General features: G+C 37.8%; 2 protein-coding genes across 3 annotated transcripts; both read left to right on the plus strand.

Moving 5' to 3' along the window:
- Positions 1 to 3901: 3901 nt before the first annotated feature.
- MYCT1 (MYC target 1) lies at positions 3902 to 26271 on the plus strand. Its single transcript, XM_085308429.1, has 2 exons — positions 3902 to 4055; positions 23249 to 26271. The coding sequence occupies exons 1-2, from the start codon at positions 4004 to 4006 to the stop codon at positions 23779 to 23781; spliced, it is 585 nt and encodes a 194-aa protein (XP_085164555.1). The 5' UTR covers positions 3902 to 4003; the 3' UTR covers positions 23782 to 26271.
- A 14849-nt stretch (positions 26272 to 41120) lies between these two features.
- VIP (vasoactive intestinal peptide) lies at positions 41121 to 48148 on the plus strand. Of its 2 annotated transcripts, XM_085308433.1 has the most exons (7): positions 41121 to 41260; positions 41582 to 41703; positions 43329 to 43469; positions 43900 to 44004; positions 45636 to 45755; positions 46457 to 46571; positions 47862 to 48148. In XM_085308433.1, exons 2-7 carry the CDS (start codon positions 41591 to 41593, stop codon positions 47868 to 47870), a joined length of 603 nt encoding a protein of 200 aa, XP_085164559.1. In that variant the 5' UTR covers positions 41121 to 41260; positions 41582 to 41590; the 3' UTR covers positions 47871 to 48148. The 2 variants fall into 2 exon arrangements, with proteins under 2 accessions (XP_085164559.1, XP_085164561.1); XM_085308435.1 differs by lacking the exon at positions 43900 to 44004.
- Positions 48149 to 72089: the final 23941 nt, after the last annotated feature.

The following is a 72089-nucleotide window of genomic DNA, read 5'->3' on the forward strand; positions in this document are numbered from 1 at the left end:
AATAAGTTACTATTACCATCGGCCCACATTGGCTCCATAAAGCTGACTCTCTACACCATACTCCCTAATTACTAATGGGTTGCATGAGCACAGTGCAGAGATGCTACAAATTATTATGTTGCTTCCAATAGGTCCCACTGCCTCTGTTAAAATTAAGAAAGTAGTCGAGCAGTATGGACTTGACTCAGATTAGATTTTTCCAACAGTCTCTGTGGCCTGAAGTTCAACTGATGTTGAAATGCATTAAAGTAGAATGTATATGCCTCTGTATATACCCTTTTCTAATTCTCTCCTCCTCACTTTCCCTCACATATATTCATAAACAAACACAGTCTTCAATATCAAAAATGTCTTGAAAAGGAAGAGTAATCTGAAAACTTCTTGCTGGCAGGAGGGGAGGGATCTGCTCTCTGCCTCTTTCTAAGTCTCTTAGTCATCATTCATTAGCCTTCCATGTTAGGGAAAGTTTACAGTTTCAGTTTCAAGTTGAATACTGGATYTAAAAATTTTGTATATGTCCCTGTAAATACAAAGTTATTCAGATTCTGCACTATGACATTATCTATCTAGTCATTTAATGGCACAAACTTAACAGTGAGGGACCTTCTTTTTGTGTTATGTTCTTAGAATTTTGTATCTTCCAAAAATATTGTTATCCAAAATTTTAATGAATTTTCTGTCCAGGATTCTCATTCTGAAAAATTTKGGGAAAAAAAAGGAAAAAAACAGGAGAATCTAATATGCTTCTGGAAACCAAAGAATTTCCTTGGTGTGATGACTTGCAGCAGCTGTATTTGTTTGCCTTTGTAGCAGGTATTTCATATTCAAAGATGTATTCTGATAGAGCCAGCAGCTGAAGTAGGCTATTTAATCTTTTTAGTGGAGATTAGGATCTGCAGCAGGTAAACAGCAGAAATCTGCAATTTGGGCTTGATGTAGATTCGAGTGAATCATTAAAGACAGTTCTCTGGTAGTAGTTTCTAGTTTCTCTGTCATTTTTTTCATATTCTTAGTGGCTTTTAAAATGGATAGTTTGATGGGAGACAGGAACATTTTTCATCATTACTCAAAGAAAGAAAAATTCTTGAGTTTTTCTCATGCATCCGGAGAGCTGTAAAACTAACCAAGGACAAATATGAGGCTGCTGAAATATGAAACAATTAAAGGAAATCCCRGCCTAAATCATAATCTCCAGATGGAAAGTGTTGAAAGAAGTTTCACTGCATGTTCATTCTACTCTTTTTCATTTTCTCTTTTCAGTGAGTTCTGTTTACTTTTGAACTAAAAGATTTTATGTGTTTACTCAGGAGATTTCCGCGTATATACCTATGATTTCTCAAGAAGTGCCAGTAGAAGTAATTAACTGAAAAGTGAAATGTAGTTTTCAGCAAGTTAATTTAAAATTCTGATACAGTGTTAATTTTTTGCTTCTAGTCACACTGGTAAAGCTCTTCCGTCAGGCACTGATTGACAGTAAAAAAAATCTGGGTTCGATTTGTAGAGTTTACTGATTATACTTGAGCATCATCCCTGCGAGTCTTGGATCAAAAACTGATTTCAACTAAATTAATCTCTTCAGACTCCGTAAACAGTAGCTCTCCACTGCAAGTGTTTTGTCAAACAAAAAATATCTGGTCAGTCAGGGTTTCACTGAAGGGAAAATAAAAAGATTCCTAAGTACTTCACAGAAAGCACTTGCTGCCCCCAGAGGAGACTGGCAAGAGTGCTGACTAAGTCCTTCCYGCACAGCTGTGCACCACCAGTAGCAGCCACCATCACACTTCTGCACTGCTCATGGGGTCACATTTCCGCAGGATTTACACAGAACCCTGCCACAGAGGGAAGATCCCTGAAGGATTCAGAAGCGTCTTGGGATTGTCTTTGCTCTTCATTTCCCCATACAAGGTCTGCAAGCCAGGGCATGCCCTCAGGGTGACTCTTCACTTGCCAGAATTGCCTTGTGTATGGACAGTTTGACTCTCTATGATTTTTCTAATTCATGATGATACCCACCACATTTTTTTTCCCTGAGAGTTCTTTTTCTTCAGGGATTAAGGCTCTTACAGCTGTAAATGCAAGGCACCTCTCTTCATTTAACTAATAGTGTCATAAAGTTTAAGGATGTAATTCAGGTCTTCTTTTAAGGGGTAAAAGGCTGTGTTCATTTCATTGGAACTGAACTCAGTTATGTCAGAAATTTATCTGACAGCTTGAGTTATATAATACTTTACTTGCTCCAATTTGGTGATAAGCGTTACAAAGATACAGTCCAGATAACTCTTCCAGTGGTCCAGCTTMTCTGATATTCTGTTGCTAACAGTTTTCCATATCAGATGTTTATGATGAGAAAGACAGAACTCACATCTTGGAATAATCTCTCCAGAGAGGAAGTGTCATGCTTCTTCTCACTGTTGCAGACTTTCCCACAAAATGTGAAGATTGGTATTTCATGCATATTTTGATATAATTATCCATCATATGTATATCATGTCTAGGCTATTTTTTGATTTGATTAAAGTCAATGTTTAATTCTGTTTAACAGTGATCATCTCAACAGATGCGTTCATTAAACTAAAAATATTAATTTTCTCGATTTGTAGTTTGCAATAATTCCATTTTATTGCATGCCCATGTGTTCTTACAGCACAAAACTGACTTCCATCRTAGAATTCTTTAATTCATATAGTCTTATCATGTGCTCTTTTATTTGTGTTCCCACTAAGCAAAATAATCCTGACATTTCTTATCAGGTTTTATCTTGTTCACAAACATCTGAAAATCAGGTCCTTTTCAGTTAGGCATGTAAAATAGTATTTGGACATGACATTTTAAGCATCAGCTTTGAAAGCCATCAGTCTTCCATTTTCAGCGTACCTTTCTTAAGCATATTTTAAATTTATTTAATGCAAAAATTTAGACTCAATATTAAAATTATACCAAGATCCAAATCTTAAAAATAGAATATTTCTAAACTTCGGGGATTTCTAATATTCATGGTGAAAAGTAGATGTAGCTGATTCTGTTTCCTAATAATGGGCAAAACAAAGTCTCCTAGAACTCTTCAGAGAARAGAGGTTTCACATTCACAGCAGAATTTTGAAGTTTCTGAATATCTGTTATTAGTAATATATTTAAGACAAAGATATTTAAAATCAGATCCTACAGATTTTTTCACATAAACAAAAATCATATATATTATTGATTTGTATATTATTAATTCTGGGTGCATATCATTAAGTATCTTGGCTGTTTTACTTTGTAGAGGTGTTATTATTGCTGTTTATTATATTTAGCAGCAGTACCTACAAATTCCARCCAGGAATTAACATTCCATCGTATTAAATCTGTTTAAACAATTAGCTCAAAGCCTGTTGATGTTCCAAGGTACTCATAATTTAGAATGGGGTGTGGAAAGGAAAAGAATTGGCAGAGGAAATTTGAAGTACGCTCATTAAAAATATTAACACCAACAGTTATATGGTCAGGCCTAGCTAGTTCCTCATGCTTGCTGAGGAACAACCCTCATATCCTAAATTAATATACTAATTAAATGGTATTTATTAGAAGTCTGATTATGCATTTCTTCCTTATCAAAAATTTCCACTGAAAGCATGTACTTCTGAATGTTTAAGGAAGATCTTTACAGTACAAATTCTTTAAGCAATGAAAAAGGAATTTTCATCTCTCTATCTCTGAACACTTTGGGATTCAAAAGGTCTCAGAGAAGGAGGAGATTTGGTATTGTTCTAAGTCAATTCGCTCTGGCTAAGGAAATGACGAGAAGGAAACTATTCCTCCATCTCAGGAACCATGTGGTGTTCCAAGATAAGACAAACACTTGCTAATTTGAGTGCACAAGCAGGAAATGTGATACATCCATTTCCTTTCAGGCAAACAAAACAGTCCTCCAGTGGCACAAAAGCGTTGCTTTTACTGCTAAATCTCAAACATTCAGAAACTCTTTGCTTCACTGTGGACATTTTATATTTCTCATTTGGATGTTATGGATAAAAACAGTACTTACTCTCCGATCACATGGCCACCAAAGTTTTGGGGTAAGGATTTTGTTTTTTTTCTAGAATGTCATTAGTATGAATACTGAGATTCACTGTTAATTGCCTTAAAAATTACATCTGAAAACTGTCAAGACTTATCTTGGAAACAAAAGCTAATGAATAGATTATTTCACTATTACTTAAAGTTGAAAAGGTTATTTTCCAAATGTTTCTCTGGCAAAGTTTTATCATGATTTTTAGCTAATCAAAATAGCAGGGGAGGATAGAATTGATCGTTTGACAAAGTCAATTACTGAAGTCAATGAAAGTCTATTGACTTCAGTCTGTTCCAGATCATGTACATAATCTCAGCCATGTAGTGGATGTACTTATATGGCAGACATGGTTTGTTTCATCTTCTGATGAAAAAGAGCTAACAAGAAATAAAGGTGCTGAGTGCTGCAAACTTTGGAATAAACCTGTGTTCTTTCCGAATGTAAAAAGATTAGTAATCTGTTGTGGTGTCTTCACACACAATCAGCTTTTCCTTACTTATTCCTCAATGTGCATTTTGATCATCACCTGTTAAGGCTGTTTTCCTTCAACTAAACCTGCAAGTGGTTCATTAACTGAAATGTATAGAGCATAAGGTGRAAGTACATGTAATACTGAAATTCGTTGTAAGTGATTCGATTCAATGACTTGATTCTAAAAGATTCTGTGGAAAAGCTGTGGAGACCCTTTCCATCCAAAARGCTCTATCACTTGATATATTTACCATTATATGCATATCATATTCTCTGTTTTTGGCTGTTTTGTTACTGTCATTGAGGAACAATTCCTTTAAGAATCCTTTTACTCGCTAAAGCTAAAAAATAATATGCACTAGCAAAATAGGACTTTTTGTTGCATAGAAGTGCCCTGAGAAAAGAGAGTGGAAAATAACTATACAAGAAGACTTAATTTAAGTTCCTCCATTTCCTTAGTATAAGCAGCAAGAGTCTGTTGAAAGCCAGACACRTTTCCTGCATTGACACATATATTTTCCTACAGCGAACTGTGAGCAACTCACTTCACTTCTGTGTCTTGGACCAAAAAGTGGGATAGGACATCTTTAAGTAATACTTAGAGRTTAACTGAGGAGAAAGTACTGTTATTAGTGTTTCAGGGTATGTGCTCGTATTGTTTAGAGGCTGYCTGGTGGACTCTGAAGCAGAAATAACTATCATTTTTGTAGAGTGGAACTACATGTAATTCTAAACAGGCTCTTTCAGTAAAAAAATGAAAGAATAYTTTATTAAGCCTACTTTAAGAATTCTCATGTAAAAGGCGCTACCTCTTGTTGATGAAGATTTGATTTTTTTTCTGAGATAAATCATTCTTTCACTGTCATAGAAAATGACAGAATAATAGCAAAATTATGTGTAACTCTAGGAATTCATTAACCATACTACTCAGGCTATGGGCAAGGTGTGCTCCATCTTCATGAAGAATCTAAAAAAGTACCTAAGAGGTACTTAAGATGTAGTAATTTTATTTTCATAGCATRTTGCATGCAACTGGCTCCACTGGTGTGGTTGTTACCTTGTCATTCCATCTAAGGTACTTCKCTGGGTGCACCAAGACACTGCTTTTCAAAATCAATAGCCATATTTGACTGCACGGGGCAGAATATGCGTGAGCTGTCTTATTGCTGAAAGGGCCGGTGTTGCCTCCCACCAGCACCGCCTACCTGGCTTGCAGGGAATGATAATGTACACAGCTGCAACCACCTCCCGTTTGCCTACACTTTAACAGCAGTCAACATTACAGCTGGGKTTTTTGTGAAAAGCTTGCTTGGTTCTGGAACATGGTGATGCCTCTTTGGTTCTTCTTATTTTTCTGATAGATTTTAGAAAGCTAATAGCATTTCTTCTTCTTTGCCTCCAGATGKATCATATTACCATAGATTAGGGACATCACACAGTCCATCATAGAGTCAGCCTCAGAAGACACTGCTGTATTTTTTTTCAATCTACATAAACTCACTGTGATTAAATATCAGTTATAATAGTAGAAAGGTATTTTTTGACATCCCTAGAAATACAGGAACTAAAGCAGAAATAAAGCTACACAATAATATATGTAAAAGTTATTTTTAAAATGAGAATGCCATATTTGAAACTGATTTTTTAGGAAATGGATTTTTCACGGTATGGTTTACAGTCTGTTTTCTAAGCCAGCCACTATGTAGCATTGTGAGTTTGAACACATCATGAAGATCCAGATCTTTTTCTATGTATGCTTGACTTCTCAGTGGCTCCAAAGACACAGCTGATGTATACATTTCAGCATGTGGGTAAAAGTTTGCTGATCAGGCACTGACTTTGTGAGAAAAAAAAATGCTGTAAAAATTGTTAGAATAACTATTCRTAATTATCTGTAATCTCTTATAATTTTATAAACCATCTATTGTCTAAGAGCTGGTTCTCTCCTCTGGAAAACATGCAGGCATCCTGTTTTCTAAAACTGACCAGTTTCCAATGGTAACTTAACACAATAGGATCTTAAAAGTGGCTGTGTAGATAAAAACAACATATACACGCAACTCAATTTATGTCATGCTATGTGAATTGTCTAAGTGGTTTAAATTCTCTCCCTGTTCATGCCAAGACCTTAACAAAGCAAATAAATTAGCATGCTGTTTTGCAGGMTCAACGTAAAGTCAAAGACCTGGAGAATTAATAACTCTCATTCTTAGTGGCAGATCTTGCAGGACAATGAACTGATGCTATTCCTTGTCCTAACTCTTCTTTTGAATTCAGGTTTCACTGTCATCATTCTGCAGTCTTTTTAAAATGTTACATTATGCAGAAAAAGAGTAGAAACAAAATAGCAGTTTCACTAGTCTAACATCATTTCTGGGGTAAAAAATAAATAAAAAAAGAATGTTATCCTCCTCTTGTAGCTTGAATTTGTGAGTTTCGTGATACAGCCTCTGCCTCTGTCAGCAAATATTCTCTGTGTAATGTATAATGAGCAGCAAAGAAGATATCCTGGAGCTTACCCCAGTGGTTGTTGTGGTCCCTGGAAATCTGTTTCTTGTTTTGCTAATAATAGCGGTTCCCTATGAGAGRTGTATTAGGAGATTCCTTTCAGATGCATATGCCTGTTTCAGACAAGTTGGCTGAACTAACATGACCACACAGGAGCTCATCCATTCTAGGTGCTGGCTTCTCTAAAGAGACATAATGTCTGCTAACCCCTATTTTGCAATGGAAATCCATAAGACGGTCCTCTGGCAGASGCAGGAAGAGTAGCATCAAAAGTCCATCTCTGCTAGACATCAGCACTCTTGGTATCACATAGGCATGTAGACAGAGAAWCTAGATTGCTTTTTTGTTAGTGATTTCAAGGGGAGTTTTTGTCTGGTTAAGAGCTTAGTGAGAAATTCAGGGTTTAGTACCCATCCATCAACTCCTAATCTCATTTTTTTTACTGCTTTAATATAGTTTTTATTGAGTTCATTTTGATTTGTAAGTTAACAGTGGAAGTGAAGATGTTTCCATTTTAACCAGCAGTGCATTTCTTGTAATTCCTAAAAGCATTTTCTGTCACACAMAATTAAATACAATAAATGGCTCTGAGACAATCCTATTCCTCTAGTGTAGATGTGATATACTTTCAGATCAGGAAATTTAATTTAAACAGTACATTTGATCAATATGACAGCAGCAGAGAGAACAAGTGTAAGCAGATATTAATCAACACAAACTTGGATCCCTACACCATCCTTCAGTCTAATTTTACTCAAGTATCTATTTAAAAAATGTAACAGAACAATTTAATACCTTAAAAACATTAAGTTTTTTTTTTTTTTTTTTTTTTTTGACTCAGAATCCAGGGTGTTACTTGCCCAGGGTATGGAAACAATGCTGGCTGAAGTTTCTCTATTAGCTGGCTTCCAGCATTTTAACATGGATAATTGTCTGGCACTGGCGCTTTGAGCACTATTTGATTTTTATACGCCACAGATACCTCATGATTTGTAAATAAAATGCCAAATTTCACCATGTTTTTCCCTTAACCCCAGTCCTTTCCATCATTAAAAGGTGTTTATTTGCTTGAAAGAAGACAGTTCTCTGCTGGAAAAGATGGACTTTAGGTATGAGCATATTCTAATGCCAGCTTCTGTGTGGTGGGGTCATGTTACCCGTCTAGCAATCATGATGGTTAAGGACTCCATGTCATTCTCTTGCTTTATGAACTGAAATACTACTTGTGAAGGGCAGCACTGACACGAGCTGTGATAGAGCCCTCTAACACACGAAAGCCCAACCTAGGCAGCTATGGGACTCAATCTCTATTCTGGGATCCCTTCCCGGTAGAAGTGGTGGCAGAGTAGAAGCAACAGTGGCATATCTAGTCCAGTTCTCTGCAAATACAAAAAGAAGCATTTGGCTAATTGTGTGGGCCTCATTTGGCTAACTGTGTGGACCAAATTAAACCTGTTGGCTCTGACTACTATGCCAGTGCATTTTCAGTGCATCCTCTGGATGGTGCCCTTGCTCCCTCTTCTCCCCTCCACACATGGTCATACTATATCCTTTATACTCCTCCAGTCTATCTTTAGCAGCGCTAAAAAAAGACTCCAGAGCTGCCTCAGCTGCTCTGCTAGGCCTGTGGACATACAGAAGCTAGACCCTGAGGCCACCCATGGAACATTTTACAGCAGATGTGGTAGCTTCAACCAGATCATTCTCTTTCCTAGTTTGTTGTTTGAAAGCAACTCCTGGTATAAACCAGAGAACCCCAAAAGGGTCTTTATTTTGGTAGACTTGGGGTTGCTAATATAGCAGAAGACTTCAGTAAAATGAGGAACAATTTCTTTGATGGCYRATAGGAATGATGTAGGAGCTCTTAGAGRTGCTTTGCATCATGGCACATTCTTTTTCTASTAGAGACAACCTTCAGGGTTAGRGTTTTTGCACTGCTGAAGTGTAACYAAGTAGAAGACACCACAAAATCRGGACCTTGGAATTCAGGTGCAGTATCACCCTCAAGGCTAAATTTCCTGAACTGCTATTTTTCTTCTCCACTCCCCTTCCGTTCCCTTTTCTCTTCTTTTCACGATTCTACCTTAGAATACAATGCTATTTTAATTAGTGGACATCAGCCAAAACAGAGAAAGATAGTTGGAGKCAGGCTGTTAACTGCATTAAATGGAAACTTTTCTTGTAGTTATTTCCTTTTCTGTTACCTCTCTATGTTTTGGAAAACCCCAGTGATCTTTACAGTACAAATACTTGGAAGCTTATCACACATCTTAAGGAGCTTATGGCATAAGGAGCAAATTTCATCACAAGAGATATAATCTCTTTCTACAATCTTTGGACTAGATCACTGACACCTGCATAAGTGATAGGATGTGAAGAAGTGAGATTCTTTCCTTTGAAAGCACTTTGCTGGAGTCAGACAACTGCAGACATTATAGGTTCCTGTTGTTGGAAGCAACCCCAGCAGGAGCACAGAACAGAGAGAGGAAGAAACAAAAATGTTTTCTTGCAGCCAAATGATGTAGTCATGCTCTAGTTCTGTCAGTGCTTATCCAAAGTAGTAGGACATTGTCCTCTTCAGGAGACAGAAACTAAATATGGGGATAGAGACTTTTAGTATGCAAATACAAATATTACCCTGACCCAGAATAACCAGATTGTATTTCTGATGACTAAGTGAGCTGTTCTTCTTTCATAGTACAACAGGGGACACAAGAATGAAAATTATATTYCAGTGATAAATGACTTTATCAATTTTGAATTTATTTAATCTCATTGCCTTTTTGCATTTAGTTAAGACAATAGATAAAATAGATAAAATTACCCTAAAAGAAACAAATTAAAAACAAATCAAATTCATCAATAGAGGATGAGTAAGCAGGAATGAAGCAGAATGGCCCCAACATATGTTTTCAGAGGAAGGGATGATCCATATTGGTTTAGTGAAGTCAAATATATCTGAAAGAAAATATCTGAGTTCTTTGGTCAGGAATTTGTACTAATAACTCCCTCATGTCACAGGCTGTCCTATATGAAGTGCAGTCTTCACACTGCCTCTGCACTATCTGTCCCATCTGGCAGACACTGGCTATGTCTACAGACAACTTTCCTGCTCCAGCTTCCCAGAGAGCCTTACTGCACGCTGCCTTAAGTCTTTTGTTTACTTAAAATTTGAGTTTCAGAGCCTGCCTTCTGGCTCATAAGGAATATTAAGCTATCACTCAGGGCTTTTGTCTTAKGACTTCAGCTCGTGATGTGCTACAGTCAAGGTCTCAAATCCCAAGCAGACTTCTGTCCCCATCATAATGGAGTTAATATGAGAGTAAGTCATATGTGAACTAATGTTCTGTCCAGTTCTCCCATCTATCCTTCCCAACCAGATAAATGGCTCAGACTTTCAGATTTGTTATTATAGATCTTCCAGAGCCCTGCTGGTCCCTTATTACTTACCTAACTTTAGATCTATTGACTAAACAGAAAGTTTTCTACTTGTCTTCTTATTCAAGCCAGAGCCCTAAAAAAAATGAAAGTTGTTCACTTCCAAAGCTGCCTTTCCATAGACATACCCTTAAGACTTCTAATAACAGCAGATTGCCATTCATTTCATAAACAAGTATGTCTGCTGAAGTTGGTAAGAGTACTTGTTTTGAAGAATGTGTAATACAAATGCTTCCATTTATAGGTCCTGATATCTGTCAGTGGCCTGTGAACTTCAGTTAACCAATATAAAAGCAGTCTAACACATGAAATAATAAATAGGAAGAAAGGATGCATTTCATTTCATTCAGTCAGAAAGCTCTCAGATTTCATTGCATGAAGTGGCTAGGAAACCTAATGGAAAGTTATAGGATTGGAGACTTTTTTTCTGTTTCTCAACCAAGACAAATATTGATCAGCTGGGCTGATTGGAACATTATTTCTCTTAAATGGGTAAGAAATAGTTGTCTGCACTAGAATATCCCCAGCTGTGTGAATGTTGTGCATACCATAAGGCACAGCGCAAAAAGAAATAGATTATGCTTATATCCATTTTTGGCAGGCTGGTATGGACAGACCATGTGTTTGGGGCTGCAGGTTTCCCCAGTTCTGTAAAATAACCAAATATACCTGGTCTAGTGGCTCTGTAGTTGTAGTGGGTAAAAGTAATGGTGGCATATTGTCTCTTCCCCTACTCCTCCAGGAGACCTACCAACACCAGACAAGATTGTTATCAATTTCAAAATATTTTCAGACTTTAAAATAGATTAAAATATATTGATTCTTCCTAGATTCACTGAGAAACTAGAACTGGTTTGTTTTCCCATAATCAGCTTGAACTTGGAGCAAAATGCCTGCCCCAGAAGACATTTGTGGAAATAAGCATACTTTGAGCAGATTTTTACTGGGGTTTTGGAAGACAAGACAGTTTCTCCATGCTTCAGGTCCCTATTTGAAAAAAATGGAGAAAACTACCCTGCACTGCTTCATAGAAATATTGTGAAGATAAAGACTGTGAGGTAAGATGGGACRTGGAATCAGACAGACAAATAGATTCTGGTTTTGCATATGCTTCCTTGTAAATATGTTGATTTTTTTCAAGCACCTTTTTCTGAAGAGCAGACGTACAACACCGATATAGAAGATGACACATTTAAACAATGCTATGAAAGACAACGAGGTCTCTGAAGTGATAATAAGTACCTTATTAAATGTTTCCCTCCTTGTTATCAATCTTACATTCTGTGCACCATCAAGCCCTTCCTCCAACTCTTCACTGAAAGGTTGCACAATACCCCAAATTTTTAATAGCGATATCATACAGTGTAATTTACTGAAGATTTCACTTGAAGGAGTAACAGTTTTCTACCCTGTTAAGCACTGCACAGGGTAGAAGGATCTTGTACTATCTATCAAGGTCTATCAAGGTTGTCAGAGGATCTTCCCGTTTCCAGTCACCCTGACCACAGCACGGGCTGCACTTGGGAAATATAAAACAACAGCAGAGTAGCTTGGGAAAGTGACTCAAGCAGGACAATTTCCGAGATGCTGTTTTCATAGGAATAGTTCTAATACTGACAAAAATGGAAATAAGGGCATAGGTTTAACTGAAAGATGATRCATGTGATGATGAAGCGCTAGCCATGGCAACATCTGTTTGTGAACATCATCACTTCAGTGGCAGTGCAACAGYGGTGAATGTCATTGCTCTGTAACACGCAGCACGTCCCATCTGCCCCTGAAGGCCAGTGGAAACACACTAAAAGAGGACCAAATCTATGACTTATGGTGTAGTTATAAAGGAAGGCRATACTCATCTTTCCCTCCTCCTCCCCTCTTTCCGTTTCAGACTGTGYTATGTCCCTGTTCTCCCTCAGCTGTTTCTGAGAAGAAATGAGTTGTATCAGCTTTTCAAATGGATTTCTTATGCATGTGGCAGTTCTTTTTGCTGGAGTTACTATGTTTGTGTGCTTCATTGTCTTCCAATACTGCTAAAGAGAGTACCTGAAGCAACTAAGTTGCTCACCAAACTACTGCAAAAAAATGGAACTTCCTCTCTTCTTCATTAGGGACAGGAGTCAAAGTCAAATATATTGAAATTAAACATATACTGCCCAAAAGCAAACAGATTTATCCTGGAGAGAAAATTGCATCTTAATCTTATGCAGTGTTTTATTTTCTGGCTAACTTTTGGAAGTACTATGTATCAACTACTAGATTATTATGGTTCTCTATATACTTTATATAAAATTGTAGCAAGTAAATCAAGGGTCATATTGATCACTCCTGCTCCAATGTGAATATGATTATGTTTATTTTACTACAAGCTAAGTAAAAGATTTGGCAAATACATGAAATCTATCACTTCCATTATTCAGTCAAAAAGGATTATATCAATAATCAGCCCTTGTATTCGAGAAGCTAACATATAAATCGATTTCAAGATCTAATATGCAGGCCTGTCAGACAGATAAAAGTATATATTAATGAGGGCTTTTTTTTTCCTTCTTCTGGCAAGTCCAAAGAAAGTATTACTGTAGCTGGATTAAAGCAACAAACTACATCATGAGGAGAAAAGACCAGTCTTATTCTTACATGCTGTCTATTCAGCGCATAACTGTTTCTTTGTGTATAAATTATTCTTTTAATGTGGATCTGTCATCCTCAGGCTGTGTTATGTTGCTTCCTAATTACTGCCTCTTCCCTGCTTTTTTTTGCTCATACAGCCATTGATTTATCAAATGCTTAACCATCCTTAGCAGGAAGGACACAGATCTAAGGTAGCAGAAGGGAGAGATGAAGTTTCTTCAGAGTATTATTTAAATATTAATACAAAGCACAGTGTATAGCACTCTGGCAGCTACCCCTACTATCAATTGAGGCATGGTATCGCTTGTTGGCACATGAGCTAGCTGCCGAATGATTCATGCCTTATTTAGCCACTGAATCCAGGAACTCATCTTTAGGAAATGAAGTGTATTTCTTCTAAACAGTATGCCAGTGAGTGTGTTGGCATGTGAATATGTGGGCAGTAACAGAGATATAAGAAAAAGAACTTGGTGCTGTGCTCTCCCCTTATAACAAATTCCATGTAGATGTGTGTTCCACTGCCGGAGTCTAACAGGATTCAGATTTACATGAGATTGTCTTAGTATGTTGTGGGTCTGATGACTGTTTCAGTTCTTCTTATTGCAAAACCTGTTGGGGAAAAATACTCTGTATTTATTCATAGTTTCCCATTTTTCCATTGTAGCTTCTTTAATCTTTGTGGTGCTGTCTCCACTGTACAGGAGACTAATCTGATGCATGGGCATGGGGTGTCCACACTCATCAGAGAAGAATACAAAATAAAACCAAAACTCATGGCTGACCCATTTGTCTTTGTAAGATTATCTTCATTTCATAACCCTATCCTTTAGGCTAGAGGGAAGAAAATAGCCCATCAAGAACAATTAGCACTGACTACTTCATTTTTCCCTGCTTTCTGAGGTAGAAGCTTCAATTCCTATAAGACCTTAGTAAAAGGTACTTATTATTCAGATTTTGAAAACTACTGTATTGGAGTTAGGATTGAAATAAATCTTCAGAAACAAAGAAAATGCAAAATCAAATTCTTAGGCTGCAGTAGAGTTGGTTCCAAAACCATAAATAAATCTTCTCCTGCTCAAGGAGATGGAAGAGTGATTTATTTAAGATTACCTTTGACTTTCTTGTATTGAAAAACAGGACAATTGTAACTTAAGATTTATCCATTAAATAACATCAACCCAAAATACATCAACAACACAAATATGTAAAGCTTTATTATGAAATAATGTCTAAGAAATTTTTAGGAAAACAGTTGAGAGGAAAAAGAAGAATAGTCTGTTCAATAAGATCCAAAAACTTCTTAGGGCTCTGGTACGTGCCTGCTGATGCAAAGAGCCAGGGCAGTTTCTACTGAGGCTTCTGTCTTACTTCTCTGCTGGAAATTATGGCCTTTGTAATACAGTCTGCAGAAGAAAATACTTTGTCTCAAACACTTGAATTCACAGCCAGCATCTTAATGCACTTATGGGATATTTGACCATTTAACTGATATCTCTTACTTCTGTGCCTTTGCTTTAAAAATTATTTTGTACTAATGCCAACTTTGTTATCCAAAGTAATGGAAGAATAAGCCCACCAAGTAGATACATGGCCTCTATGGAATATATGTAAGCTATACAGCCAGACTATAAATGACAAAGAAGACTAATGATGGTTGTGTTGATTAAGAAATGCAGGAATCCCTGGGCAGACAAGGACCTGGACCAGCCCCCCTGCCTAGCAGAGCCCTGTGCAAACACAGCCCATAAGATGCTGCTGGATTTTGTGGGCTACACACCCATGTCACTGTGCACTGAGTCCTCAGCCTGGATCATCTGCCCATGACTGTATAGAGTTGAATGAAAATCCAGATTAGTAACACTTCCACTTTGAAATCACAACAATGTGTTTCTGCTGGTGGCTTCATAGATTGTTGCAGGTCTTGATTAATTAGCCCATACCAAAATAGATATTCCTATTCCTATTTGATATAAGGGAAATCTCTGAAACTGATTGATTTTCCCATGGTCACACAGGAAATATTGGGAGAAAGAAAGCTCAGATTTTTGAAATGCAAATAAGTAACTAATGAATACAATTCTACCACATGTGAATACACTTCTGTGTTCTCAAAATGACTGCTCACTAAAACACTTGTTACTTGAGGAAGAACAAATGAAGCAGGGATTTTTTTTGCATTACTGGATGTAGCTAAGATATTACCACAGTGAAAGAAGTAGAAAAATCTGATTTAAATAGAGATCCCCTTTTCTGCTTCTTGAATWCTGGTTTATTGGGTACTGGAGACCATATTTAACAAATTAACTTGTGGCTCCTTTTCCTCCCATTCTTCAGTTTTGTACAGCTTTCTTCATTTTCACCTGAAAAGGGTCATAGTTTTAGCAATCTCAAAAAACAATGAGACTCTAAATAGAATATCAAAGACTATTTTCATTCAATACTATTTTTGAACTGGCAATAAACAAGTTGGAGCTGTCAGCAGAATACTCTGTGGCACTATCTCAAAGGCAATGAAAAGAGTGAAAAGAGACTGTTTTTGAGAAAGCTTACCACTTTTGATCCTACCTAATTTCTTTCAGCTTGGTCCAACCCACTATGATGGACAATATTTGTTTCATTAATTTGTTCTACATTAAAAATGATTTTTTTTTGTAAGGAGAGTAAAGGGGATGGAGCTGTGATGGGGAGGTTGCTTCTCTCCTGGGATGTAGCTGAGCATGGTGTGGGGGGAGAGGGAGAGAGAATATGCAGCCAAGAGCAAGGAGTAGACTCAAGGTCCTGCTTCTGAGGGGACAAAGAGACACTTACAACTGAATGTGCAGAGGCTACAGCGCTTCTGGAAAGCACTGCATTGAAAACCACTGTTCGAGGGACTCACAGCACAGAGGTAAATATAATCATAACACTGATTTTATTTCTGTTACACCTTACCTAGTCACTCTGAGTTCTCTTTTGTAAAATATTCTGCTTTATATTGTAATAAAACCTGAATTTTTAGTGTAAGAGCTTTTTGGACTTTTGTGGGTGCTCACAGTAAGGACAAACTCCATCTGAAAGCTCTGAGTCGGCTCCTCTCAGACCACAGATAGGAGAGTTGCTGTGGTAGGACTGGGAATGAATTAAAAGTATTGCTTACTCTAGTCTTCCCACTAACCTGAAAGCCTCTTGTCTTGCTTTAACTCTGGATGACTTCTGTAGCATACTAACTTTGATATTTCCTGTTAGAGAAATCTCCCTTAATTCTTGACATTCTACTCTAGTCAGTCATGCTCTTCTCATACTGGAACTGAGTTTATTCTCAGGTTCTGTAGAACAGTCTTATCGGTTTAGTAATAGCAATAGAATTTGCTTATGGCGAATTCTGATGTACTATTTGATTTAAGTTTGTGCAGAAGACATGCAGCTCAGGCCTATGCTGTTTGTAAGGCTGATAAGAATGCTTTGAGAGAGGRTTGTTTGCTGTACATATAAAAAAGATCAAAATTATGTTACTGTCTTTACAATGCATTGGGAATCATAATGAAATCATTCAGTGACAAAGTGTCTATCTCTTCTGATTATTACAATTACTATTTATTTATCATTCCAGTAAAAATCAACTGCCAGTAATATAAAGGGAACATTACCAACTCTGAGATGGTTTATTGAAATGGCATATTCCACTTTTCTGGCTTTTTATCACAAGGAATAGCGGTAYTAGTAAACATAAAGCAAATTTACTCCAAAGAACAGAGATCATTCTAGACTTTACTGTGAATGATAAGAAATATGAATTTAAGAACAGACTTAGCCTCTTATTTTACTGTCAGCACAGATATATGCACAAAGCCACAAATCTACTTCACTAAGCTTCTGAATATTTCTGYTGTGCCTCAGTGTACCTTAATTTCAACAGCTCTGCAAAATGATAGCCCTACAGTGTTTATATCAGCCTAATTCAGAGTCTTCCTGAGTTTTCAGGTGATGTTAATATTTCTGTTATCCTTCTTCCAAATGTTCATTTTTAGATTTTCTGGTACACTTTTTTTTTTCTTTTTTTTCTTTTTTTTTTTTTTCCTCCAGCATAAATTTCCAGCAGGGGGCAATCTTGTTCCTAGGTAGGTGGCTCATTTACGAAATCAACCGTCTGGGGAACAGCTGTCCCCTCTGCATTTCAAATGCAGGATTAATCCAAGGGCACAGACTATAGAATATTTTTTTTCCTTGTCGTTTACTTAATAAATTTTCAGAAGCTTCTAAGAGCCTTTTTCTTACCTTGTCATCATGGAAAGTCTTAGAAACTGCATAAAGTAAGGTCAGTATGGACGTCTAGCTGTCATCTGCTCTACCTTCTTTTTTTCCAGACACGATTAACTATATCACAACTCTTGATTGATGCTGTTTCTGAGAGTCTTCGGTGGGTCTACCTGGTCTGTCTATTCTAGTTCTGATCTGTCATTATAGTTAGAAACATGCTTTTTAAAATTTTAATCTGAATTTCATTTGCTGTGTTTTAAAAATAGTACTTATTAGCTTATCTGCAGTGGGCATAAAAGTCTTATTTGCAGCAACTGTTTATTTATTAGAAGTGGGAAAATTACTCTCAGTTTCTGCAGAAAAGAATCATGCACTAGCATAGTCAGAATAAAACACCTCTATAGGGAGCAGTGTGTTTGAACGTGACAATGACATTCCTGACTGCCTAACTGCCTTACTTAATATTATGTTTAYTAGTTATCATGTCCTCCACAGACTGCCCTTATTTCATTTTTTTCCCACAGGTTCTGTTTTGCAGACCCCACCATCCTTTTCTGTCTGTTTTCTGCACATAGCAATCACCTGAATCACCTTGTGCTGTAGACTAGCACTCTCACTCTTTTCACAAGAGTCCTGTGACCTTTTATAATGTTTGCCGTGACTAAGATCACAGCTGGTTGATTTTACAAAGCAACTGATTCACCCACTCAGTTGAATCATGGGCTGCCTACAAATAATTAATGAGAGATTGTTTTGATAAAACAATTAGTGACAAAGAGCAGGAAGATAGTAATATCAGCCCTTGTCAGCTACAGAGAAATTGTTTAAAAAAAAAAAAAGAAAAAAAAAACACAAACCTCAGCTTGACAGTAGCAGCACAGATGCTGCAGGAGTTGGCGGCTGATACCAGCCTCAGCTTTAGACTAAAGTTCCTTGGAGTTCTCAGAGCTGGGATTAAACCTCTAGTAGTTTGATTCGCTTTATTCCTCTTCTGTGCTAGGAAACAAGGGGGTTCTTCAGAGCCCAAGTCCCTCTTCCTTTCCATGCTGCTGCTTGCTGCCTGGGACATGCGAGGAGCAGCAGTAGCAGCCTGTCAGGCTTGCTATGGGCATTTACTGCAGCTGTAGGAAGATGTTAACAATCTTTTGAAACTTTGAGGGACTCTGGCTGCTCATCTCTGGTTCTGCACCAATTAGAGTGCACTGATGATTGACATGAACKCCTCTTGAAAAGCCGCTGATTCCTACACTGCAGTATTTGAACCATTTTTACTAGTCAAGTTATTGGATTTGCCATTTGTATGTTAGTGCAATTCATACTTAAATACACTAGCTGGTGCTCTGCGCTAAGCCGTGCAATGTTCAGATATAAATTCCAGTACTGGTTTGGATAGTTTTTATACCACCTTTTCTCACTGAGTTTTCATTCATGGAAAAAAAAAAACATAGGAGGAGCTGGAGGCTGAGCTGGATTTCTGCATGCCAGAGATCAAACCCTCTACCAATTATTTCTGACTTTRGGACAAGGCGGTGTATAAGTGTGCACACGTTTCTTGAACAACTTTGAGTCACTGACATTTGCCATGGCATAAAGGAAAGAAAACTCACAAAAATGTGAGAAGGAAAGAACTGAAATGGAACTAAATTTAAAATTCTAAAATTCAGATAGAAAATATGAAAATAGCTCTTTCCTACAATACAGCAGAATTCTGGTACTTTTCTAATACAGCTGAAATCAAGCAGCTCGCATGTGATACGTTCTACATGTGAGCTTGGTGGAGCGCACACAGAATTAAGCTCCATGTCAGGTGCTCARTGCCTCATGCTAGTTTTAGGTGGGTGGAGGAAAAGAGAAATGGGAACATTACTCTCAGTTCTGAAGAAAAGAATCCTGCAGTAACATAGCACGAACAAAACATCTCTAAAGCAAACAGAGTGTTTGAATGCAGAACAATAACATTCTTGACCAACTAGTTGCCAACTGGACTACTACTGATAACTTTAAGATAGAATTCCTTAATTATTTCTCCTTTAATTAAACAGCAATAAAAATGCTTGGAAGGCTAACTGGCTATTAATGTTATTATTGGCAAAAATACAGTTCAGATTTTAGTCATATGTACACACACTGATTAAATGTTGTTTTTCCATCTCTCTTCTCTTTGCATCTAATACTTTGCCTTCCTCCTCTGCCCTGAGAGGCTTTCACTGAAGCTGCTTCTTGCAGGAATTTGAAAGGCATTACTGGGATTTCAAGCACATGGCCAATTAAAAAGTTTGCAAATGCATATGTGTGTGAGCATAGAGGAAGAAAGATCTTGTATCCACCTTAAATTTACATCTCAGTGATTTTGCCATAAGACTATAGGAAAGACCTAAAGTTTGGTTGCTCCAGAGCCTGACAAGTCTAGGTGGGGACCATGTTGTTAATTTTTGGTGAGATGTACTCCAAGGTGAAAAAAGGGAGAAAGTAGATCCTTTCTCAGAAGGCTTATGGATTTATGTAAGTCCTATTTGGCTAGCTTTGCTACTGGATTCCTAGACTTACTGGGAAGAACTTATTTCAAACTTGTTTCAGGGGCATAAWTACAAAATGTACCTTATCAGCAGATCTAATGTCTTCACTAATTGCATGTCCAAATTTGGCATGTGTGAAATCTGTAGAATGCTAAAGGCTTGCTAGAGGCTATCAGCTTGGTAGGACATAATGCTTCATATATATAGTTTGTAGAATGCTATAAAAGTCTAAGAATGCAGTAACAACTAAGAAAAACTTTTGCATGGCAAAGGCAATAATTCTCTGTATAAACTATTAGTTCTGCCTTTGCTTAATCCTGCATGGAAAAATCAGAGGGGAGTGAATAAAGAGTTCAGAAGGACTTGCCCAGCCTGGATTGCCCAGCCAGATGTTGGAATGACAGCCATGTGCTAGCTTGGCAGTCAGATCTGTGAGTAGTACCCAGAAATCATGAGTGTTGTTGTGAATTCTGAACCTCCAACCTTTTTTGCATGGACACATTTGAAGGATCATGGGCAAGAAAGGAAATGTTGTCAAGGTATTCAGTTGCTAATCTCACAGCAGGCTTATGTTTTTTTTTTTTTTTTTAAAACTATTTATTTTTGGCTTTTTATCTAGATGTCTATCTTTCGGCATTGTTGAAATAAATCTTCATCCTTCACTTCGTCTGGTGTTAGAAGTGAGATTGGATAAAATTGACTGAGATGGTGTACCCCGTCAGTTTGGTTGTAGCGTAACCCGATAAAGCAGAGTGTGTGAGCGTCCTGGGAAATGTACATATTCAGAATATATTTATGGGACAGGCACTAGAGGAGTTCTTGCCAGCATCCCCACCCTGTCCCCAACTTTCTTTTTTTCTAAAAGGCAGAGGACRGAGTGACATACAGAGCTTAAAGCAAACTATGACATATTTTAATGGCTCTTTGGGAGATATTACTGGCAATATTGTTCTGACTCTCCTAATAGGCTAGGTCTGCCATGCAGCTGCCCAGAATAAGGAAGTTAAAAACAACTGTGTGAAAGCCAGCTGTTCTGCTCAAATCCCAGGTGCAGCAAGCCCTGCGCTTTGATCTTTATCTCTGTTTTGTAGTATTTTCTCCAATGTACCTAAGGGTTGTGATCACTGAACGTTCTAAGGAGGAAATCAATGGACATAGATTTACAATTCTTCAATGTAAGTTTTTAGAACTGAATTACGTTCAGCGAAATTCATCCTCTGCAGGGAGTCAACAGAAAACAAGTTCAACCTATTAATGTGCCCCTATAGTTTCCACTGATGTCAGGGAGAGTCTGGGAATAGAAAGAATAAAGTGTCTGGAACCTGTGGCTCTACTGATATTACTATAACAAAAATCAGAAGTATAAAATCTAAGTCTAAAATGAAATGAGAGCCTATGGGATACTATATGGGAACTGCAATAATCAGTGTAAACCCAGCTGGGTTTCTCCAGGGATTAATTTGACCCTCTATTTTTGTATTCATAAATAGAAGTAGAAAAATAAAAGAATTGAAAAAGTTAAAGAAAATGAAGACATCAAAAAGGCTAATTGCCTGTACTGTATTTGCAGCACAGGGGAACAGCAAGCRGGAAGGACTGAAGAGCTGCACTCAATACTTTTGTCAATTCTCTTGTCTGCTTTTAACAGTGTGAAACCCTGGTTTGATKGCGCAGGTGGTGAAAACTATGGGTAGAGGGATACAGGGACAAATCTCCTCRGCTCAGTGCGTGGCAACGCCTGAGGCAGGTACACTTGTGCAGCTTGTGGAGCTTCTGCTTGTGCCGGAGCCTGCTGAGCCCTGCAGAGAGCCCTTTCTCCACCTCCCTGCTGAGTGGAGAAGGCAAACAGCAACCGGGATGTTAGGTAGCACCATAAATCCCTGAGTTTGAGGGATTCCCTGGCACTCTCAAAATATAATAATATAACAGTTGAAGTAAAAAAATGAATTAGCCTAAGAAGTGTGAATCACATAAATAACAATTTTTCGWTAAAGAGAAAAGAAGTAACTAGGTAGATAAGGTAGGTAACAATAGCTAACTATTAAAGTGTGATTATTCAGTAACCTTTTATATCTGCTCTTTTGGAAGGCAATTGTTAGGCTGCATATGGTTGCTTTCCTCATTCTGCAGTTACCTACACTAAATTTATGTCCTGCTAGACATCAAGGCCTGATGTTAACTAAGTTAAACTGTTGGTACATACTGGGGTGCCTCTGCCTGCGAGTCTGTCCCGCTGTGATCTTAACTGGCCTACACTTCTGTATGCTAACAGTTACAAACTTTTTTCTATTGTAGTAATACAATTTCCCTTTTAATAAATGTGTTTCASAAACATGACATAGTACAGATAGAAAAAGCATGTTTCAAGTTGGCCCATGGCTCTTTTTCACTCATTCCTCTTTGCTCCACCAGTAGTCAACATAGCAACCCTTCTTATTTTGGATTCACTCCCTTTTTGAATTTTAGGGSGTCTATGAGGGTTTTGCATTCACCTCTTAAACATTAGGTTTAAAAATGTACCTCCAAACTTCTTAGAATAGCAATAAAGCTGTGGCTCAGTTGTGAAAGTGACAAGTTTTCTGAGGTGACTGACCTTAGAAATATATCARGAAAAATCCTTATTCTCTGGCACTGTTAAACTGTGTAGGGGAAGAAAATGATCCTACCTGTCCTCTTTTTTATTTTCAGGTCTCTTCATGCTTGAAAGCAAGTATAAAAGAACTAGAAATTTACTCTTTTCTTAATGACAGATTAATGTATCTTCAAATTAGGCATGAGGGATGGGAAATATCTGAGCAACCTAGTATAAATAAAGGCTATCTCTGACCAAAATCTTCTATGGTACGACAATTTGCTCTAATTATTATGAGGGTTTAAAATATCAGTCTCTCAGCAGTAAAAGACTGGAAGATGTTCTCATGCTACAATAAATACAGTGCTTAAGACCTTAAGAAAATGGCAAAAGCTACATCTCAGTTATAGATCACTCAGGAAACATGTATATAAAGAACATAAATAACTATAAATAGAACAGCAAGCATGCATAAAAACCCATGTATAATGCCCACAGAAGCAAATACTTGGTGGTTTTATATCATAGCTGTGTGGCTCGTGAGTGATTTTAGAAGCGTGAAAGACTTTTCCTTTGTGTTGATACAAGCACTGATATCAAATACAAACTACTGTCTAGATGCTTTTGAATTAAGAAAAAGAAAGCACTGTACAGTGAGAATAATCAGGTCTTGTGTTTACGTTGTAAGGTTCATGTTTTATATGACCTTTCAATAACATCTTAAGGTTTGTTCTTCTAAGAAGACTGCTGTATTAAATTAATTTGCAGGCATCAAAAACCTCTAGGACTGATGAAATAACCTTGCTGTATATTTTTGCTGTATTTCAGAGCAGATAACAATAGCGTTCACAGTGTCCATGGTGGTCGGACTGGTGATTGGAGGGATCATCTGGGCTTTGTTTACTTGCTTGTCCCGTCGCCGAGCTAGTGCCCACATTTCCCAGGGAAGCTCCTCCTCCTACAATCGCCGGTCCAGACCCCCCTCCCATGGCCACTCTGCCAGCAGGACTGGATTTTATCGCAACAGTAGCTGTGAACGTCGGAGCAACCTCAGCCTGGCCAGCCTCACCTTCCAGCGGCAAGCATCCTTGGAGCAAGCCAACTCCTTCCCCCGCAAGTCAAGCTTCCGAGCATCCACCTTCCACCCCTTCCTGCAAAGTCCTCCCCTCCCCGTGGAAACGAACAGTCAGCTGATCACTCTGACCCCTACAAGTACCACCACAACTCTCGTGGGAAGCACCACCAACAGCTTAAGTCGACCTGAATTTCACTGGTCTAACAACAGCCTCCGCATCTGCCACTCCACACAAACCCCTCCTCCTGCCTATGAAACCATCATAAAAGCATTCCCAGACTCCTGAACTAGTTTCTTGCTCAAACACACTCCAGACTCCTGAACTAGTTTCTTGCTACAAACACATTCATGAATTTTAGGAGGAACCTCAATCATCTCAAACAATTTTCTGTGCACGCTGAGGATCTCTGAGAAGTCTCCTGTTGCTGTGACATGTCGCAGAGGGGACTTACATTGCTAAGAGGTGGCTAGCACTGATTTTTAGAGCACACTGTCCTGCTGGCCAAGCAATCATCTGTCTTTCATGCCACCAGCCTCAACTTACTGATCTGCAGTAAACCCATGTATTTATACTACTGTATCTTTAATTATAACCTTTGTATCTTTTAGTTTAGAGAAAATGCTGCCACATAAGAAACTGATAATTTCTTGAAGAAACAGATCATGTTAGGAATTACTGATACATACATTTCTGCAAATTTCACTATTCGCTTCTTTTCTAATGCAAGAAGTTGAGATTTTATATATTTTCCCCAGGATGTTAGATTTTCAGTGACTATATCCCTGTAATCACAGAACAGCTTCTGTCTGAGGAACCTTAGAAGCAGACATTAAAGTAGATTTAATGTCACAGATCTGTTGATAGTAGCAGGCATCCTGTTTTGCTGACTGTAGAGGATCTTAATAGACTAGGTCAGCCTGTTTGTATAACATTCCCTATAGTACGAGAAAAGTGTTGAAGAGGAAAAAGTACAAAATGCATGGTAACAATTATGAAGATTTTTTAGTCTGTAACCAGCAGGATAGGTAGTCCCATTTTAATACCTGATAAGGCTGTGTGGAAGTAGAACTCCTGATGTTTCATTTTTCTTCTGGTTATCAAGATAAGCAGCATGAATGACAACTATTTTTTAACTGTTTCCTGTTTTGCTATGAGATTGCTCATTTCCTTACTTCAAACTGTATTTTTGAAATTGTACCAATGTTTAATGCTTCCGGGCCAGTTATTCACTGAAATCTTGTGTTTCACTAATCAAAATTCTAAACAGCTGTGGCTGAATACTAGAATTGTACAATTACTTGGAATATGAAGAAAAAGATGGAATATTTAGTTGAGGCTAACATATCTTCTTGACTGTTGTACATGTACACGTACATTATGCCAAGCTAACCCACAGGCTTAGTAGAGACTAATTGCATTGATGTAAGAAGTTAAGGATTTGGAAACAGTGCAGACAAACAGGGCATAATTTAAGTCTTATTGGATCATTTTCCCATTAAATGTTTTGTCTTCAAATGGAGGGAAAAAAATTCCACAAGCAGAGGAACAGTCTTATCCCTTGCTTATAAATAAGCCTCTCATTCTTAGCAGGGCTGGCAAGTACTGGCTGCAGTACTTCTGATCTGGGGGCAGGGGGGCTGCTCCTGTGCCTCTGTTCAGAGTCTGAGTCCTCACCTGAACTTGGGTGGGGATAATGATTTAGAGGCTTTCAAGAACAGGCAAAATGCTTAATATCTTACCTTCCAGGCTTTCAGTGATTTGACAGCATGCATCCCTTTACAGAGTTCAGCATCCCTCGTGGAGCACTAGTATTGACATCTTAACTGTAATCTTCCAGCCTGATATCTTTTCATTTACAAATATTGCTACAAACATTGAGCTACAAGCATTAGTTATTATAAACTACAAATACTCCATATTTTAAAGGCAAACAATTTTGTGTTTATCTACTGACAGGCTTTTGCTATTTTATTTTCAGCGTGCAACATTTTCTCTTTTAGAAGGATATATGCCATTGCTAGAACAACCGTTTACAGAGTTTACAGAGCATTTCATTGCTGACACTATGGGATCTGGTATACTAAGGACTTGCTGATAAGAGTGTGAAACTGCCTTTTGCTGTAGCAGGCTACAGACCTACCACAATGGCCTTCTGGAGAAAGAAAATTGTATCATTGCACTCATTAATAATATTTTTTTCATTTTGATTTTTAATTAGTTTGGTAAAATTCATTGCATTCGTAAATATTTTTACAGTGTCCTAGCTCTGGAATAGTTGATGCCATTTATTCTAAAATACCTACAAAAAATGAGAATTCAAGCCTACTCACTTTGCTTTTGAATTTGGTGGGCTGTTTGAAGAGACAGCTTGGCCAACCATATACACCAAGCTGGCCAAAAGTGTTTGTTCCTGGACAATGAAATCATTTTAGAGGAGTAATCTTTTACTCCCAGTTTCTAAATGCACATTACATTACAGTAGGACTTTCCACATCATATTATTACTTGTATTATACTATAGTTAGTAAGCAATGTAGAAAGTACACGTAGAAAGTAAATGTACTGTATTTTTTTCCTCCTGAAATCTGCACTGGATATATATAAATATATGTATATCTCCTAGATTAGGGAGATTAAAAGCACAGATTGTATGGTGCATAGCTAGTATGGCTGTCAGATACCTAATTAACAGTTTAAACAGTGACTGAAATAAGTATTTTGCAAGCACTCTGGAAGCTTCAGAATGTGAAATAAAGGTAGATGTTATAYTCTCTATCTCATGCTTTTCCTTAGAGATAAATGCATTGACTTTTGTAAAAGATACTTTAAAAGGTAAGATATTATAATTAAGAGATTAATTATACAAGCTGATATAGTTGGAAAGTGTGAATGAGAAGTTGGCCCTTTCTCTGCTGTTGTGGGGAGATGCACCAAAGTTGAAAATGTTGTATGAATTCAGCTTCAGAGTTTGCTAAAGGAGAATACCTTTAGAATTAAGGTATAAAGAATTAGAAGTAGAAACTGAAACTATTAGTATTAGGGACGGGCTTTTTTTTTTTTTTTTTTAATATGGTAAGGGGAATTATCTACTCTTATACCAAGATGAGATCAAGTGATGTAGCAGATTTTCCACTACTTAAAAGCGTTACAAATGTTTCACAAAAGAATGTTTTTCCAGATTTCAAATCCAATGGTTTCCAAGTACTTTGACTGTAATCCACAATGTGTTTGAGCAAATGCTTGCTTTAAGCACATGGGCACTCCCTATGTGGTTCATGCTTAAATAGATACATGCACATTTTATTGCATAGGACCAAAGCACATTGCATTGAATAAACTCTAAATTTAACCATGGAATTCAAGAATCACTGAGTGTATGATATGTAGAAGATTATACTAGCTCATTATAACGGTCCTGTCCAGCCTTTTATTTCAATTTAAAATACCATAAAGAACTACGTAATTAAAAATGTATTTTTCCAAAAAGATTCAAAACAACCACAGGCAATGAATTAAACCTCATAATAATTTTGTATATAACACATTTTTACATTAAGAGGCAGTGAAAAATAAGATTAAAGAGTGTGCCTAGACTCACACCAGATACTATTGGTAGAGCTTTAATCAATCTCCAGATATCTTAACACCTTGTCCTGAAGTGAACAGAACTCCTTTTTGTAAAGAGAAGCACTATTCTATTATTGTGCATGTGCACAAAAACTATTGGTACAATTTTAATTTCATATAGAAGACAGTTAAACTGCTCTCTGTATGAAATTACTCATGTTCCACCAGATTTACAAAAGTAGCTTGTGCTATATCGCTTGATCTTTCCATACTGAAGAACTTCTGATCACCTCTTCAGACAGCTACTAATTATAATACTATAAAACTATGAACATGCATTATCTTTGCCAAATCAAATTTTTAAAGTTCACTTGCAATTTACCATGAAGTCTTTGAGTCATATCAACATCCACTCTTAAGTATAAACTGAAAACTACGTTTACTGGAAATATCCTCTCAAAGGTATGAGACATGCCAGAACTCTGATCTATAGGCACTTTATAAAATTAGATGATGCCTATGATGCAGTACAGCTTCTGGAAAAAAAGAAAGAAAACACTAATTGGAAATTTACCTCTGCCATGTCCCACGCTGATTAAGGAAAACAGTGTTGGTAAAACTTCATGGAACAGAGGATGGGAATTCTAGAAATCAACTTTACCAGCCAGTTTAAAAACTYAGGTAAAATACTTGTATTTTTATTTGGGCCTCTTAATAAAAGTGATTTTTCAAAGGAGCTGAATGTTTGGAATTTCTGTATGACTGTGAGGAATTATTTATTTACTGTTTTAAACATTTACAAGAATGACAAGATCCTAATCACTTTTTCAGCTGAAATATCAACCCTGGCTATAATTTCCTCGGTACTTTTCGCCCAGCGGGGCTAGCAAATCTTCAGCAATCTACTGCAGCAGGCCAGAGGTAGACTGCTGCTGCCAAGGGCTCTTCTTGAAGCCCTCTAGACAAGAAAGGGAGGACTTTTCCAGCTGGATTTTCTGCCTTCTACTGTAGCAGCACCAGCAGTCCCATCGAGGATCTCTGGCCCCATTACACTTTGTGGGCCGTGCCTRGAAGAACAGCCAGTTCTGGAAGAATAGCTTCTACCTCCAACAGTTTACAATCTGAAGAACAATTTAACAGAGAAGTCTGKCTAGCGTGTCTCATACCTCCTTTTAGTTTTTACGGAAACCTTTGGCTCCTATTAGATTTCTGATAATGTTACTGTGTGACGGTGGCTGGCGTCTGAAAGGCGTGGAGTGGAGATATTTCTGCAAAAATGTTGTATGTCTGCTTTCTCAGTGACATCACACAACAGACACATGTTTTTATCTATTTAGCTGCAAAAGCAAGTGGTTTTCATCTGAAGGATGTTAAAGAGCAGTTGCATTATTTTAGAGCAAAGAGATTTTTTAAACAAAAGTACATTAATCATGAAAGGGATTGTACAGAGYGATGGGTCTGAGATAGCAGGAAATTGGATTTGATGATTCAGGATATAACTGTCTGAGGTTTCTATGGCTATGGACAGTAAGGAAAGGCACTGGGATGCAAAATTGTTCATATCTAGACCAGGACAGACCTACATCAATAGTGATCCACTTTATTTTATGGCAGCACTTTGATGACTACACATGTGAGGTGACAGCACCATCCTATTCCTACTTGACAGGTGTGCAAATCACAACCAGCAGTAATTTACATTCTTTTGAACATGTATGAAGAAGGGGCTGATGGTTAGCGGTACACTGAAACAGGACTAATCCTCAGTCTCCAGACTGACTTATCTAGGATTTGAGTAGTAGCATACTGGAGAGGCACAGTGAAGGCACATTCTCTACCCACACTCTGTTCCTATTCTGTATATACCAGCGCTTTTAGGGTTATTTGGGGAAGGAAGGAAGAATCCCTTTTAGACCTTTTCCAGAGGGATTATAAAATTTTATAATTTTCATTTAGTGCTTCTCTACTTAGTTCAGCATTATGTTCCAGCTCTCGCTCTCTCTGAATAAGTACAATGATAAAAATGCACAAGTTTTCACTCTCTCCCATTCTTTTGTTGTTCAGTCAGGTAACAGAAAAGACGAGTCTGTTATTTGGAAAATCAGTTAGAGGAATTGATTGGGTTGCATGTGATAAGCCCTCCAGGACTAGTTTGCCAGCATCAAAGCATTGATTTTTCTTTTTTTTCTGTAATTCCTTGGGCAGATGTTCTGAAAAGTTACACACATCCTTTTGTCACTACTTAACAACATCAGAATTCTTACAAATTGACAATACACTAATTCATGACATAGATGTTTTGGAACATTCTGGGTAACATAAGACTGACTCTCACACAAATTCCCGCACACTCAAAAATATATTTTGAATACTTACATACCAACTAAACAAAAAGCTTCAAAGTGTCTAAATGCTCCTAGGCATTGAATCACTTTTGAAAATGAAGCTGAATATTGAATATGTTCGCATGCCATTTAACCATTTTTGAAATGTATTAGTGTAAAAAATCAAACTATCTCAGAAACTAAAGTTTAGCATTTTGGAATAGGAAATGCTCAAGCTAACGTACATGCATGTATGGTTCAGTCCCTCATTGAATGATCACAAAGTATTTATGTACATTCTTCGGCTTCATACAGAAACGCTGGTGCTCATACATCCTGCAATTTGAAGATGTTGACCTTCGGTTCTGTGCTCCCCGATACAAGAGAGACATAGAGGTACTGAAGAGAGTCCAGTGGAGGACTAATAAGATGATTAAAGGACTGGAGCATCTCTCCTATGAGGAAAGGCTGAGAGAGCGGGGCCTGTTCAGTCTGGAGAAGAGAAGGCTGAGGGGAGATCTTAACAATGTGTATAAGTACCTGAAGGGAGGGTGTAGAGAGGATGGGATCAGACGTTTTTCACTGATGCCCTGCGACAGGACAAGAGACAACGGGCACAAACTGAAACACAGGAAGTTCCATCTGAACATGAGAAAAAACTTCTTTACTGTGGGGGTGGCAGAGCACTGGCACAGGTTGTCCAGAGAGGTTGTGGAGTCTCCTTCTCTGGAGATATTCAAAAGCCATCTGGACACAATCTCTGGAAATGTGCTCTAGGTGACCCTGCTTGAGCAGGGGATTTAGACTATGTGGTCTCTAGAGGTCCATTCCAACCTCAGCTGTTCTGCGATTCTGTGATTAACAAACCTGCTCTATTGTGTACTAGAAGTGCAACAACACGAAAACGCCTGATAGACAATGCCCACACTGAGCAGTCTTAAGAAACTTTGTCATTTAGTGAAAACACTGACTATTTTTGTCAGATTATTCATATTTTATTAAGTCTACCCAAGATGTTACAAATGTCTCGTGTTAAATCCATGTTTATTATTCTATTAGCATAGATTATGAAGGCTTCCAGTGCAGTAAGGATAGCCATGTGTTATCTTGTCTGTAATGGAAGTCAAATCTGGACAGTAAGCCACGCTGAAAAATTCCTCTGCTCGTCTCTCCCAGCTCTCTGAGACATGCAGCCAGCGTATATCGCTCCTCACGAAGTCCTTGCCAAGTCTATTCTCTTCTGCCAACAAAGGGAAACTGCTCTAGGCCAGAGATATTCCCAGCAAAACCAAATCTCCCAAGGAGGGATAGAGGGACTGAGAAAGCTCAGTGTAGGTTAAAGTGGGTCCCAGCTAGTCCAGATAAGTTAGTGTACATCAGATTTACCACGATTTTGCAAAGTACTTCAAAGTGATTCAGAGTGCTTCATGTTCTGACAGTGATTCTGAAAGATGCCTGAAAGTGTTTCTCCTCATTCAGCAACCCCTGAGCCCGTAACAAGGTACATATTTCTGCATGCCTTCTCACAGACATTTTATGAGTACAGAAGGCTCAACATTTAAAAGTACAATTTTTACTATAATAATCAAAGGTACGGAATGAGAAGGTAAAGTAAATGTCTCTTATCTTCTCCTAGGGCTAACATTTCATCCTTCTGTTCAATAGAGATCTTCCCGCCCCCTTTTAATTATGTGTGGAAAGTTCTAAAGCAGAATGACCAGGACAAGAGCTATTTAAAATCTTAGCATGACTTCAATCGGTCCACATGGGTCACACACTGCTTGGTAAAGTTTCTGATAAATTGTTAGTACTGCACAATACAGAGTCCTTGATATCATCAAGCACATTTAAATATATTTGCTAGGATCACAGAAGACGTAAGTAGGTGTTCCTGCTTCTTCCAGGCCTGTATGACTCTAAACAGCTAAGTGATTTAAAAGCTGCTTCCAATGCTCTGCATTACAAAAGATTTAAAAACAGACTGTAAATGTTTCACACAATCTTATTTAGCTTGACATTGTACTCAGAAACTGAGTTAATAGAGATCAAAATCTTTCAAGGCTAACTGTTCAGTTAGTATTACATAAAAACAGTACACTAAAAAATAGTAAAAAATGAACTGTATTAAATGTTGCTGCTCTTAAGCAGCAGATTTGCAAACAAGGTGTGCTAGCTACACAGCTAACAGTCTTGGTACACAGGCCCTATCCAGCAAAACAGATTGGCTTACACTTATCCTTAATACTCTGAATGCTCTGACTGACCACTGACAATATAATCTATTATTACTYTATTTTTGACAACAATGGGATTATTCAAATGCTTAATAAATCTGCTGAATCAGAATATARTTCCATAAACCACAGCATTCCAGTGCCTAACTTAAGAGCAGAATTTACACCTATCTAATGATTTCTGCTTGTTGAAAGTTTCCTCTTTGTGAAAATAGGCGATTATTCCTTTTCCCTCCCCTCCTCAGTCAGTGTTTGAGCACRTAAAATGTTCGGTGAGGATGTAAGGAGCACCCTTAAGCAGATATGTGAGGGTCTGATAATGAAGGGCATGATGAATCAGTCCTTGGCCATTCCTTTCTATTATTTGACAYAAGAGTAGGGTTAAATCACACCTTTGTTTGAGCCTCATCGTTTCTGCTGTATGACAATGGTGGTTTTCATAGAAATCACATCATCTCCGCTCATCTCATCTCATCTCTTTAGATGCTGTTTCTATGAAATAGGATGATGGCAGGAAAGAGCAGAAAGAAGTTTTCCAGGGTCTCAYTCTACTAAAGACCACTTCTGTGCACCATTTTGGGGGGATATTTTAAAGCTAGCATTAGAAAACAAAGCTGAGCAAAGCCAGTACTGACATAAAGAAGCCAATCTCTCTTCCAGCTGCTGAGGCAAGCACTGCAGCAATCTTGCTTGTACTCAGCACTGTCTGAAGACAAGCTGTCTCCAGCAGGACAACCCCTTACAGAGTTATTAAAAGATTGCCTTGATCCTCTACTTTGCTTCTAGAATACATCAGAAATTGACTAAACACCTTCTACTCTGATAAACTCAGAGATGTTAGTTCTGGTTCAGCCTCATCTTGAGCTGGCTCAGAGGACAAGGCAGAAAAGATTCAGAAACTCTTTTAGTGATCCCTATTATAGGTTATTTTTGCATGCTTAGTTTTGTACATGGCATGCATGTCTGAGTGATCTTGTAACCCCTCCACTATTAAGTCACTTTTATTTTGGCATCTTTTACAGTGTGCACACACTCTGCAAGCAGAGTGATAAGCTGCTTTATGAGTACACACAGTTATTTACTGAGTAGTGTACACAGCAGATAGCTATGACTAAAAAATGATTAAGCTAAAAATTAGTAAGTTCTTCAGCTCCCATGCTGACAATGAGTGAGATTGTCCTCAACGGACAGTTGTCAGTCAAGCTGAGAAATGCAAGCTCTGTTGCCCCTTGGGAGAGACTGATCCTTGATCTTGCTCAGCCATGGACTCTGGGACTGCAGGTTATTCTAAGGACGGGCTTTCAGAGCTGTGGTGYTCCGGATGCAGCATTGTGGTTCACAGAACAAAAGATGAGACAGGGCTACAGATCTGGCCTCAGCTTATGCCACCCCTTCTCTGAAAAAAAAGTAGCTCTACTATTCTACTTATTTCTTCTAAGATCTGAGAGAAGAGAGGGTAAAGGTGTTTGATTCAATCTATATTGTTCCTCATGTCTTTTAGAAAGTAATAGTGACATTCATGATTGCACTTGTCCTTTTGAATGTTTAACTGATATACAATCTCAAGCTAAGTTTTCCTTTAGATGGATTTACTCCCATCTTAAACCAAGGCTCAAGGCCTTGAGAGAGTACCTGTATGAGAACTGACGAGGAAGCTTCACCTGTGCATCAAAATCTCATCAACAGCCTGATCAAGTTTTCCCGGAAAAAAAGAGGGAACCCTAAATCAGACTTTCATGGAATATAAATAGTCTTGCTTCTCATTAAGAAGAAGGTTGAGAGGCTATGTCTAATGCAATGATGTTTATGGAAGTGTACCCCCAATTCAATCTATCTTCATGAAGATAATAAATGCAAAATTATTTTCCACACTCCGTACAGATGTTTTGAGTATCTAAGCACGCTTTTCATCCTGTCCAGTGCTCTACTTTAACCTTCTAACTGGATCTGGACCATTTTCAGAAATAGTTAGTCTGAAGCTGTCTGTAGTTACTCATCTTGTGATATTGTTTTTTTTTCCTTTCTTTTTTTCTTTTTTTTTTTTTTTTTGAAACCTAACTGATATACATGTCTGAAGTTGTGGTGACATTAGCTGAATGAGAAAAAAATGGCCTCTAGGTATGACCAACAAATGCAAGTTTAAATAACAGAGCTTCTCAGTTGTACCTTTTCCATGAGCAGTGTCAGCATGAAGGAAAATATTGCAAAAGAATAGCGGATGCACTGAACAACACAGTAGAAGACATGGTCATGGAATTCACTGGAATTTCTGACATACACTGCAAGAGGATTGGAACCAATACTGATATATTTCTTTATCAAAACAAAAAATATCTCAAGTAAGACTACAAACTGCCTGTGATTTGGCGAGACGGAATTGTACTTAAAGCTCATTTGAAGCAGTTATCTACTACCATAAAATTAAAAAAAAAAAATCCAGTCACATGCTAGAGGAGGGTTATAGCGGAAACATAGTTATTTTTACTGTGCAGCTGTTGATGTAACTGTGTCATTGATCTAGAGTTCCAAGGAGTAAAATTCCCATTTAGATCAATAATTTATAGAGTCATGCTTTATTACAATTTGAGTATGAAGAATGTGAATGTTACATTAGTGTAACATATGATGATAGTGCATATGATAGCTATCAGAGGTATCATAATAGCTATTAATCTTTTTTATCTTTGTGACAATCTTTATCGCCTCCCAATATCCTTTAGAATCATATTAGCATTGGACCTATTTCTACCTCGTTAATAAAGTGGAATACATTGACTGTGCTGATATGTTCTCTAGAATGTTCTTAATACTTTTAAGTAGGACAAAAAGGATAATGAGCCATTGATGTATTGGTCAAGAAGCCAATTAAACAAGATGTAGGAGTTTATTGCTTGTTCCAGTGACCTGTGGAGTTGAAGTAGTTGATAAACTTTGTTGGAACTGTATCTTTCTTGTCTATGAACATGACAAAAAATATTGACTTTGAAATAATATTGAAAAGAGCAAGTCTAAAATATATAATTTATTAAGGAAGGTAAACTAATAGATTGGTAATTTCTTCTCAGTGGCCCCTTCATGGAAACTAAATACGAATATAGATTTTCTCAGACATAATAATGTACATTAGGCTTAGTGCTCAAAGACAACACGTTACACTATGCCCTTTATACACATGGACAATTTTAGAAAACTTCTCTCAGCTCTTTTCCGTGAAGACAATAGTGGTAATTGCTTGAGACTGAAACATTTTTAGTTCAAAAGACTTAGCTTTTAAATTGTTGCTTTTTTCTGCTCAGTAAACAAAGAACTTGTGATGTTTAGGTCAGTTCAAGGGATAAAGTTATCTTGGCATAATTAGCATCTTTAAGATGTGCCTTCTAGCCAGACTGATGCAGATTTCTCTGTATTCTGAGATGATATGTCTGGTATTGCAAGCTCCCAGACAGTGCATTAGTAGCAATATTCACTAGGAAATACAAAAAGAATTTGGCCACATGTACAGTCCAGAACCAGGATTTTGTACTATACACAGGAAATAGTATATATATAAAATCAAATAATTTGCCCAGTCTTTTCATCACAGATGTTATGGTATGCATCACTTCCAAGATTTCCCTCATACAATTACAAATGTGTAAATGGACCAAAGTATCTGATTCTCTCTCTTTTTTTTTTTTTTTTTTTTTTTTTTTTTTTTTTTTTTCCCCAGTCAGGACAGGAAGAAAGTAAGAAGGCAAAAGTGACTTTCAACAACTCAGCTGCATCTGGAGATGTGCTTCTAGCCAGGAACATCAACAGCTGCTTGGATTGCCCAGGCTTTTAATGAACTTGCAGCCACACTCCATAAGTTAGTGGCAACAGTGAATCAGGCTGACATAAGGTGCCTAGGGCATGTTTGCTCCCAGACTTGCTCCACTGAGGCAAGCAGGTTATCTAAAAGGATTCTGGAAGAATTTCCATTTTGTATAGTTAGAGGCAAAAGGACTTCTGTAAGAGATCATATAGTACAGACGGCAGCCAGGAAAGCACAGGAAAAATGTAGTCATACAGATTTGAAAGGCGGTTCTTAATATCTGAATCTGAACGTACATATGTTGGTGCATTGCTAAAATTAAGTGATTTCTCAGAGGTTTACCATACAAAATCCAGTTTTGTATAGACAAGTCTTAACTTATGCAGAAAACTTCAAAACACTATGAAAGGAAGATGTGTGGGCTTGATTTAGCTACAAATGGATGGGAAGCTGACTCTGAATGCTGTAGCATCTTGAAGATACACATTCTTGAACTTTATAGAGGTAATTTTAAATTTGCAGAGAAGATGAATGGGTGGGGGCAGCTGCAGAAGAAGACAACGCATACATCTGGTGATGAAAGTATCATCTTGATCCTTTGTCAAACGTTGATGACTACAACAATGATGATAGGAAGAGGACATATTACAGATAGCTTATTAAAAACATAGAACATTCAGCATGACCAAACCACAAACAACTCTGCCTTCCTGACAAGGTTTGTATTACTACTCTGTTTTCCAGGTTTGAGGTGAATGAAACCATTGAAGCAGATTAGGCAGAAGCATTAAAGAGTGATTGCTTTGAAAGAAAATCAGAAGTATTAAATCCATTGGGTTTGGGTGGTCATGGATCTTAACAGGTAATGAGTGGAGAAGATGTGTGTCTGTTATTGTAAAGGGTGTTGACAAAAACATCATATCCTCACCAAAAAATATGAATGAGTTTGGACTGAGGCTTCTAGGACAACCACATATGAACAAGATGAACATGGAAAAGTACTTCAAGTAGATGCCAATCAGCGTAAATACCTGGAGAACAAAATGATTATCCCAATAATTTTAGTTTTTGTGAGAAAGTGAGGCTGGACTTTGGGGTAAGGAGCAGAGGATAGGAAAACACAAAGCTAAATCACAAGCAGCAATAGTTTTCCTAGATGCCATTACAGACAAGGGAAATGGACACTTGGGAATACTCATGGAGTCAGCAGCTCTCCAGCTTTTGCTCACCATCCTAGTCACTGGGAAGTTTTAATCAAGTATAATCAACATGTTTAAGGCAGAGGAGTTTATATTAATGATATATCAACATATACTAATGCAAGAGGTGGAAGCATGGTTGGGAGTTACGAGCATAATCCAWATGCTGCAGTGGTTTTGAAAACTGTCCTAATTATTACCCACACAGAGACATTAGGCAAAGGTATCATCTCAAACTGAAGAGACTTGCTATTGTACATAGTAGGCATTTATGCTTTACTTATTGCAGGAGTTTAATTCAGTTAGTGACTGTGAGGAGCAACGCTTGTGACTTGAGACCGGGACTCAGGATGGTAGAGAGAGGAAATGAAGGCTTCCCCATTCCACCTCTATGACCCTCTTGTGGCCTGGTATTGGAGGAGATAAACACTCCTCCCCTGAACATTTCTGCTGCAGGAGGGAAGTCATGAGTATTCAGGTACAAGACACTTGTATTTTATTGTATTTACTACCACATTTCTGAGTCTGTAGAACTGACTCAAGCTAAAGGTATCTGAAGCATTCAGAGAGAGCTGCAGAGAGAACTGGGATAGCTGGGACAAGTTTCAGCAAGTGACTCCATCCATTTTTCTGACCAGGTGGTACTAAGGAATATAAATGTTTGTGAAAGAGTAGGACCAAGTGAGGTAACAGGATGTTGAGAGGATAAAATGGAGTGTTGGTCATTGCTCTGGAGGATTAGAGAAGGGTGGATTAACAGATGAAGTTTTACTGTTTTTTGTTTTATTCTTATTGTACAGTTTCTTGACATCTCTTCTGTTGTATCTTTTGTGGAAGTCAGAAAAGCTGTTCCATTAGCAACTGAATAGTACTGTTCCATCAGTCTGCTTTATAAGCTCTAAAAATCATGGATCAATGTAATATGGCTGTGGGATCAAAGGCAGAGTTTCTGAACTCATCTACAGGAACATGAGCTGTAATACACAAGGGAGATTCTGCAAATCCAATGACTCGTGATATAGAGCTCATGAGTCAGTAGACGTTTCCTTGTCTTATGTTATATACAAGCCCTGAAACAACTGTCTTTTATTCTTTTCCTCTCTTTTTTCAAAGTAAAAGTATATTTTATTGTTGATACAATTTCTCTTTATAAAATACAATCACGTGATAAAACTGGTAAATGCCAAACATGTCCTCAAAGGAAAGAAGCATATTTCCCTTATCTAAGGTTTTGTCTCTAAACATTTTTAGTCTATGAATTTCAATAGTTTTACATGCTAAAAATAACAATCAAGTCTAACTAACAAGCCAGAAGACTCACAAATATCTTTCCCCAGATTGATGTGGCTATTTCAGGTCGTACTGGATTTGTATATGCATCACACAAATTTTCATGCAATTGGTGAGACAAGCTTTCAGAGAAGCTTCTGCTGTTTGCTCAGTCTTGTCAAATGGGATTTCCACCATTCCCAGATATTGCCCATTTTATGATTATAACCACATTTTTATTAAGTCAAAAGATAAAGAAAATAAGAGTGAAAAGTAACCAAAAGATGCTTGATAACATGGACTAAAGATAAAAATGTCAGTAAATATGGAGGTGTTGTATTATGCATTAGGATTCCTGCAACAGCTAATGCAAAATACTTGCCTTCTCCAAAGTTGCCTGTGCCCAGCTACTATCCTGGAGAAGCTCTCAAGCACTGCTATTGTCTAGGTGACACTTCTCTGAAATGGTAGAGTTTTTGTTAGCAGCAGATGGCAGGAGGTACAGTCCTAAAACTATCAGTCTGCATAAATCTTAGAGGGCTCACTCAGGACAGTACTGGAGGGAGGACTAAGGAGAAAGGTGGATGCAGCACCTACTCCTGTTCAGCTTATCTTGGTTTGCCTCAAGAGCAGGAGAGGGTGGGTGTAGTGGGGTCTTGAAGGGAAATGCAGTTAATCATTAGTGCAATTGAAAAGTGCCCGGGAGATTTAGGTCATCCTAAAGCTCCAGTAGGGATTTCCTATATAGGAGAATTCACTCGACCTTTCTATAACTCAGTTTCCTATCTGTAGAATAAGGAAAAGAAGGTATTTTAAGAATAAAAACACTAAAGATTGCTCAGATCATTAAAGGGGTCATAGAGAGTTCTTTCAGGAGTTCTGCCACCTCTAGAGATGCTCTGGTGGGCCATGTTATCCATCCCTAACAACATTTTACTTCCTTGTACAATATGGTTTACTAACTGTGAGAAGGCTAAAAAAAGCTATGGCAAATCGGATTTATCAGGAATAGTAAATAAGTGGTAATGATATGGYAGAAGAAGTGTCGGTTAAGAAGTAATTCTCCAGTTGCTGTTGGCAGTGCAGTCCATTTTCTCATGGCACTGCAGCCTCCTGTATAGCATATGCACAGCGACTGGCAACAGACCTCTCAATAGCCTGCACATCCCCTCCTGCCTCCCAGCGACCAGAGCTGGCCAAACTCGGGGCCGCCCTCCCGCTTCCCTGGCTCAGCTAGCCAAGATGTGCCGAAAGGGAATTTTGCACTTCTCTCGCTGGTCCTTCTCCCAGGCTGCGCTCGGTTTTTTCCCGTACCGGAGCGCGGCCCCCACATGCAGCATCTCCTGGCAGAGGCGGGGGCTGCCGGGCTGCGGAGCCGCGGCGCGGAGCCGGGCGCCGAGAGCCGCCCCGGCTCCGGCTCCTGCTCCGCGGCCGCCGGTGCGCAGCGCGCCCTCGCCCTGCGCTGCGTGGGAAACCTCCGCCTGCCGCGTCCGCGCCTCGAGGCGAGGCAGCTGCGGGCTGCGCCGCTCCAGMGCAACGCGCCTTCGGGCCGTTCTCAAACACGCCACCCACGAGCCAGACTCCTTTCTTCTTTCAAACACTTCGGTTAAGTCCATCAACTTTACCGGCTCTGGCATGCAGTACAACGCCCTTAAACCCTAGCTGGCTTATTTCTAAGGAAAAACTGACTAGAAGTGAGGGGAATATGATGCTATTGATGCTCATCTTGCCATGCCAGAGCAGAATTGCTTCTTCGACCTCTAGTTATGTAGTAACAAGGGGAAAATTTCCTGAAATTAGACTACTGCAGGAACTCTGGTTTTAGTCACWGTTGTCATCCGAGAAACAAATTTCCAGGCATTTTTTAATTTAATTCACTAAATTTTCATGTAACTGAATTAGAAAATGTGATTAAGCATTGCAGAATCTTCGCCGTTGAGCCTGCCTAACCTTTAGTGAAACGTGAAACAGGGAAACTTATTAGAAGTAAGGGGAAATGGTGAAATCGTTTGCGTGGACTTGATACGGTGGTTACCTACTAAGCAGGAGACTGTGGAGGCAAAAAAAAAAAAAACTCCAGAGAAAACAGGAAAAAAAGTATTATGACTTTTGTAGCTGAAATTACTTTTTGCTGCGATTCGTTGGTAAGCGTTTCAGGGCTTGGTCAGACCCAAGGCAGGTGCTGGCAAGCCGGCAAGCCTGGTAGCACGGTCCGCAGGTCCCACGTCTTGTTTCCCCGGGTTTCTTTCCTTTCATACTCACAGATCTCTCTGAGGCAGGAAAAACTTCAAGGCGAAATTAGAGGGCTTGAAAGCAAACGTTTGTCCCTTGCAGTGGCAGTGACTCCAAGCCTGAGGTCTGGGCTCGAGAGACATTTGGAAGAACTAACCCCCTGCGCACTCACTGCCCTTCAGGGCACTGACAGGAGCTGCAGCCCCAGTCCCCGCGCTGCCAGCGCAGCCTCTAACACTAGCTGGATTAGCTGAACTGCTACAAGCACCGAGTATTTCAGCAGCTTCGACCGGGGGGCGGCTGTTTTGTTTCCCATGAACACATACATTTTAATTGAAAAAGCCAAGGCTGGTAAACACCACACCAAAATTTAAAAATCAAACTAGTCCGTCGAAAGATTTTCAGACCTACTCCTCCGCGCACCCGCCGTGCGCTCCGGCGGTGCACCGCGGCGAGCTCTCCGTGCCGGCCGGGGGCTCTGCATGAGCGAAGCCCCCCACGGCAGCGCGCCCCGGGGCGGGGAGCCCCGAGCTGGGACAGAGATGAGCCGGGGACAGAGAGGTGAGCCCGAAAACATCGGCGAGCCGCTCCGCAGCGACGCACCCGGGGAGCGCTGCCACCTGCCCGGCAGGCTGCCCTGCCTGCGGGCCGGGGCAGCGGACACGGGGCTGCGGAAAGCTGCGTCCCCCTCCCCACCGCCCCGCAGCCGGCTGCTCCCCTTGTGCCTTGCGAGGCAGAATCGCACCGCCGACGGAGCCGTGCTTCCCGCAAAACTAACTCATTAATATAAATCAAATAATGGGGAGGGGGGAAGGGAGGAGGGGGGGGAGTAGGGTGCTTGGCTGCTCATGAATTAAATATAAGTCTCTGACTGTCCTGAACAAAGCGACCATCCCCTTGGGACGGGTGACGTCTCTCCRGTAACGTGATTGCTTCTTCGGAAGCAGAAACGTGTAAACGCTATAAAACGCAGCGGCGCGACGGGCAGCTCAGAGCGTGCGGCGGGACGGAGTGCTCCTCTTCTTCCCCGTCCTCCTCTTCCTCCGCAGCCACCCCGTGAGCCGCGCAGCGGGACAGGGCGCAGGCCGAGGCTCCTCCCGCCGTCCGCAGCAGCCGAGCCAGCCCCACCGACGGACTCGCGGCTCCGTGAGTAACTTTCCGCCCGCCGCAGCGGCGGAAAAGCGCGGCAACTCCCCCTTCTCCTCCACCCCGGCCCTATAGGAAAGTCGCCCCAGCCGTCGGATCGCCGAGAGGATCGCCCAGGACAGCGCCGGGGGRTGGGATGGGGGGGACCCTTCTTCTTCTTCTTTTTAACAATAAAAAGAAGAATTAAAGTGTTCGTGGTTGCTGCCCCCCGCACCGAGCCGGCGCTCGCCTGCAGCCCGGCGAGGTGCCACCTCCCCGCCTGCCCGGGGCTGCCGCGGGGCGCGGGCGCGGGCGGTGACGGCTGCGCTCTTCCCTCCGCAGGTGGCGGCCATGGAGCACCGCGGCGCCTCCCCGCTCCTCCTCGCCCTCGCCCTCCTGAGCGCGCTGTGCTGGCGGGCCCGGGCGCTGCCGCCGCGGGGCGCCGCCTTCCCCGCCGTGCCGCGGTAAGGGCCGCGCCGCGCCGCGCCGCGCCGCGCCGTCCGCGCTCGGCCGCGCGCCCTCCTTTCGCTCCTGCAGCAAGCGAGCAGTGAGTCTGCCCCTTCTTCCCGCCCGGGGCGTGCAGGTGTCCGGCTCAGCCGCGCCTGAAAAGCCTCACCGCACACGCGCACACGCGCGCACACACGGCGAGCGTGCGGCGCTGCCCGCAAGAGCTGGGTGCCTCTCACCGCCGCACATGTGAATGACATGAAGGGTGTTATGTGAACGTGTGCTCCGGGGCATGACGGGTGTCTGTCAAAACAGTCTTGGCTTTGCTTAGCGGGGAGAACTCCTTTATCACCACAATACAGCTAGGTGGATGCTCCATGTCTTTCCAAAAGCGCGTGCATACAGAGGCAAAAATGAACATATTAAAAATTCCCAAATTGTGACCCAGGGGAAGTGATTTGTATGCATTGATGTATAGTTTGGTATGAAGGAACTGCTGCATACTTTGAATTGCTCACATTTTTATTAGTTGTCTACATAAATGAAATCAGATGGCTTAAAGAGTTCTAAATTTAGGTTGGAGGAACATGWAGTGCAAAAATAATACGGGAATACAGCATACTGGTTTATTTTGAAAAGGTGTGACTTGAGCTGTTTTAATTTACACCGGAATAACTACATTTTTCACTCAGCCAAAATCTTATATGTCTCAAATATATGAGTAACACTAGTATTAGTAGCCCTAATTCTGTAAATGTACTATGACAAGAATCTTTCCTGCTTTTAGTGTGTGCTTTTTGTGTACCATCATCACATGCAGTGGTTTACTATTGAGAAAGGAGGCTATTGTTTCCACAAAATACAAAAACTACCAGAAGAAACATCTAATTCCAAGCTACTGCTATGCAGTCATACTGTCCTTGATAAAATATTACACATCAGTATTTCAGGAGAGAAACCATTAAGAAAMAAGTTTGTGAGAATGTGAAGTATTAGATCAGTTGGTACAGAGCAGTTGTTGTGCTACATTTTAAAAAGTTAATTCTGAGCAGCTATTAATTTGCAACTGGCAAAGTAATTTAAACGAATGAGAATAAGAATCAGTAGAGATATATGCCTGCACTTCATATTTTGTTTGAAGTTCTAGAGGGTGTGTTTAATATCCTATAGAGAGGGCTGAAGAACCATTTCATACTTTAGACCTTTTAGGTCTTAATTGGAAGGTAAGTACTCCACAGACACTGTTTTCGCTTTGCATGAGAGGAGGGGGTGAATTTCATCCATCATTTATATAAAATATGGTTGTTATGAAAAGCTTAGCAGTTGTCACTTGAGTTATAATTGCCACAGATTATGCACTGTTCATTGGAGTTAATCATCTGTGGTGACAACACATTTCTAGAACATATTCATTAGAGAGAAAGAAGACTTGTTATGTCAGTTACCTTACTGTATCACTGGGTATAGATTATGCCTGAAAGTGTTTTTGTAGAAAACCCAGATTATTTTAACATCTCTTACAGACTAAAGAAGCTTGTAGAACTTGTACATTTTGACAGAAACCTGAATATAAGTTGAAACAGACAGACAATGCTGCATATCCTCAGCTAACTGTATTTTCCMTGGTTTTCTTTTCCAACAGATTGGTAAACAGAATGCCATTTGATGGAGCCAGTGAACCTGACCATGCCCGTGGGTTACTAAAGTCTGAATCAGACATTTTGCAAAACACACTACCTGAAAATGAGAAGTTCTATTTTGATCTGTCCAGAATTATTGATAGGTGAGGTTTTTTTTATTATCATAAATACAAATGATGCTACATTGCTTGAATTATGCCAGAGGTGGAGAATGCTTTGCAACACTTAGCTCAGTCGCATTTTCAAACTCTAAGAGATGTAGGTAAGGAAGAACAGATTACAGATAAAACACATGACCTATGGGTAAAACACATGACCTATGGGTGAATACTGATAGCAGTAGGGATGTCCACAGAGGAATTGATAGTACTTCCTTTCTGGCAGGATGAGTGCATTCAGTTCCTGTAAGGACTAAAAAATATGTTGTGAAAATTTGGAATTTGTTTTACAAAATTAGCTTAATTTTTCATGTACGAAAGATAGCTTAAGGAAAGCAGCATGTTGACAAAATGAAAGTTATCAAAATGATATGACCCAGGTTGCATTGTAGAGTTTGTTTATTGTCCATTTCAGAAATGCAAGGCATGCTGATGGAATTTTCACCAGCGTCTACAGCCATCTTTTGGCTAAACTTGCTGTGAAGAGATATCTGCATTCGCTTATTAGAAAACGAGTTAGGTGAGGTGGCACTTACATTAGGTAGAGTCTTTTCCTAGCTGGTTTCACTGGCAATTTTTTTACCCCTTTGTATCCAATTTCTCATTTTGCAATTTAGAGATAATGACAGGGAAACATATAATAATGGGGGAATTGAAAATCCTGTATAACAAGTAAGTGGTATTTGTTACTAAATGAATACATTGCTCTTTATTTCTGTACAGCTGTGAAGAGTAGAGCAACAGACATTGCACATAGCGCTGATAATAAATACTGGCAATATTACAAAGATTGTCTGGCCAGTTTGCTCTTTTTTATGTAATGGCTTAGTTAAATTGTACATTCTGGTAGTCTCTATGCTAGCTTGGTTGGATGAATGACAAAATTAAATACAAGATAACTGATTATTCAGTACTTCTTATATTAAAGCAGGGGCACTCTGAATGAAATTAACACACAATTGATTTAAAGTGACAACAAAAAGGGATGATTTGTTTCTACTCTAGAACATATCACCAGAGCACTTTGAGAGATCTATGTTACAGAAAGATTGAAAAAGAAAAAAAAAGAGAGAGATTCATAGTCAAGGGTCCAGATGGAACTTCAGGACTAGGGAGTCAATAAACTAATGATTGCAGGATGCTGAGAAGAATCACTGTGTGCTTCCCTTGTTTTTTCATCACTAAGCAGCAGCTACTGGACACTCTTGGGAAAAGACTAATAGGATACTTTGGTCTAACCCAGTATGACAGTTCTTATGAATGCCTACTTCATATGCTCAAAAGCTGAATGAAAATTAGGTCTTCCATTTTTACCCATTTATCTGAAGGCTGCCTTTGTCTCTTAACAGTTTCTAAGCATTTAAATCAATGCTGTCTTTGTTCCAGAATATATAGGACCAGTTTCTCATATGCTGTAAATTAATGTAGATCATTAAAGCAGAACACAGTAGCTGAAGGTTCCCAAGGTCATGCATGGACAAATCYGATTCCAAGTTTGGATTTTAGAGATGTGTTCTGTTTTCTGATACTTCCTTAAAGCAAACATTTGCAGCTAAATATTTGACGTTACACTCTTATTTTTTTTCAGAGACAGGCTCAGCCCTCACTGAGTTCAATGGGAACAATGACTAGAACCTTGAAGTGTGATTTTTAGGTACACACCTTGGTWTCGTACTAAAATACATTTGCACAAATAGAAGACACCAGATTAGAGTCAATTTATTAAAAAGGGTAACCAAGGCTATGAGAATGCATAGGAGGAAATCATAAAATCCACACTCCACCATTTGTTCGCACAGAATTCCTGTGACACAAACTCTGGAAATCTTTCAGTAAAATTTACATGGGTCATGGCAAAGTTGTTGAGAAGAAGGAAGTCAGTGGAAGGTTAGTCCGAAGGACTAAATGCAGATCCTTAGTATCTGATGATCATTATTAAAATCTGTAGTAAGCAATGGCAGTAGAGTGACTTCTTTTCAAGAGAAGAAAGCAAATTCCAAAGTCATAGTTGGAAATGACAGCTGTAATGAAAATTTGATTTTATTTAGCTAGTCAACATTGTAAAGTTTAMCTCATTCATTTTAATATTATCTTCTTTTAAATTGATTGTGTATATTAGCTTATTCATTTTTTATTATTTTATATTGCTAGCTCCCAGGACAGTCCTGTCAAACGCCACTCTGATGCTGTCTTCACTGACAACTACAGCCGCTTCCGAAAGCAAATGGCCGTGAAGAAATACTTAAACTCAGTTTTAACTGGAAAAAGAAGGTATTACAAGAAAGCAAATACGTGTGCTTTCCATATTTGTATGACATTAAGGCAGAAAGGTTTTATACCTGCATACTTATACAGAGAGGGCAAGCAAAAGACAATGAACAGTAATGACTTTACAGCATAGTTTATAACATAGTTTTAAAATACAGACAGCGTTTTCTTCCAGAGCAGGCATCCCAATCAGATTAGAGGGAAAGAATTAAGAGGAGATTTGACATCTGGAAATGTTAAAAAGCTTCTGACATATTCTTAAAATRCTTTTATTTATAGTAAGCCTCCTATGGAAGAATCCAGAGAGCTATGGAACATGAGCAATAATTTTATAATGAAAACACATTATTTGCTCAAGATTTGCCTTTAGGCAAATAGTTAAAATGAACATTTAGAAGTTGCAGAAAGACACCATGTGTCCTAATAAGTATAGGTGAAAAGTGCCGGTATGTATTTTTGAAGGGCATATAGTCTGCTGTAGACTCACTCATTGAGACCACTGCTTTTTGCTTTTAAATATAATGTCTCTGTAGGTGTTAGGCATGCTGTTTCATGCGACTGAAAATACTGCTGTATAAGTGTAACAAAAGATACTGCTGTGTAAGTGTAACAAAAGATACAACTGCTATAGTTAGAACAAGGTGTTGTTTGGTTGTCTGCTTTTTCTTCTGAGAGCAATCAAATTTGTTTCTGATCCACAACAGCCAGGAAGAGCTAAACCCTGCTAAACTTCGAGATGAAGCAGAACTTCTTGAACCTTCCTTTTCAGAAAACTATGATGATGTTTCTGTAGATGAGCTGCTGAGGCACCTCCCACTGGTATGTCCAAGTTTACTTTACCCTGGCTATCTGTTAGTTAACTTTACCCAAACAATGAGGTTAATCCCATATGAAATGTGGCCTCTCAGGAAAGCAGAGCCTCCTTGGAAAGAGCCATGTTGCATGGAACACTGTGTTTCTGTAGGGATTGTATCTGAATATACTAATATTTTTAATAAGAATAATTAAGTGATCCCCTGATTGCTGTTACTGAAAATTCCTAATTAAATGAAACTGTTAATAATGCACCTAACTCACTTGGGTGTTACAAATTGTGTTCACTGCAGCATAAAATCCAAATTGACTCATTTTTAATTATAAAGATTATTATTTCTTCAGAGAATAATCCCTCTACTTCACAGGACTTTCAGGGGCATGAAATTGAAAGGGTAATATAGAAATGAATCAGACCTGATATTCTTGAAAGTATTATAAAATTGATGATAAGGTGTTTCTTGGTATTCAGATATGTCTGAATTACAAATAAGAGAAAAGTACCCTCTTGAAGATAATATTTGGAAAAAAGCAACCCCACACATTTCTCCACATTGTTCATTCCTTCAGGGACTAAAAGAGAATGCTCTTTTTCTTTCCATAACTGTGGTAGGTTTTTTTTAAGATCCAAAAGATTAGAAAGGACATAAACTGCTTATGCTTCAAGGAATAAAATAGTTTCTCAGTGATGGAATTCAGGAAAGAAAAGTTCTTTCTAGGCAGATTATTCCAAAAATACTTGCTTCTGGATTTTACACCTTCTGAAATATGTGGCATTGACTAAATGAGAGAGGATATTGGCCCACTGGATCATTGGTTGGTCCATGAAAATATTTTCATTCCTTTCTTTTTTGATGGACTGTATGGATGATCCAGATTTTTCTATAAGTGAACCTTTTCATCAGTACTGTTAGCTCTTGGTCATTTTTATCACAAATGCTAAATTGTTGATGCAGAGTRTATTGAGCAACCTGAATTTGGGTGTCCTTTTCAAGGACACAGTTGCTTTGATTGTGGGCTATTCTGCACAATAGGGCAAGGTGCAGTAACATTTTGCCTAATCCCTCCGGCCTTCCTGATCCTGAACACACTAGCTGCTGGGTGTAACACGCATTAAGCTCCTGTGAATAGCTCCACCTCCACCGATGGGACTCCTATTTGCCAGTCCCCTCTGCAGGGAGGCATTTTGGCAAGTCTTGGTTCTTGTCTATACCTTGTCTGCATTTATGCGTTTCATGTATATGAACCGCTTATAAAAATAGCTGTCTAAAAACACGTTTCTCCTTTGCTTTTCAGGACCTCTGAAGGACACCTGGTGAAGTCTATGACAAGAAAAGTTATTTTTGAGTTCCACATAGTATTTCAAAGAGCTGACTTTAGTCATCAAACCAGAACAAACATATTTGTGAAGTGAAAGTTGTGATATATTTGTTTCTTATGTAATAAAAGTTGATATTTACATTGTAAATATTACTCTAGAGTTCTCTACCGAAAGCTGTACATATGGATGCCAGTTTAACTCATGAGAAGTCTGTAAGTCTCATATGCTGTAAATCCTTTACTTCAATAAATTTGAAAATGAGTGTGCAGCTGAAGAGAGCCCATCATTACTAATTAATTGGCTCATTTTGGGTACAGTRCAACTTTAGATAAACCTGTTTGATTAAATGGATAAATTTCCAGATTACTTCATAAAAGTGTAAAAGCAYGAGGAAAAGAATGTGTTAAGTGTGTACAAGTTATATTAAAAAGATCTCTGAAAATAGCTCCTGAGCAAAAGGGCATGCTTTTCCAGCAGTTTATCAGAGAATGAAAGGAAATGAAAAAACATTGCAAAATATTTGACCTTTGACAGAATCTTTCCGTTTTCTTTCACATTTTTAATATATCACAATATACAAATTCTATTAAAACCATAAAAATATATCCCTTACTTTTAATAATGTTTTGGATGCTCTGGAGCTGCCAAAGCACACACGGAAGAGTGCTATCCTTTGATTTGTTTGATGTCTAAAGTCATTGGTTATTCTACATTTGATTGTCTGTAGCTTTGATGATGAAACTATTCCTTATATATAAAATAGATCTGAAGACACTTTACTATTTTTTCAGAATGAATGTAATTTACAAAATATGCAGACAATAAATCATTTTATTATCACTGCAAACTATTACTGGTTTGAGTCAATTTGTAGTTACCTGGAACAGTAAGGGTCCCTAACTAAGTGCTATATAATTACAGAGGAAAACTGAGTTCTTAAACTGAATGTGTACTATATATATTGTYTGGTTATGTTAAAAAGACAAAGCAAGTGAGTCTCCTAAAATAATCCTTGTTACTTTGGCTTTATCATAGTATGAAACTTGGCATATCACAGTATGAAACTGGAAATATGCAGCTGATTCACTGCTATTTTGAATCAGAATCTTGTATTTTCTTAAAATTGTAGCTTTAACTGGTTGGATCACTTGCTGAAGAAAAATTTAGTGTTATAAGAACTCATAGTTCCATAACAGTAAGGAAAGTGCACAGTATTGCATGCACTACTAATGAAACACATATTCATGTGTGATCCCATAACCCTCCCATGATTTCCCTGAAAAAAACTAAATTTGATAGAAGTAGAAAAACTTGTCAAGCCTATCTAGAAAATTCTGTTTGGAATTTCAAGTATATTTATATATCATAGATACGATCATACTCCTACCACAGCGAGTGATAAAATTCATTTATTGACAGGCACAGACTGTGTTTCACACTTTCACTTAAAAGTTCACTGTTCCTATATAGAAGGAAGTTTTAAACATSATAAAATCTGAGATTTAGGGGAACTAGTTCTTATAAATACATGCCCTCCCAACTTGCAGGTGTTATCAATTTTGACATCTGCATGTCAAATAAAAACACTTTGCACAGATCAGGTGCTTTTATTAATACTTCCACCTAGTGTTGACAAAATTTCTTTTAGCATAAACCAATGAACGGTTCACAAAAGTTAGATATGTAATTTTACAATCCTTGCTTGAAAAATGGTCTTCAAATGGTGTTGCACTCTTAACTCCTATCTGTAATCAAAATTTGAGGGGAAAAGTGGCTTCAGGCAACACTTGAGACAAATATGGACGAATGTGGTAGTGGAAAATTTTGTCAGTGTAGTGACCTTTGTTAGGTTTTGTCTGATAAYTAATCTTTACCAAATCAAATATGAAAAAAAAAAAATCAGAAGTAAAACTTGTACGGTCTTCATACACAGAATTTTTTGTTTAAATGTGCATAAGGCTCATTCACTCATTTTAAAGCAACAAAATGGCAGTAGTGGCCCTCTTGACCCTAAATTTCAGCATATTCAAATTTTTATTTTAAATCTGCTTTTACTTTAAAGTACAGTGCTACTGCTTCAACAGACCTTTTTTTTTCATTTTGACAATAAGGCAACTATTAGATGAGCTAGTGTTTCATGTTCAATGTTTATTCCCTCCTGTATTTTGTTTGCTGTACAAAACCACAGAATTACTACAGAATATATGTTCTCTCTGCTACAATGGAGGATGAAGTGTGCTACAGAAAAAAAAAAGGATGCTTTTTAGGAAACCATTTATTCTAAAATACAAAAACAATACCCTCACTGTAATAATTAAAATAATAAAGTTTGCCTCAGGGCRTTCAGCAAATAGAGATATTCCATAAGATATGCCAAATTTTATGTATATTTTAGCAAAACCTAGCACTTAAAGGAGAGACAGTCTAGGAACTTGTGGCAAAGGACAACTTTTAACTTACTGTAGAAACTCCTGATGTTCCACAGGCCCAGTATAAGGCCCAGTCACAGAGACTTACACAGAGACTAATGACTTATGGGAGGTGTAACACTGTGTGCCTCAGCTCCACCAGCAACTGCTTATGGTAAGGTTAAACGATCACTGGATGAGGCAAACTTGCAGTCCTTCAGTGAGTCTTGACACATGCTGCCAACTTTACAATCCATCTGCAAAATCTYRTAATAAGAGAATCAAAGTATTACARCAATTATGGGAATGAAAGGGGTAGCCCCAAAGAAAGTGTCAAGAATACCATTAGGAAGGACACAAATATTTAAGAGGTTAAGAAGAGAATCATTGGCAGAGAGAGAACACAACCATTCAAGAGCAAGGAATAAAACTGTGAAGGGTTGTCGGGGTAGATGCTAAAGAAGCATCTCACTAAAGTGCTGCAGAATTTTTCTTCTGTACAGAGGACAGAACTCATCATTTTTTGCGTTATTGACTGGGGTTTGCTTTTTAGATCTACCTTCAGGAGCTCTTAAAGAAATGGACATGATTGCTCTGAAGTTGCTTCTTTGCCGCTACCAGAAAGGGATGTTTTCTGGTCTTGAAATCCACAGGGAAGATTTGCATGCGTGTGTGCGTGCACACACACCTGCATGCGCACACGCACACACACACACACATACACGCGCACACACACTCACATGCACATACACACACACACACACACACAGATACGATGCAATCAGCTGAATTTTTAAAATTAATATTATTTTTAAAGACATAGCCTTAGTATTGAGCTTTAAAAACAAAAAGAAACAAATCTCAACCAATCATGGCCTTTTCACAGTCATCCTCAAATCAAGAGTAACTCTCAGGATTGGTTATAATGTCAGGAGAATGACAGAAGTTAATGAAAAGTTTTAAAATTACAGCCTGTAAAATAAAAAATAAATAAAATCCGTAAAGATCCTCTGATGTTTTAAATGGTTTTGAGTAGCTGCAAGTATTTCTTCTACCTGAGTGTCTGAAACAGCAGGTTTTTGTTTAAAAATATGAAAAATAGATAGCTTGACCCCTAAGCATTGGTATAACCTCATCTATAGGMATACTGAATCCTCCCCAGAGAATGACCTTTTGGGAAGAGATGCATGCGTGCAGGAAGGCTTTACTGGCTTTCAAGGAACTAGGGGGAGGTGGAGGGAAAAGGCTGTCCATTCCCTCCCATGTTACTGCCTATGCTTTCTATTACCACTTTTCTTTTCCCTTGTTTTCTTCCTTGTTTTCTTCCTCCTCATACCTCAGGCTTCCCCTCCCTCCATTAACACTCTCCCCCTGGCTTGCAAATAAATAGTATGTGAACCTGTAGGGAACCGACTCCCCAAATCTCAGCTTTTGTCAGGCTGTGGGAGTGAGGGACTTTGGTCCAGTCTAGAGCAAGGTTGGGGAGTAAGCACTCAAGCTTGCAGTTTTATTTTCAGCAAGAAAGTGAGAGCTACCTTGTATTTATCCAGGTGGAGAGGTAGTGGGGAACAGCCAGGATAGCACAAATCCGCATGAGCTTGATTTGTCAAAGACAAATCTTTTCTTCTTCTCTCTCTTTTTAATAGCCTGCTTTAAAAAACATGCTTTACTTAAACTCTGGGAGAACACARGCTGTGTGAAATGTGTTAGGCACACAAACAATATACATAGTTATACAGTGAACTTCTGAGGATGTACCACATCTCTGGAAGTCTGTTCTTTTATTCTGCTTCAAGATCTTTTGTGTATCTTTCTTTCTTTCTTTCTTTTTTTTTTCCAGAGCAACAACATCTCATTTTCTCACACAGATATTCCCTTTCACCTTTCTCTTTTTATTTTACCTAGTGTCATCTAATGAGAATAAAAGTAAAAAGAAAGAACTCAGGTGAATCAGATGGCCAGTATGAGGWGTAAGAGAGGACAGCAGAAGCAGAGATACCACTACTGGGATGGACACTATGAAGGCAGAGAGGAGAGCTGCTACAGTAAAATCSCTTCAAATGGAGTCTTGAATACATATATCGTAATGTCACTTCCCCCTCCCCCCCCCCAACTCTTCTGGGCTGCAATGTGTCCCTGTCTCATGTGTCATCTTTGCTGATGCTGTAGAGAGCATTAGGCTGCCTTTGCACATCGATTCCTATCTGCTATTCTGCTGACTTCAGGTTGGTCTTTAAGTGCTCATGGAAGTCCTCAGTCCTGGTGGCGCTAATGCAATGGTAGTTGCTTCATGAAACAGCCCAGTGTATCTCATAATCTGTTTTTATGTAAAAGCTGGAAGGGTGAGCCCCTTCGTAAAGTGAAGACACTATTCAATGGATATATTTTTTGATTGTTTCACTARCACAATATACTCATTCCCATTGATGCTCTAGGGTGTAAGCATGRTGTACAAGAATTAGCTGTATTTTTGAGATACAGCAAGAAAAAGACAGAAGTCAGTAAAATTACAGTGCAGCAAAAAGGTGCATCAATCTAATACCTGCCAGCCTTGCTTATGGAGATGAGTACTGGAAGGAACTGGCGCAACCACCTCTGCAGAAGCTCTCTGCCCCACTGACAGACAGCCCCTGGTTTCCCACTGGCGATTTTTGATCTGGCTTGTGACTTACTTAGAAAGCTGACCTTTCCCTTGGACACACCATGCAGAACAGGGGGCCTTCTGAGGGCTGCCCTGTCTCAGGAAACTACAATATTTTTAGCTTTGCTCAGTTCTGCTTTGGAACATTTTCATATAAATTGTTTACCAGTTTGACAAGCCATATTAGAAGTAGGAAACTAGGCACTGGTCTTTCACACCAGCTTTTAAAAAGTCTGAAGAAGAATCTGATGTGTCTTCTACTTCTGAAGCACACAAACAGAAAAGTTTTACTTCATATTGGTTATTTGTTAGAAAGGGAGTGGGGCCCAACTCTCCTTTATGAGCATAAATATTTTCACTAGCTAATTGACCAAAATATTTCAATAAGAATATGCTTCTGATTATTCAATGTTTAAACTTAAAGAATGACATAATTCCTTAYGGTATAGGAAAAAAATGATTCTCTTATCGAAGTAGCAACATTAACTTTATGAGAACAACATCTTCAATAGAGCACTGTTTGGGGAAAGAGCAGAGAATAAAGAGAAATAAAGAGAAAAAAAGTTAAAAAAAAGTCCTTCCTCACTGAATGAATTATTTAATCCTAGATATAGTTTTGGATAGGACCAGATTTTTTAAAACAAATACATGAGTTTGACACCTAAGATCAATTTTTAGAACTGACGTGGACATTTGGAAGAACTTTTTCCCATTTGTTATCAGTAAGACCAGGGCATCTAAGAGCCTAACTTACTTCAGAACATGGGATATATATAAATGCTTTGCTTTATAGCTGTCAAGTCAGAAATTTGCTCTTATCCAACACCTATCCTCTTTTTTTGAGCAGGGGGAGCAGAAGAGAAGCTAGGGACTGTCACTTTCTCGTATTGTTAGAACACTGAATCAATGAAGACCTTTCTATTTAGGAAATGTACAGAGTAGCAACTTTTACCAGTAGTGTATTAAATAACCAGGMTATTGGATGGACAGGGCAAAGCAGACAGGATGCTTCCTAATTTTGCTTGTAAAATTATCTAGTAATGTGGCTTTTTTTGCCAAACAATATAGGTATCACATCCTTGCCCATMAGTTTTTTAACAGTCAGGTAATCTGTGATATGGAGTCTGGATGCCTCCTAGTTGTTAATTTCATATACTGTTGAACTGTTTTTACTGGAAGTGGCCAGAGATATGTTTGACAGAAGCCTTATCTTCATCTTTGTCTTTCAGATAATCTCTTCTTCCATAATCTCAGCCAGAACATTTGTAAAAAGTATTAAGCAAGCAATTCTGTCTCTTATTAGTGAGAACAGAAGACTAACTGCTCTAATACAGGCAGTCAGCCTTCTAGGAAGAGTCTTCACAGTAAAGCTAGAGTTACATCATTTATTCAGAAAGACCAAATCCTGTTTAAGCAGTAAGAAGAGTGTGTAAAAGTCTAGATTTGGTGCTAATGATAGTGTTTCCTTTCCCACCAGTGCATTACAGTCTGCATTATAAAGCTGTTAGACAAAACATGCTGTGCTGGATGGTGAGAGCTCTAGAGAACCATGTAGTAAGAAACAGAAAAAGAACTGATAAATGCTGAGTGATGTATGTGAAGAGTGTCTCCTTGAAAAACTGCTTAATATTAAATTTAATTTATATGTGGCTTCTTTTTTTATTGTGGATTTAAGACTCTTGCTTTAAGAACAAATGAAGGGTCCTCTCTTGCTGTCAGAGGACTTGCATTATGTATATCTATTTATCAATTTAGTAATCTCCATCAGGAACACAGCTGGGTTGTATGTCCCTACTTCTGCTGTTGCATAACAGTTTCTGAATCTAGTGGCTCTACTCATTGGGAACCTTCTTTTAGCTGGCTCTCTAAATATTTGACAGATGCCTTATAAACCATTTGTTGCTACTCCAGCATTGCCCTTCATCATAAGAGCACCTTTTCTCCTCTTGGAAGTTAGTCTCCTTAATGTATTTATAGACTACATTTCCTTCCCAGTCTTTCTTTGTCAGGCTAAAGAAAAAGTCCATCTAGCCTCATCTTGTAAATGGGTCTCCATTTCTCAGGCTGTCCTGGATCCGCATGCCCAGAGTGTCCATGCCCCAGAGAGAACTCAACATTCCTAAAATACGGTTCACCAGATAATGCTTCACCTTCACAATTACCAAAGTGACTAGTGATTTTGAGGACCTGAGTGGAGAAAGCCTTGAAAAGGCTGATTTTTCAGTTTGGGTAATTTTGCTGCTGCTTCTCAAACATATGCAAGTTTCCAACAGTTGAGAAAGCAAAATCACCATGCACTTGAAATATGATGCCTTTTTTGGGAGCGTGAGGAGCTGGAGGGCGGGGAAGGAGCCATCTAAAGCCAATCTAAAAATCAAGCCAATCTAAAATACACGTAAAGTGAAACTGGCTCCTTAACAGGCAGATGCTCAAATTACCACATGATTTAATGYAGAATGCATCATTTTGCTTGATTATAGTTTGGTTTTATTTTCAAATTCCAGTTCCTTTTATCCTGTGGCCGAGTGAGATGACAGGCCACCCTTTACACTGCTCTTCTGTCATCTGGAGCACTGGGCAAAAAGGTGACGGCAGCAGCAACCATGACCTATTGCCAACTTCTGCCAGCCGAAGGAAGGAAAATCGGAGGTCAGTCCACAGCAAAACCCTACCAGGTTATCAAGAGGTTTAAGAAAAAATGTGCTATACATCCTTTTACTTGCTGTATGAATAATGAGAGGTATAGGTTATACACCAGCCCATCATCAGCATTAATGCTTCAAAAGGAAGAATGAAGAGAGTCATGAAAGCATGCACTTGTGGATTTATGCCATGTGTATTAAAATATYATGCTAAAGTGCAGTGCCAGTGATGATGAGGAGCTGAGGGTCTCCTTTTATCCACAGCTGAGGGGATTACTACAGGGATTACTTATTGGATCATTAGTCTACTGCTGTGCAAGAATAAAGAAATCCATCTGAGAGAAYGACGTGGGTCATCGCTCTTTGATTTATGATTCATTCTCTTTTCAGTACAGGTCAGAATACAAGTTCTTAATATACCCTTCTTTTATACAGTCAGGGGTTGATTCTTTAAAGACTAAATTTAATTGGGCATTTCAGGTTCTATAACTTTCAGGCTCCATTTGAATGTGTTTTCTCAAAGAATGGCTAATTCAGAATATCATTTCCCTGGCCTAGGCTCTGTTGAATAGCTTTAGCATATTTACAGTATTCTGAAGCTTTCTGGAATAATATATGAGATGATTATATTGTTTTTGGTGATGGAACAAACAAAAATTCACTTGATAAAGTTAGAATAACATTTCAATTGGACTCTTTCTTGGTTATTCTTCCAAAATGTGTTTACAGGGCCTCATTAATAAATAAATGTGTGGCCAGTAAGCAATTAATCTCTGTAATAAGGATGCCTAATCCATATAAATGTTCTATTTTCTACCTCTAATTACATTACTGCTTAACAGTTTCCTAAAAGAAATCCATCAAAAACTTTACTTCAGTGAGGTACTATTTTATGTTGATTTTATGTTCATTGAATGATAAACCTCAGTGTAAAAACAGCATGCTGCATAATTGCAAGGCATACAGATTTKTTTTTTCTGATAAAAATTGAAGAAATCAATGAAGGAGAACCTCCCCTGCCCTAGCTTTTTTTTCTGCAGCAGCAATTGTAGGCCAGAGTGGATTTGATTAGAGTTTCAAGATCTTAGTTCTGTACTGGCTTTGGTAAAATATAAAGCATATTACAAATCATAAGAGCTGTGCATCAAAGAAGATGGCTGGGGCAAGCTATGGTGGCATCAGGAACAACATTCTTTCAAATTCAGCCTGTATAACCTATATATTACAGCTTACAAAGAGCTGTCTTTTTAACTTGATCTGCACCTGTTGAGTAAAGATACTGTGGATTTTCCTGTGTATTCATTATTATTTGAGGTTTCTTTTTACTGCTGGACATAAGCAAAAGAATCTGAGAGAGTATTTCATTGCAAGTAATTCAAATAAAATCACACTACAAATCTTCATATATCTATAAAGAGACATTTTGGTAGAATACTATTCATTACGGGAGAATCTGCTGCTATAGGAAAAGAACAGTCCAAAAGCCTTATTCATTCTTAAATTAAATTTGATACTTAAATTAAGAATTGTGAAATATTAGATATACTTTCTGCTTGCATTTTTTCTTGATCATCTTCAGAAGCTTCAGAAGCCCATTTCTGAACTCAAAATCTTTTTCATCTCAAAACCTTTTGAGATTTTTAGCTCAATTTTTGAAAAATACCCTGTTTTATAACAGGATGCTCTAAACATAAAAAAAAAATATTTTGGACTAATTAATTAGATATGTTATAACTAATAGTAAAAATTGATTCATATTTTTGTTGTTACTTTTTGAGTTATTTCTTTTATTATGGCTTTTCAGATATATATTGATTAAAAACTTTCATTCATACAATAATTTTAAGTAAATTGTCATACAAATATTAAGTTATCATAAACAGCTTGACCAGTTGTAATTTTTCCTTTGCATTCTGCAACTTTGATGCAAGCTTAAGTGCAAGTAAATTTGCTAATATTTTGCATAAAGAAACAAAATAAAAACAAATAAACATAAATGGAAAAATTGCATATGTTCTGTTTATATTTGACAGTGGCAGAATGTTTTAAACTGAACCATTCAAAATCACATACAGAACATCCATTTACACTTTTTAAAGCTCATAGCACTGGAACCTGCGCAAATTAATGTTTTTAATCTTGTTTTCCTTTTGCTAGTATTGATGGCCAACAGACTGGGTTTTTAAGAGCGCCTCAAACAACGTGATTTGGTTAGGAGGCAATTTATGTGATTAATAAGCCTTCAATCTCCAGTCTAGACAATATTTGGAGAATACGTTGCAAGCAGAGTTATTTTCCAGATGCACCATTATAGTTCCACTGTGCTGAAAGATCAAGCAATTCTATGACTTCTCAGTATTAGCGTAGCCTATGGAAGTAAACACTGCATTCACAACCCAACACTTGTGATATTTCTCTGCTGCTTCTAGTTAAGTACTGTTTTCAATACCTTATTAAAACCTTGACAGCTGGCATGGGGACCAGGTTATATGGAGTGTCTTCCTCATCATTACAACTGTTTCTTGAGTTAAGCCCTAGATCATTCAGGACTGAGGAGCAGAGAAGGCAGAGTAGATGATCTCTACCTTCCCCTTTAGAAAGAAAAGTAGGAACATGAGTGCAGATTCTTCTCAGAAGACAGGCCTTGAGTCAGTAATTCACGTTAGTCTCATGTTGTTCTTCCCCAATCTTTCACTTATTAAAAAAAAAAAGAAAAAAAAAAAAAGCCTTCCAACTCCATCTTGCTTATTTGACTGCTCTTTTTCTTACTATAGGGCCAGACTCAACTCTGATGCCAACAGGCACAGCCTGTTTTTACTTTTTTAACATACACAACCTATAGTTGTTTGGGTTGTTGGTATTTTTGTCATATGTCAGGCAGATGAACAAGATGCAATCTGAGAACCTCTGATGAACATCATGGTAAATTTTAGAGTTATTAACATTTATTAATATTATTTAGGATTTCACTATTATTATTTATTATTATCATTACAGACAGAAAATCAACAGATGTGACTCCTCTTTCAGTGATACARTCTACAGGCCCACATCTTGAATGGTGGGCACTGTTATTACTGACTTATGTAACAAATTATTTTGTAGAGGTGCACATAATTATTGTGAAGATAATGATTTTGTACATTTCTTGATACTTCATATTACTGGTTAAATTCCCTTTAACTATGAAGGTCTTGCAAAGATTTACTTATGTATATAGACATTAGTAGCTGTGCCTATAACTGCATGACCTATCAGATACACCACATTTGTATTTGTTCATAGAGTTTTCTTGCATTATGTACACAATATATATGAAAAAAAAAAAAAAAAGACTAGCTTGGTTAATTGGATTTTTCTTTCCTTAAAAATAAAGAAAAAACTTCACTTCAGAATAAAAGTACAGCTTAAATTTGATATACTCTCCATTCAAAAATTAATCAGGAATAAACCCACAAAGGAAGAGGAATTATTTAAATAAAAAAGATAATGAAGATAATGCTTGTGGAAGACCAAGTGTGTGTAAATCACCAAAGAATAAATTTAGGTGAGAAATTAGATGAAGTTTCTAGCCAATATAGAACTGAAATTCTGGAAGAATGTTCCAAATCAATTTATAAACCAATATTTAGTAAATCTAGTACATTTACGAATTTCATAATCTGATATGGCTTTCATTTGATAGCAAGGATTAGATGCTGGAGATCCAAGGGCTCTTTCTAAGTCCTATATTCTAATTCGCAACAGAGAGTTGTATATCAGCATATAGTAAACCTTTCCATTACAGTTGTCTACTTTTTAGCAGTCACTAACTGGGTTTCATTCTGGCTATTTCGCTGTGTATATTTTCATATTCAGAGAAACTTTTAGCTTTCTAATAATATCAGTAAATGTAGAGACATAGAGAATAACGACTATCTCGAGTCACAAAATATTTCCAAAGAATGTGAAATCCTGGATTCATAGTAAAATTACATAAAACTAAAACCTACATTTTTAAGTTAGAAAAATGGAATAGAGAATACCATTTTCAATATTATTTGTATAGTAAATAAAAAAGTGTTATGATAATGTGCTTTGTTGCATGTTTATCGACTCGCTTAATGTATATAACTATATATATATGTAGATTCACACATATATGTACATTGCTACTTTTCTAATTCTTGGAAAGTCTTGGAATTTCCAGTGGAAATGACAGTGAAATGAAAATCCTTCAGCACAATTCAGCCCAAACACGTTAATCTGAACTTTGCTACCTGTTAACCTTAGGGTCAGTATATCACTGAAGTTCAACTTTCATTACTCATTAGAAAATTCCTTTTAAAKAAATGCACATTTTCTGTGTTTTTGTTTTTGTTTTTTTTCAATTGAGGTTTAGCAGGGAGGAAGACCTGGTTTCTCTGTAGACTTCATAAGGCCATCATTCTTGCAAGATTACAGTTAGTGATAGAAATATGAAGAATATGAAATTGGGTTCTACAGATCTAGAAAACTGAAGATATATTGTGGTCACCTGTGATATTGTTCTTGGAAAGCAATATAAGCCTCACACTTAGAAAATGGGAATAGATATGAAGATGGAATAGACCACTGATTTGATGAGTAGGCTGGAGAAAGGCCCCTATAAAGAGAAATCTAAATTGAAATCCATTCAAAACAGTGAAAAATACTGTGGATGTGGATCCAAATGTTCCATTTTGATTCTCCAAGTTTCCTACAAAGTACTGTTACTTGAAGCACCTGCTAAACAGTTGTATTGAATTAGTATATTAAGGAAGACAAGTACCAGTTTTAAACCCACATTCTGCTTCTAATGTATTCTCATCCACATATCACAACTCCATTGCACTCACACCATATAAAAGTAGTATTGCAGAAGGTAACACCTTTAAACTCAAGACTTATTTCATAACATGATATGATACAGAAAAAATGATCTTCAAATATTGTTTAACCATAACAGACAAGGTGTTAGGCTAATTGAAGTCTATTTGATAGAGTTCTCAGAGATTTTCAGTACATTAGATAGAAAAGAGAAGAATTATCAGGTGAGTCACTCATCTCAAATTATTTCTCATTTGCAATATTTTAGGATTTAGGACACATTAATTAGCTTAGAATGAAAATTTCCTGCCCAAGAGCTGGTTATTACGTACAGCCTCTGGTTGCACTAAAGTTCACAGTAAGTCCCTACCACAAGATGAAAAATTATTCTGTAACTAAAATGGCCTCTTGACCTAGAGAAATATTCCAACTATGTGTTTCTGGGATGATTCACATGCATAATTCAAAGCAGATTAGTTGTACTGGTTTCCATACTCCTCAAGGAATAGGAAAGAAATAGAGATATTAAGAGAGGAAATGTAATTAATGAGTAATGAAGACTGTTAAAAAGGTAGGTCTGTTTGCAGCAAGCACCTGGGAAATCTATTAAGATCACAATTAACTTGCTATTTGATCTGATCTGAAAGAGTTCAACTTGTTATAATCGCACTCCCAGATCAGGCATGATTCTGCAGATGGTTTTWTTACATTAAATGTCAAGTGAAACCCCCCAAACTAAAATACAAAAAGCAACCCCCCAAAAAATCTGAATGCCCTTTCCTGAGGTGCTTCTCTCAAATTCAATCGCTACTGAATCTCTTCAAAGCCCTCCAATATCTTCTAGCATAAAAATGCCACTCAGCCACGCAAACAGATGCCTCCTCTTCTGTTTGCCAGCGGTTTTCTTAGCAGGTGGGCTGAAGATAAATATCACCATGGCATTCCCTTAGGAGTATTGCATTAGCACACATTACGAGGTTTTAATGGAGACTGACTCAAATCGCAAGGGTGGCTTGCCTCCTTTGAAATCATAAAATACACCAGTTATTTTCTTTCAAGATACAGAAAAAAATCACTAAAAATAAATTTTTACAAATGACATTATGCTTTCCAGGACAATTTTTTACAGAAATACCTGACTTTAAATGGGAAAGGTTAGCTATTAAAATTCCAGTGCAAGAAGATTTTTGTTAAGAGTCAGGTTTTTCTGGAGTGTAGAAAATGAAAAACAAAGGAGCTGCATGTGGTAGGTTGAGCTTTTGCATTTTTATATATTTATATTTCTTATATTTAATTTTGCCTTCAGAAAACAGTGGTAGACAGACTTTCATTTTCTGAAGCCCTTGTTTACGTCTTTAGTTCCATCTGAAACTTTCCCATTAATCTCAAATTGTAGGTCAGTGATTTTTCACAYAACACAAACACTTCAAAAGGCACAGATCTACATGCTACAAAGAATTTATCTACTTGTGTTTCACTCAGCCTAGAAAGAGGGGGAAGTGACAAAGAAAAAAGTGTTCTTTGTTTCTGACAAAATATAGCATATAATTTGAAGGAACTGTATTATATTCTCAATTAAAATCTTTGTTTAAAAGGTCAAAACATACGATGATATTAAAATACACTGTTATTTTTCTTTGATAATTGAACATATCAAGCATTCTCTCCAATTAGAGTCACTCATTCACATTTCGTCCAAATTTTGTCTGTAATGCAGATGTGTTCTCATCTGCACCTGCATGCTAAAAGAGGAAAGATAGAGAGTAAAGTTTCAGCCAAGCAAGCAAGAGGAAAAAAAAATCTACTTGGCATCTGGTTTAGTGGTGGGAAAGAAAGAAATATGTGTTACAGAATTTTGTCTAAATAAAGCCACAACTACAGCTGTTATAAAACTCTGTGGAATCTTTGTCTTCAAAAATTGTAAAATCTTTGTGGCCAAGAACTAAGAATATTGTATTCTTGTAGAATGTACTTATATGTTCCCAGAAGTTTCTTAGCTACTTCTGCTTCATACTTTAAGGAGAGTTTATATTCTGAATTATTTTAACTTTAAAGTGTAACAGTTGATCAATTAAAAGACATTTCTTCTCCTTACATACCTGGCTTCACTTACTTTCTCAGTCTGTTTTGATGCAACAACTCTGCTACCAAGTTTCTGCACCTGAATGAATGAATTTGACATAAGAAATGAGGAATAAAAATTAAATATTTTGTGAGATGCATGTGGACCAAGGCAGAGATCTTTACTTAGACAAACTTCTGTAAAGTAGGACCAGGCACTTACAGAATTAAATACGGAGTTTAATGTTCATTAAACTGGACAGTTACGAAAAGTCTACAGATAAACACTTTCCTTTGAGGTATCATATAGCCGTAGCTTAATATGTATTTTATAACAGTAACTTCACTGGGTAATGTTCCTAGAAGGAGTATGACGGTTCTTGAATACTGTTCTACTATCTGAATACATTTTTAGCTCAGCAGCTGCTACAATGTCAGGTTGTTGATGCATGATGTTAATTGGTAAGTACTGGTGAAGAATACAGAGGAAAAAAAAGACTTGCATGAGCTGTCTAATAAAGCTTTGTTTGCTTCTTGAAGTTAGGGGGTTTAAATAAGCAATTGCAATAATGGTGTCAGATGACTTACAGAGAAATCATGACTTTCACTGTTTACAGACTATCAAAAGCAATTGAGTTTCAGACTGTGTCTGATTAGATGTCTTTCCAACCGACTGTTGCCTTGTCACAGGATGCTTCCTATCACTCATTCTATCTTTTTTTTTTTCCCCCCATTGCCAATCCATTATCACAATCAAGACTTTGGCACTCTAGTTCTTTGMTAGTTAGCAAAAATGATTTTACAAAAATTATACTCACGTGAACGTGCAGTAGTGCACGGTGAGCTAAGTATGTTAGACCACGCAAATCCTGAATGAATACTGTAAGCAATCCACGATCAGGAGAAATGGGTTAGACCATTTGCATAGGTTCATAGGCTTCAGGGCTTTAGATATGCTCTATCTCTTCCAAAACTTGAAATAAGGTCTTATTCCTCTTAAAGAAAAATATAGATATCTAGCAGGTGTTTATGGAAAAATTCAGCTCCTTTCTCTGGAAGTYTTCTATTGTACATTCTTCCAGGGTAAGACAACATATCACAATGGGAAGAGTCAAATTTTAAACAATAGAACCCTCATACATACTCTCCTTGAAACAATGAGTGTGATATATGTCCTTCCGGCATAATAAATATAAGACGGAGTTGCATACATAAAATGGGATTCAGTTTTACAATGAACAGTCAGCTGGGGAGGGAGCCATTACACTTTCTCTCTCTCCAGTTTTTGTCCCAGAGTTTGGAATGCATAAATGTTGTAAAATATTGTAAAAAACATGTACATGTTATCCATAATTAATTACTTATATATACTTAGTGTGATGCCGGAGTTTGCAGTGTAAGTGGAAGGTATATTAAAAAGTCAAAAAATGAATAGGAGTAGCAATATTAATAGCTGGACTATAATATTATATTTGACATGGCAAATGTCAGTTAGAATAAGGAAAAACAATGTATTTTAATCCATTGAAATCTATTTCCTCTTTCTGAGTTTTATTTGAACTGAGATAAAGTTATGTTATGAAAACCATCCTGGAACTTATGTTTGACACAGTTCTTTTGTGTATCAATTACACAGTAATACAGTATGTTTTGGGTGGATTTTCTTGTGGTTTAATGTGTAATTGTTTGTACAACAGTGGAATCTTGAAGAGCTGTTACTGTACCATCAGGAGATATGTGTAAATCTTAAGATATACCAAAACATTTTGCTCTAAAATATTTCAGTCATGACAAGAAATGAAAATACCATACTGCAACCTTACTTTGCATCATTAGATCTCCATTTTTAGTGGTATATTTTCTAATAGCTTTTCTAACATAAACCGTGTTAGCACATAAAAGCTGAAAGAACTATCAGATCATTTGCATGGAAATAAGATTCCCTCTGAGAAAGTGCTACCTGTTAGTTATTAGCAGTGTGGAAGAAAAACTTCTAAAACTTTATACAAGAGGTTTTGTTAATTCCAGTTGCCAGAAAACAGTGTAAGAAGCTGTCATTTCAAAGAATGAGAAATTTTTCATAAAAGAAATCTGTTTATCAGAATGTTGCTTGAGTGCATCATATATATAGTCACATAAACAAGGAAACGAATTATTATGTATAATGTATCTTAATCACATACCAGTGAATCTTATTTTATAGAAGACAAAACTGCAATTTGACTCCTTCAAAAGAGAAGGAATCTCAATCAAACACTATTGTTTATGCTGACTGGTGACACTTACAACAAAAGRCTGTTGAGCTTGATGTAAACCGGTTCTTAATGTGATCACATTTTGCAAGGAGACATATTCATTGCCAAGGCAGGAACAATTATGGGGATAAGGCCTCTATTATGGAACCTGTCAAGGCTGAATATTTATAATATTGTTTATTAATTTTATAGTATTATTATAGTGATATTTATTAGTAACCATGTCCTATCCACCGCAGTATAGTATCTCAATAATTTTTAATTCTGGTGAGTTTGGTAGAGTGCGCCTTTTGTTATTTTATACATAAATACTTATAGAGGCATTTGAAAATTGGAGAACTGAGGTACAGTGATGAAGTCAAAGCACAGAGTTAGTCTGAGCTAGCCATAAAATAAATTCATATTTCCTAGGTCCTGCTTTAACACTTCAATGATAGATACTCCTCACCAATGAGTTTACTGTATAACCTGTAATAATATTAGATAATAATAGTAATAATAATCATTGAGTTGACTTTATGTCATTATTTTACAATGACATTAGACAATGATAATGGTAGATAATATTAGATTCTTAACATAAAAGAATGTTCTCTGAAAAAAAATGAGTATCTGTTTCAGGAGATGCCAAGGTACAGCTCCTGATTCATCTGCAGATCTTGACCAGTGGTAGCCTGAGCCCCACGACCTGGTTTGTCATGGGTTGGGTGGTGAGCATGGTGCGGCAGGAAAACAGCAAGGTCTCCTGGGGCAGGATGGGGAAGAGTGGTGCTCATAGATCTTCACTGAGAGCAGGACAATTGTGGGGGCTGCTGTTGTCTCCCAAGCCATCTGCACGTTGGAAATGCTTTATCAACTCTCTGAGAGCTGTGTTAGAAGCCTGGTGACTATCTGCTGGTTTGCAAAATCAGGATATTTGACCATCGTGCTCTGTTTTCACAAGCAAGTGCTCCTTTTCCCAAACAGCATCGACATCTGTGTGTCATTTTATGGTGACATGCGAAGTTCTGGTCTGATTTTTTTCTGCCAGAAGTTTAACATTTACTTGGAGTGGCATATGCTGACTGGCTGACAATATTAATTAAAAACAAACAAGGAAATTATCAATAGGCGATGAAAGTCTGATGCAAGATGATGCTCTTCCTGAAAACAAGTTAAAATAAATACCGTCACATTTTCCCTAATGCTTGAGAAAAACAATCAAATGACTAGATACAGCAAGGGCATAATGTTTTAATTTTAAAGTAGTCAACTGCAAGGTTAATTTTTTATACGTGTACAAATATACACAAATATTTATAGTATTTAACAACTCAATATTACATATCACTATGCACACAATGCAATAAATAAAAGAACTGTAAATATTAGGTAAACTCTTATGTAATTGTTCAAAAACTAATCACAGTGGTAGTTAATACTGGGTGAAACTGAGACAAAAGTGGCAAAAGCTGAGCTCACTATATTAATTTACTGATTTGTAAATGTAGGCCTAAATAGATATTGGGGACAAAAAATACATATAAGACAATAGACTGTTTCTTTTTCTAAAAGCAAAAGAGGAAAATAAATGTTTCAGCTCTTGCCTAACCCTGAAGACATCTAAAGAAACATAAAATTATTCAAATTTTTACARTGCCTCCAATGTCTTAAGTTCTGCTGCTGGAAGGGTCCAGAAGCTTCTGAATCATAATAGATTTGATGTTTAAATCCTATCGATATCCACAGAGCAGATGCTCTGCTTGGGTGTATTAAGCTGAGAGTGTTCTCTGAACTCGCTTAATGAAGCATGGTCTCTAAAACCAGAGTGAGGATCAGATTTTTTGCACTTCCCAATGTATGGTGGTATTTTCCTTCTATTAATGGCAATGGAGTACAGGCATTTAGGGGTCCTCAGATATTGCTAAAGGAGACCCAACCTCAGTTTTCCCAGGAAACTCTGATAACCAGTCAGATGTACATATTTAGGCAACAAGCAGGGAAAAAGAAGAGTCTCATCCTCTCCATTGAAAATACTCTGGTATATGTAGGATAAAAAAAATTTAATGATGTCAGAGAAAGCAACAACAAGAATGGAGGAGAGCTTCTCAGTCCTGCTACAGTCTTTGTATTTTATATGTTTTAAATTAAAACAGCGAGTCAGTTTGGTCAGAAACAGAATAGTTCAGGCAACTTTCTGCTGGAAACCAAATAAACAAAAATAAAGCCTCACAGGGCTCAAAAAGGTGCATTAGGATTTAAGATATCTCCCTAATTCAGGATGGCCTAGATTTGGAAATTTCTTCCTATCCGTCTAGATTTTGTAGATTCTGTGCTAAGAGATCTATTCTATATGGGGAGCACAGATAGCCAGTGCAGCCAATTTTTGGACTGTCATCTCCATTTAAAGGTAGTGGAAGTCTTGTTTTTCAATGAAAGAGATATAATGGAGGCAGATTTTTTTTCAGTACAGATCTGCCAGTGCACTTCCCACGGGAAGGCTTTATTTAAAGCGGGAGAATGTTAGTTTTACTCCTGTGACTACTCATAGCACTACCATTCCTGCTCAAAGACTGTTAGGAGTGACATTTATTACAAATGTGATAGTGACTTCTCTGAAGTGTGACAGGGTTTAGACTGGGGCAATCAAGACATTTTCAGTACTTCATCAGCTGACCATTAGCTGACAATGATTTTTGGCCACTATGAATGGGAGTGAGTCTCAGCTTGAGAATCGTGGTGAGACTGTACAGTTTGTTAAATTCTAAATCTGGAAGAAGCAAGAGCTACACTGAAACCCCTTGTCTGAGAAGTAGTAAGAAAGCCTTAATTGACATGAGATTTTTTGAGAACTATAAAATTCACTTTTCAGAAAATTTGCCTGTGGCAAAAATTTTTTTTGGTCACCACCTCAGTGATGAATAATATGTTACTTAATAAAAAGAAAATCTCTGACGACTAGCARGAACTCTGAAATGAACAGAGGCTTTTTATCAGAACTCATTTAGACATGATACATAGAAGTAGAGTGCAAAAAAATCTTCAATCGAAAGCTCTCTTCCTTTAGGTAGGCATGGGTATATAGAACCATATTATCTGAMATGTAAGCTGCCAACAGAAGGCATAAAATTACACATGCTATTAGTCTTGTTACTATTAACCTTTTGGATATTCGTTGTTTCTCAAATCTAATCATATTTCATATTTATATTACAGTATATAGGTAAGAATCTTGGAACACTTTAAATCATTAATTAAGCCTCATCTACAACACTCTTGGGAAGCAGAGCTAGAATCATTAAAATCATCTGACAGAGGAGGAGAAACTAAGAAATAGAAAATGTAAGTCACATATCTAACATCATGCAGGGCYACAAACTAAATGCAGTAACTTCAGTTGTCAATTCGTAGCTGTAGGTATCGGAGACCATCCTTTTACATTTAAAATATGCTAAAAGACCAAGGATGTCCACTGGAAAATAAAGCCCACTTACAGCTTAAACTAGAGCTAATTGTGGACATGACCTGTAGAACAGTAAGCAGTGTCAACAGAGTAGAGAGATATATAGTGACCTATCTGCACAGTTCAAACTGAAACAAAAGATAGAAGATAAGTTGCAAAATGCTAATTCCTAGATTTGAAGCCTGCATCATGACTTAAAATGCAAGGCATCATCCACTTATTAAGATAACGAGTTTAGTTTTTTTATCCTATCCTTTATCAGTAAGGATAGTTCTCTTAATACCCACACTTTYAGTGTATGTTAAAGAAACATAGACTGCTTTCCGTATCTCAAGATGACTGGAAATGTTATAGAAAACCATTGACACTGATAAACCTTGAGAAGAAAGGATGGTACAGTCATATAATCAAAGCTAGATGGATTCAAATATGAAGTGTACATGATATTCACAATGCAAAATGAAAATTCTGACCACTATCTTGGATATTCCGGTTTCCTTTAAAAACTAAAGACATTAGATTCTATACATATTTATATTTTCAGTTCAAAACCACTCTTTTAATAAAATAGATACAAGTGCCTGAAATRAAAACAAATAAATAAAATACAAGAAATGTCTTTTAAAAACCAAAATATTTCCCCCATTTCAGAGTTCAGAATAAAAGTTTGCTTGTTTTTAATTGTTGCATTTTAACAGAGAATGTTTAACAAATTTAAATTTTTTTTTTTCTCAAAAGCAACAGTGTTTCAAAAGTAATTTTTTTCTGATTAGGAATTTTTACCAACACTACTGAAGACACAAGAGTGGATTGAATTCAGTCAATATTAATTGGAACCATCCATATATATTAAAGAAAGTCCAAAGCTATCTGTGAGAGAGATGTTGATATTTTCCTTGTTTTATGTTTTTCTCTTGGCCATTTTCACTTGAAACTACTTTCAGCATACCAGTTTTGGAGAAAGAGACCTACTATGTGGATTTTTTTCATCTCACTCTCCGTTACTAAATATACACAGTGCTAACTGGTTGTGCATTATAGGCCAAATATAACAGTAAGTTTCTGTTATTTTATTTCTGTTGACTGAAATACCAATATATTGTTTTTTGTATTCTGAAGAGTAGATAATTATGTACTTTTTAATATGATTATTTCTGTTCTAAGATTTTGTGGTCAAGCACATAAATGGATTCTAAACAGCTAATGAATCTTACCTCTTTATTAATCAAAAAAGAAYGTTTGTATTTTTCTTTGGCAATTTTGTTGTCTGCAAATTACAGGCTGCCCTAGATGAATAAGTAGGAACACTAAATAATTATGTAAAATGTTGAAAATAGAATACACCTTTCTGGGCTATATAGTGAAAGCATACGCATCACTAAAAGGGTAGGGTACAATCTAATATCCAAGCTAGCCTTCATAAAGACATCAGAARGTGCTAGATTTCCCACAGTTTCTTTATATATGCCAGTGTAGTCCCCCCTTACTGAATAGACGGGATTATACTATAGTATGCTGTCTGAGAAACCACACACTTCTTTTTGCACTACCTTCATAGATAATACCTGTGATTTTGTTTTCTGTTTATAAAGAAGAGAATAATATTCTCTGTAAGATGGGCTAATTTAGCTAAAGTAGAATGGGMTGAAGAAGGCAGTGAGGCTGGCAGCAAAGCTAAATGTTACTTATTGCGTTCACTTGAGAGAACTAAAAATGATGTAAACAAATTACTTTTGAAATCATCATAATAGAATTTCTATGAATTATCTTTTGCCATAATTCTACAGTGCATAACTCAGATCCCTTTCATGGAAGTAGGAGGCCCTAGTAAACCGACCTTAAAAGTAGCAAATATCTGACACTGTGCAGAAGTGCAAGCTGCTTTGGAAAATGCTGCAAGGACCGTTTCAGATCAATACTTATTATTATCTCCCTCCTTCGTCATTGTATATCTCATCTCACTGAGCCAYGTAATGCCGGCTTTCCCTTATGTCCCATTGGGCAATAAATAACCAAATAAATCAATAAGCAAATAAACTTCAATGCCATGACTGACCCCATTTTGGTTCACGAATCTCTGCGCTCTTGAATCCTAAACTTATAATGCTTTCTTATTCCTTAGGAACAAGAAATCTCTATATCTTTCTACTTTCTCTTGCTAAGTCAAAAAAAAAAAATCTGGGATGCAATTTTTCTGTATCTGGTGCTATGTGAACTTTTATCAGCTCTAATTGCCTTTCTGCTTTGATGTGCTTACAGTCTTTCAACGCTTCCATTCCCTTCCCTCCCACTTGGGAAAATATCCCAATCCTCAGAATGTGACCTTTGGCTTCTTTCATGAAGACGAAAGCAGAGAATTTATTCAGGCTCAGAGCAATGTTAACGTCATTAACTAACTTCCCACTTTCTGTATATCCCTCAGTGGCTTCACAGAATACTTGATTGGTTTTTTGCTTGTGTATATAAATGACATAAGACCAGACTATTGCCGCTGAAGTATCTATTTCCTTTGATTATTTTATTGCAACTTTACCTTTTGCTGACATTTTTTAAAAGTAGTATTTTTGAAAACCTCTTTCGTTTATCTGGCACTCTGCTTTCCAGATCAGTATTGTCCATTTCCAGTATATTCCTCCTTCCTCTAAAGCAGCTGTGTTTAAATTGTGCCTCCCCCCCCTGCCCCGTAGTTAGTGGGAGCTTTTGTTACTGGTTTTAGCAGCACGAAGGCCATTTAGATGGCTTGAGAAGGTGTCTCTCCTGAATATGTCACCTTTGAGAAACTAAATTTCATTTTACCATTTCTTATGTCCCKTGGCTTCCAAGCTGGCTCTATGTTAGGTTTCCCAGAAATATTGTGACCACCAAGTGCTCTAGTGTAGACCAGTTTTCTGAGATGATTCTTCAGTGCAGGTAGTAGCTTCTGACCATACGAAGCCCTRCATTCCGAGAGCTGAACTGAAGTTCCCCAGCTGATTTCACATAGGCTGGCAAACAGCAGTGATAGTTTCTATGTTGGCTTCTCCGCAATGGGAACTGCTCTCTGTTTCATGCTATGAACTGTCTCCCTGTAGCAGTTTATCTTAAGCTTTTTCCAGCTTTGCTTCATGCTCACCTAATACGAGTGGTTCCTATATCCTACTTCTTCTGATGAACTTGTCACCATGGCAATGGTGTGCTCCTTTACAAAATACTACAATGTGGCTGCCTTAGGCAGAGTAAAGCAAGAAATCTTTTCACCCTCTCCCAGTTCCACAAACATGTATAGCTCTTCTACATTGTCCCTGGGAATTAATCTCTGGGATAAGAATATAATTTTTTTTTGTCTCAAAAAACTCTGACAATTTTTTCTCCTTTGTTTTTTTGTGTTGATTTTTGTTTKTTGCCCTGCTAAAAGGGCAAATGACTTTCTTAAAAAAGTCAAGATGATTCCTATACTGTAGAATGGTAAGTAAGTGCCTTGAGGCATCAGCCATGATACTGACCAAAAGAGAAGTCAATTACATCAATACCATCCCTGACAGATGTTTGACTAAGCAGTTCTTTAAAWATTCCAATGATGAGGAATCCTCAGCTGCCTTTGGCAATATATACTAGTACTCAGCTCTCCTAACACATTATTTCCCTGATATCAAGCCTAAGTATTATTTGCTGCAGCTGCAGCATCCTCAGTAGATGTGGAAAGATGTGCATTATTGCAGTAATATTTTACTTTTCTTAAATCAACGTTTATATTGTATTATTYATATTTCAGAGATGGATAGTATGTTTCCCTTCAGTTTTCTCTATACCAGTCTCCCTCTCTGTCTTTATAGATGTAGATATACTCAGAACTTCTGACCATTCTTTTCAGTCTGGATTTTTTTGTGAAGGTTACATCTCTGATGCAATTTTTTTTGAAGCAGAGAAAAAATAATCCATATGAATTTA

Source organism: Rhea americana, unplaced genomic scaffold, assembly GCF_003343005.1.
Source record: "Rhea americana isolate MKP2758 unplaced genomic scaffold, rheAme1 scaffold_275, whole genome shotgun sequence".
In the NCBI taxonomy this organism is placed as follows: Eukaryota; Metazoa; Chordata; class Aves; order Rheiformes; family Rheidae; genus Rhea; species Rhea americana.

Bases quoted from the DNA above. Each gene is read 5' to 3' on its own strand.
- MYCT1 (XM_085308429.1), top strand. From the start codon at position 4,004: ATGGATAAAAACAGTACTTACTCTCCGATCACATGGCCACCAAAGTTT. The intron at 4,056-23,248 runs GTAAGGATTTTG...GCTGTATTTCAG, and splicing joins ATGGCCACCAAAGTTTTGGG to AGCAGATAACAATAGCGTTC.
- VIP (XM_085308433.1), top strand. From the start codon at position 41,591: ATGGAGCACCGCGGCGCCTCCCCGCTCCTCCTCGCCCTCGCCCTCCTG. The intron at 43,470-43,899 runs GTGAGGTTTTTT...TGTCCATTTCAG, and splicing joins CTGTCCAGAATTATTGATAG to AAATGCAAGGCATGCTGATG. The intron at 44,005-45,635 runs GTGAGGTGGCAC...TTATATTGCTAG, and splicing joins CTTATTAGAAAACGAGTTAG to CTCCCAGGACAGTCCTGTCA.